The following is a 72,089-nucleotide window of genomic DNA, read 5'->3' as shown; positions in this document are numbered from 1 at the left end:
CGGGCAAGAGATATCTATCAACGGGCTGGCTCTGGCCAGTAAACAGTAAGTTGCACATCCCTTTCATATAAGACTTAAGTTTACAGTAACATCACTATGTTTAAATATTACTAAAAGTACCTAAATCAAAAATTAAAACCTATGATAAATAAAAAATGTCTTTTAATTACTTTCGAAGATAGTAGATCTAAAACATATTTTTTTGATTTAACACTTATGTAAACGTAAAACAGTACAACTCAATTCAACGACAAAAAATGCGCTCAAATATTTGGTTTTAGGACCTAGTGCACGAAAAAACCTTTAGGTTATCGAGTAGCACACGGATACCTTTTAACGTCTTGTCCAGGAAAATTTATGTAAAATAAAACTGATTTTTTTTTTAGTTAATTTAATAAACGCAAATATAAACTCTATTTAACTATAATTCATTTAAAAACGTCAAACATAAGTTTGAATTCCTTAGAAAAAATCTTAAATGTATTTAGCTTATATTTATAATTAAACAAAAAATTAATTCATGCTTATAGTGTTTTAGTTATAGGTAAATATATAGTTCTTTTTGATTATATCTAGTAAGCTATACATTAATTTATTTTTAATAAATGGTATAAATTTTCTCAGGAATGTATTGAGTTCAATTAATAATTGTAGCAAAATACTCAATATAGTATGTTCTGTGAAAATAAAGAGTTTAAAAAGTATATTTAATACTACTAGTTGTTTATTTAATATGTTAATGAATATTAGTTTTAAATAAAAAACAAACTTTCAGATTAAAAAGATCTGATCACCTCCTATGCTATTAAAATTGACAGATTGACAATAAGTGTATTGCTACTCAACTGTTAGAGGGGTAGTTTGAGAATTGTGCATATCATTAGCATAATGTTGCAAATCATATTTGCTGAGACAACAAAAAAAGCTTTATTTCATGATACTTTTAATTTTAATCATTAAAACTTTATTTTTTGATTTATTTTTAATATGTTTAGGTAGGGTGGGTTAGGGATAAAGGTATAAATAATGAAAAATTAAAAAAGCTTAAAAGAAATGTGCTGACTCAGCAACTATGCAAATAATTTGCTACATTATGTTGATGAGTTGTATAATTCTCATACTACCTCTGTTAAAGCATATATTTTAAGTTAGAAAAATATACGTTTATGTACTCTTTTTGTTTGGTAAATATGTGATAGTTCCATATTATGGCATTCTTGCTTTGTATAAATGTAATTCATTTGATTTTTAAAGTTTGAGCTCTTGTATATTTTTAATTTTTAAGATTTCATTAAAAGTTCTCAACTTACAAATAAGAAAAGCAGTATCACTTTAAACTTTCAAATTTTATTACGAAAACAATGTTTAACTCGTTAAAAAAAATTAAATGAGATCTTTAGTTGACAAATAAAATCTGTAAAAATTAACGTAAACATGAAATCCATTAGGCTAAAATTGAAATAAAAATGGCAATTATGTACAAAAAAAAACAAAAAAAAAACTAATAATTTAGCAAAAGTATTAAAAGCTTATATAGGTGATTTATATTAACGTTAAGAAAATTTAAACTGCTTAAAAGATCAAAAAAGTTAAAATATCATTAAACAAACATATTTACAATTAATGACTCGTTTGTAAGTAATTAAACGAACTCTTGCATATGTTAAGTTAAGCTTAAACATAATACACTGCATAAATCATAAAAATAATCAACCACTTTTTTATGACAGAATAAAAAGTCTTTCCAAAAAAATTAATGATGTTGTAATTGTAATTTTACAGTTGTTTTTGTCGGGTTTAAAATTTACTTACACAAGTCAAAATACGCATGTATTTATTAAATTTGTAAGTTTTAAAATAATCTTTTTTTAGTTCGATACAAAAATATTTTAGCTTTTTCCTTTTATTTAATTAAGCTCCTCCGTCCAGGCATGGTAAAATTTGAAAACCACTAATTACAGCTGTTCAATTACTATAGTAACTAGAAAGCTAAAGTAACAAAATATAGCTACATTTCTTCTATTATACTTTACATTAATGAAATTTCATAAGTTAATCTTTATTACTTATGTTATTATAAACTAACTATAGTGTTTTATTACTTAAGTTTCAATTTACAATGTACGAAAACAATTTTAACACCTTGATTGTAAAACTGAAACAGTTTATAATAACATTTTTACATACTACCTTTTTTTTTTTCTAAAACAAAAAATAGAATTTTTCTCAAATCATTTTCAACTTTAAGTTTAAAAAATAAAACAGAACTAAAAAAATTTTAAATATAAAACAATTTTCATTTGTAACTTAATCTTTTATTCAACATTATTATTTATTATTTTTTTTTGTATGTACATTTTATAAAATTAAATACATAAGTTCTTCAAGGTCCATTAGACTTAAATGTTTTAATATCTTTATTAATAAATAAAAGTTAGAAAGAAAATTTTTAGAGAAATACTTTAGTGTTGTATATACAGTATATAAAAATAAGTTTTGTTTTGTACATGCTTTGTCCACAAATGAAAGTTGTAATTATAGGCTGAATTGTTCTCAAGAAATAACCATATAGTTACAATTTGAGGCTACAAAGTAAATCAAAGGTTTAAATAATGAAACTAAAAAGATTTTAGTTTAAATTAATTTTGATATCCTCAGTATAAGATAACATATCTTGAGAATATAAACTAACTATTATAACTATTTTTAAAAGTTTGTTTACACTTGAGATTAGAAAATTCTACTGTCGGGGATTTTTGATAGTGATATATTTAATTTTCGACGCTTGTTACCATGTCTGCCTCCGTCAGTTCTCCCATATATACTGGGAAAAATTATATTTTCTCATAGGTGCGTGCAGGTCATGCAGATTTTTTGCGGATTTCTTATCCGATGCAGTATAAAATGCTCTAGCTAGAGTCCAGGTAAAACTAATATAAGTATATTGTGTTTTAATAGCTCAGCACTGCTTCCTTGTAAGTTTTGAAATCTCTGTTTGTTTTAAAAGACCCTCCAGTACTACCAATATACTGTTTTAAACATTCTTTAGGTTTAAAGATAACAGTTTTGGTAAGGCATTTGTTTTTAAGTGGGTATTGTTTTTTTTTATTGAAAAGTAGCTTTCTTTTTCTTTATTAGTATTTTCCGTCTTTTTAATATTGTTTAATGTGTTTTTGTTGTGTGTCTACATTTGTCTTTGCCGACTAGAAAAATGGCGAAACTAAGTATGTAACTTCTTTTGTCTGTTCATTTTATTTATTTTTATTATTTAACATCTTATGTATTAGTTAGTTTTTGTTTAAAATTTGATTTGTCTAGTAATAGCAAGTTATAACTCTAAATCAAAAGATGTTTATTGAAAAAGAAAAAAAGCGCTCAAATATTTGGTCCAAGGTCCTGGCCTGGTGTACGAAAAAACCTTTCGGTTAATAAACTAGCTTGTTATATGATCGTAGTGTCGTCTATTTGAGAAATAAATCATAACACATTTTTTTAGTAAAAGCACATTGTTTTTTTTAATAAGTAAAATGAAAAATTAAATCTGAGTTTAACTATGTTTGGAAAAGAAGGTAGTAGTTATTACCAGTAGTCAAGCATTATGCCCTGAATTTCAATCATACTTTTACAAGGTAAAAAGACATTTTGTAAAAGAAGATTCATTACAAATAATAAAAAACATACAAATATTGGTTCCAAGAAAAAAAAAAAAGTTTATGCTGGTGGTTGTCATTGTAATTATTTTTAATAAAGAATAAAGAAATTACCACATAACAAATCTTCTTACATATATTGCCAATTATAATTTACAGAAACAAATTTTAATTGTCATTAATTTATTTAGCCCTATAATAAACTACTCTTGATTTATTATTTAAAATTGTTTCTTTTGGATCATTTATTAATAAATCTCATAAATAACTAATATACAAAAAGTGTTCTTTATATCTAATTTAAACTTTTATTGTTGTAGAGGGAAGAGTGATCTGATATTTTTCTACCATTAAAAAAAACATAGTTTATTATTGTTATTATTATTTTTTGTGGTAGAAAAATATCAGTCTTACTATCCCCTCTACAACATTAGACATTTTTTGAAAGTAAATCAAGTAAATTATATCAATTGTATATCAACCGGCCCCTTTAAATTAGCAAAAAAACATCTATTTTAACTGAAAAAAACCCTTGGTGACATGAAACTTAGCAAACACTCTCAAGTTTTAATCTCAACACTAAAAACCAAAAAGTGTCACGAAGCTCAAATCCTTAAGCAAGTATCTGCCTGCAACTAAATAACTACAACAATCCAGTTGTGTAATCACTGCCACCAGTATGAATTCACAATTAGCTGTTGCAAATTTTCTATAAACCATTATTGATTTTTTGTTCTGACCGAATTTTCTAAACATTGCAAAGAACATTTCTTGAAAGTTTGAGCTAATTATCCCAAAAAAAAATTAAGGAAGATAAATTTTTAGTGAAAAAGTCTTTTTTTAATCATTTTAGTTCTGCCCCTTCTCAGGGTTGCCACTTTACCTGGAAACCTGAAAAAACCTTGAAAAACCTGGAATTTGACAATTTAGGCTAAAAAATACCTAGAAATTAAGAAGTTTGGAAAAAAATCTAGAATTTTGAACAGAATCACTAAAAAAACCTGGAATTTAATAATTGTCACATTTTCACAAATAAAATTTTAATTTGACTCAAAAAATCTATCATATAAATAAAAAATTTTTGTCATCAAAATTTTTTTTACTAAAAAACATATTTAGAATAGCTTTACAGTATCTTTTCAATGTTTTAATACTATTTAACATAGTTTCTTACCTTCAACTTAACTCCAAACTCTAAATAGACCCAAAAATGTGTACTTTTAAAAATCTAGAAAAAATTTGGAAAACCTCGAAAAATTTTTGAAAAAATGAGTGGCAACCCTGCCTTCTATAAGGAACCTATTAGCCTCCAACTTTGACCAGCTATATCTCAAATATTATATTGAATAAAAAAAATATGTAAAAAGTGACTTGTAGCTTAGTTTAAACTAAACAAATTAAGATTAAGATGTGAAAAAAGTTAATTAAACCCCCTATGCCATTTAATTATTTTATTTTCTTTAAAATTAAGTTATTTAAATAGTTTTAATAAAGTTAACTTTTATATTTATTTATGAATATTCATGATTGTGTTATTTGATGAAAATCCTGATGTAGATGGATTGGGTAGAGGTTCTTATTACAGCTTTGAAAACCAGTTAAATATTGTAAAATTGAAACTCAATGGTCACACATATACAAAAAATCTAAACTTTACTTTATTTAGTACTAATAAAGTATTTTTCTTTTAGTTCAGCCCAGAACTTTATTTTGGTAAAGTTTACAGACATATATTTATGATATTTGTATAAATATTGTTAATTGCCTTGAAATAATTTACTATTTGTTTAAAGCAAAACTATTCAGTAGTTATAATGTCAAAACAAAAACATAGAAATTGTACACTCCAATTTTTTCTGTCTTTCAACTTAAAATTAGGAAAAGGTCTTTAAAAATTACACATATTAATCTTCATAATGACATGGTGCAGTAACTTTGCCAAAAAAAAGGTTCTAAGCTACTAATTAATTGTGATGTCAAATATACTTTAAAAATTGATATGAAATTAGGAATATGATTTAATAGCATAGATCAGGTTCAGGGTTACTACACACTAGACTCTATAGTACTAAGAATAACTCATGCTAGTTACAAAGTTTTCATAAGACCTAGAATCCTTGAAAAACCTAGAAATTCGACAATTTAAGCATAAAATTTTTAAATTTTGAAAAAAAACTAAAACACTTAATTTTAAGAAACTTTTAATAATGAAACTTAGATAAAATACAAAAAACTATCTTGTACAACAATTTTTTTATTGTTACTACAACTTTATACAGCAGCAGTTGTTCAACAAACTTTGAACTTTACACAGTAACTTTGTTTTTTATACTATGGCTAAAAAATATATTTCAAACTTTTTATTATTAAGGGCATAGGGGGGGGGGGGGGGTAAACACCCTTTTTTGGTTTTTGATTGTATTTTATACAGTTTTTACTAAGCTACAAGATGCTTTTTACAGATTTTAAAAATTCAAAATAGTTTTTGAGATATAGTAGGTCAAAGTCAGAGGCAACAATAGGATCCTTATGGGAGGCACAAACTAAAACAGCAAAAATAGACCATTTCACTAAAAATCTATCTTCTCCTACGTTTTTTTAGATAACTACCTCAAACTTTCAGGAAATGTTACTTGATATATTTAGAAAATTCTGTCAAAAGGAATTTTTGAAAAATTAAAAAATAAAAATTTATATAAAAAATAAACAAAAAAAACAGTTTTTTTTTTGTTTTTTTGTTTTAAAATTTTAATTTTTTAATTTTTTTAAAATCTGTTCTGATAGAATTTTTTAAATATTGCAAAGAAAACTTCCTAAAAATTTGAGGTAGTTATCTCAAAAAACGTAGGAGAAGATAGATTTTTAGTGATTTCTAGTTATTTGCTGTTTTAGTTTGCGCCTCCCATAAGGATCCTATTGTTGCCTCTGACTTTGACCGGCTATATCTCAAAATTTATTTTGAATTTTTTAAATCTGTAAAAAGCATCTTGTAGCTTAGTAAAAACTATATAAAATAAGATCAAAAACCAAAAAAGGGTGTTTACACCCCCTATGCCCTCAATGAAGTCTATTCAATTTATACATTTATTGTCAAAATTGTTTGATGTGCTGCCTTTTTAAGCCAGTGTTAAAAGAATAATATATAACATTTTTCTTAATTTTTCAGTATAAAAGTATTCTAGTGATTTAAATTAGTTATGAACTTGTACTTTTAAAAACCTGGAAGAAGTGAAAAAAACCTATGATAACCCTGTAAGGATATCTTAGTATGAATGAAGTGTTAGATACTTTAATAAATTTCTTAATAAATTGTTTAATATTTGAAATACATATACAATTTAGTAAAACCCTACAGAGTAACAGTTAATAAAAAAATATTTTTATAGTTATTTTTTTATTATATGAAGCCAATTTAGTTACAAAACATTTAAAAATATTAAGTACAATAAAATATTAGTTTATGTTTATTTATTACATACTGTCATGATTTAAATAAAACTTTTGATAAAAGTTAAAATAACATTAATTTTAAAAAATAAGTAGACAAAAATGATAACAATTGAAAAGACTTTTTTAGCTGTGGTTAAGTAAAGAATTATAATATTAAAAATCCCTGTGAAGCATTCAGAATTTTATTAAACACTGCTGCCTGTTTAAAACAGTAACCTAGTATTCTCAGATTTTCATAGTGCTAAGCTGATAATTAACTCAACAAAATAATGATTGTTATGTTTTAATATGAAAAATTGAAGTTAAAACTATTTAATTTAGTTTTGTAACACAGACGTTTGATATTGGGATGGCTGAATTCTTTAATTCATATTTTAATAGTTGTAGGTTAGAACAGCAGGGTTGCCACACACTCAGGGAAACTCAGGGAATTTTCAAGTTGTAGAAAATCTCAGGGAATTTCGATTCTCTTTTTTTAACTCAGGGAAACTCAAGGCGGTTTTAGTTTTTTCTAAACAGTTCAGGGAAATTTTAAGATTAAAAATAAAAATCTCAGGGATTTTTTTTAGATCTAGAATGAAATTTAGTTAATCCAGTTCAATATTTTTTACAAAAAATTTTTAAAATTCATTTTTAAGTGCTTATTTAGATCTTTTTTAGTCTTGCGGCAAGTTCTTTAATATTCTTAGAATTAACATGGTAAGTTTAAAAAAAAAATTTAAGGTTTTAAAAAAAACTCAGGGAAGTTTAAGGTTACTCAAGGAAGTTTTTGGTCACTCAGGGAAAATTTTTTGACTCAAAGAGTGGCAACCCTGGAACAAAAGTATACTTTGCAAAGCAAAAGCTAGTTTTTCAAACTTATTATAATTTTTAAATTGTGATTTTTTAAATCCTTGTTTTTAGGTGTTTAAGTTTGATTACCAATATTTTTCTTAGTCAGTTTTGGCTAATAACTGTTGGTTTTTATTTATTTTTATCAAAAACCCAGGATAGCTTGATGTAATTCAAGCAAGCTTTCTTGTCTCAAGAATGGCAACCTTGTTTGAAGATGTTTGTATAAGACAAAGTTTTGAAATTTAATAACTGTGGTTTTATTTTATGAGCAAAACTACAGATTGCATGGACTTAATTGTTTATTTTAATTTTTTAGTGGGCTGCTATTGCACTTAACTTAGCATTGTCAATAACAACTACTTTTAACTTTTTTACTCTAAATACAGGGTTGCTACAAAACCAGAAGTTATTGAATTTTGAAGAAAAATCACTAAAAACCTGGAAATTTAAACATTTTTTATATGTTAAGTAGTAAAATTTTAATTTGACCCAAAAAATCTATCATATAGATAATGAATTTTTGTCATCATCAACATTTTTTTTAATCAATTAACAAAATTAAAGTAGCTTTACAGTATTTTTTCAATGTTTTTATACTATTTAACACAGTTTTTTACCTTAATTAACTTAATTTTAAGCTAATAATAGACCTAAAAATGTGTTTTTTCAAAAACAGGGGAGAAAATTTCTCAAAAACCAGTGGCAACCCTGTAAATACTTAAAATAGTCTTGAAAAATGCTTACAGAAAACTGTGAAAGCAAATTTTATTCTATAAAACAGGGCTACCACAAACCATTTAGCCTAACTCAGACAAGTCAAAAATTTTTGAAATCATCAGACTAGTATAGATTTTTTTGAATTGTTTAAAAATAAGCTTTTATCTAGTTTGTTTAGGCTTGTTTTAGGGTTCCCAATTTGCCTGAAAAAAGCTAGAGATTTATATTAAAAAATAAAACCTTTAATTTTAAACAAAAGTTTTAAGTAAACCTACTATTTTAAACAAATATTTTTACTGAAAAATAATTAGAAAACTTAAGAAGCAGGGTTGCCACACACTCTACTAAACGTAGGAGAAAATAAATTTTTAATGAAATAGTCCTTTTTTGCAGTTTTAGTTTGTGCGCCCCCCCATTAGTAAGGAACCTATTGTTGCCTCCGACTTAGACCTGATATATCTCAAAATTTATTTTGAACTTTTAAAACATGTAAAAAGCAGCTTGTAGCTTGGTTTAAACTCTATAAATCATAAGATCAAATAGTGAAAAAAGTGATTTACCGCCCCCAGCCCCCCACCCTATGCCCTTAATTGTACTTGTTTGTTAGTAAAAAGTCAAAAGTGTAAAATTTCCATGCTTTTAATAAAGCAGAAGAAACTTAACAAATAAAAATAAACATTCTTAAAAATGTAAAAGAGTTAGATATTGTTGTTTGTAAGATTTTTACTAATCAAACTGATTAGTAAGTTATAGTTTTTCATGTCTCTACTTTAGTTTTTTATTTCTTTGTTTGTTGATAAACATTTTGAGTATAACATGTTTTTGTTTAATACAAAAGTATGTGTATTGAGTTGATCACAAAAACTAATTTATAAAATGAATATATGGTTTAAAAATGATGGTTTTTAGTATAGGACACAGTTGGCTAAAAACGGGTTCAAGCAGCCATTGATTATAATAAACTAATTTTGCTAAAATAAAAATTATACTAAGTGTTAAACATAGTTAGTCAGAACTTGATTTCTGTGTTTCAAAATTTATTTTGTTATTTTTCTGCATCAAGTATTTTAGAAGTTATGTAAGTGTAAATCCGACAACTATTTGCCTTTTCAAGTTTAAAAGCTACTCCAAATTCTTCATAATTTTTGTCAAAGATTGCTTGCAGAAAGTTACAGAAAAATACCTCTTAGACTTAATTAAAATTTTTTTTTACCATTTTCTTAAATTTGGTTTAATTTGTATTGAAAAATACAATAAGTTAATTAAAAAAAAACTACTTTTTTGTTTTTAAAATTGATATAAAAAAAAGCAAATAGTATAAACCTAAATACACCAATGAAATTTTTGCAACAGCAGCAATTTTTTTAAATGATAAATAATCACTTTTTATTTAAAAGTTTTCAAATAATTCTAACTTTTCCACTAAACTAAAGAAAATAAAAAACCTAAAATATGTAAAAGCTTATAAGGTATTTTTTAGCAGTTGCTGTAGGTCTTAATTTTGACATAAATTTTAGGTTTTTTAAAATTTATTTTAAAAACTTAAAAACAAAACAGCAAAAATTTTTTACATTTAAGCTTACATAACTTTTTATATACTTAAAACAAATAGAGCAGAATAGAACCAAATCCAGTTTTTTAAAGAGGATGCCCAGCTCTAAACGACTAAATAAATCTCTTGGTTTTATTTTAGAGTCACTAAAAGGTCATTGGGCCACTTGCCAGCCCATTGTGTATAGGGTTGCCACTTTACCTGGAAAAACGTTGAAAAACCTGGAATTTGACAATTTAGGCAAAAATAACGTGGAAAACCTGGAATTTGAGAAATTTTGAAAAAAAAACCTTGAAAAACCTGGAATTCTTAGTAATTATAACATTTTCAGTAGTAAAGTTTCAATTTGACACAAAATATCTATTGTATGAATAAGATTTTTTGTAATCATCAATAAAAATTTTTATTAAAAAACACATTTAAAGTAACTTTACAGTATCTTTTCAAATTAAGTAATATAAGGGAGACTGCTTGTAAATCTGCTTCATCAACATGGAGTTTTTATTGATATGCTAGAGTGAGTTTTTAAATTTTTTGACTCTTTCTTAAACAGGTAACCTAACCTTTTCCCTTACTCTAGCAGATAATAACGGGTCTAAATTACAAGAGGGCACTAAATTGCACAAGTGAATAAAATTGCCCAAAAACCATTTTGCACCAAGAGTCATTTTGGCACAAGAGTAAAAAAAAACAAAAAATAAAAACTAAACATTAAGGGCATAGGGGGTGTAAACACTCTTTTTTGGTTTTTGATCTTATTTTATATAGTTTTTACTAAGCTACAAGATGCTTTTTACAGATTTAAAAATTCAAAAAATTTTTGAGATATATCCGGTCAAAGTCAGAGGCAACAATAGGATCCTTATGGGAGCCGCAAACTAAAACGGCAAATAACTAGAAATCACAAAAAATCTATCTCCTCCTACGTTTTTTGAGATAACTACCTTAAATTTTCAGGAAATGTCCCTTGATATATTTAGAAAATTCTGTCGGAACAGAATTTAAAAAAAAAAAAAAGTGAAAATTTTATTAAAAAAAAAAACTGTTTTTTTTGTTTATTTTTTATATAAAATTTTTAATTTTTAAAATTCTGTTCTGATAGAATTTTCTAAATATATCAAGGAACATTTCCTGAAAGTTTGAGGTAGTTATCTCTAAAAACGTATGAGAAGATAGATTTTTAATGAAATAGTCTATTTTTGCCGTTTTAGTTTGCGCCTCCCATAAGGAACCTATTGTTGCCTCCAACTTTGACCGGCTATATCTCAAAAATTATTTAGAATTTTCAAAATCTGTAAAAAGCATCTTGTAGCTTAGTAAAAACTATTTAAAATAAGATCAAAAACCAAAAAAGGGTGTTTACACCCCCTATGCCCTTAATTTAACAAAAATAACTTACCTACCAAGGGTAAGGGTTAGGGGTAACAGTGATAGTAAAAAAAAAGACCATGCAAAAATGTCTTTGTGCAATTTTGTCAGCTACCTCTAACAGATATATCATATAAATGCTTGATATGTAGCAGTCAACTTTTTGACACTAGTAGTGCCACTAATATGACTAACACTTTTAAGCCTCCTTTTTATAAACTATGTATTATAGAAATATTTTTAATTTTTATCAAAAACTTTGGTCACAGTAATAAACTATATGCACACTTCTATTTTGCATAAGTGCATATTAAAAGAAACATTGATGTTAGAGTCAAAATAGTTTAAATTGATTCTAGAAGTGCAGTCAAGGTTTTAAAATTTGCTTAAAGTGTATTGAGTTGATTTCCATAAGAAAAAAAAGGTTACATAAAAATTTATTTTTGAATTATAAGCAAAAGACTTCTAATTTTAGTTAATTCTTCTTTTTTTTCTTATTTTACCTGCCAAAAATAAGAAAAAGGTATTTAAAACTCTAAGAAAACGTCTTTTTTTTGTAAAGAAAAAAGATAAGGTAATATAGATTTTAATTTTATTGATTTTTATTACTTTATATTTAATTTTTATTGGCAAGTTAGTATAATAAAAAAGTTCTTATATATTTCTCTAAGTTGTAGTGTTGGTAAGTTCAGATAAAAATCTGCAAAATAAGATCAGATTGTAAAACGAAGTACCTCCTATATAGGACTTTTTTACTTTTATAAAGTTAAAAGTTCAAGCTATTTTTTTAAGTTTATTATTAGTTTAGTCTTTAATGTTTTTTTTTAACATATAAAAAAAGGTAAATTAAGTTGAAATCTATCTCCCTAATAGTTATTAAATTGTAAATTTTCATTTAATGTGTAAAACCAGTGTATATTATTGGAATGTATAAAAGTGTGTTTTTTATTTAAATTAAGATAATTTCTAGAATGATAAACTGTATTATAGACATAAGAAATGTTCAAACGACAATATTTAATTAAACACTCTAAACAAGTAAATTTATAAGATAGAACTAATTTTATAAATATATAAAATGTCTTTTGGAGCAACAACACAAGGAGGACATGGTGATTTGATCAGAACCACATCTGATGACAGTTGCAAAATGTTTGTTGGTGCCCTGTCCTGGGATACTGATGAAATAAAGCTAAAAGATTACTTTAGTCAATTTGGTGCAGTTAAAGACTGTAATATTAAAAAAGACATGAACACTGGAAAATCAAGAGGATTTGGATTCATTCTCTTTGAAGATCAAAGTACTGTGTCAAAAGTGTTAGCAAATCGAAACCACATTCTTGATGGCAAAAAAATTGATCCAAAGAAAGCTAAATCTCAGGGCCAAGAGGGGGGTAAGCTTTTTGTTGGAGGGCTAAAGTCTGACACTTCAGAAGACACTATCAGAGATTATTTTTCTAAATTTGGTGTTATTGAAGCCATTGAAAGGCCAAGAGATCATGACACACAGCGTGCAAAGGGATTTTGTTTCATTACATTTTCTGATGCAAAAAATGTCCGTGATGTGATTCAATCAAGCCAATTCCATACCATTGATGGAAGGCAGTGCGAATGTAAGGATGGTGTTGCAAAATCAAAGTTTAAACAGCAACAACAGGAACAGCAGCAACCAGACAACAGTGGTTATGGCGGTTATGGAAGCTATGGTAACAACCAGTACCCTGGATACAACACATCCGGGTATGGAGGATATGGCTACGGCTATGGATATGGTCAAGCTTCTGGTCAAGGGTACGGTGACCAATCTGCTGCTCAGGGAGGTGACCAATCTAACAACGGCTACAATGGTTACAACTCGAGTTACCCTGGATATGGTGGGTATGGAGGTTATGGAGCTGCAGCTAATGCAGGCTACGGAAACACCAACTATTACCAAGGTTACAGTCAGCCAGCTGCGCCCGCTCAGAACCAACAACAATTTGGAGGAAAAGCTCCGAGCGCAGTTAAAACAGAAAACTCATACAAGCCCTATTAATTATTGTTTAGTGTAAGGATTTTTGTTAGATGGACATATTGTGAATAAAGTTATTGATAAAAATTCCTGTTGTAGTTGCAGTATTTTAATGTTTGTATTAAATCATTCAACCTCTTAATGTTTTTCTTTAAAGTTGCTTAAGGTACTGTTTTAAACAATTTGTTATATGTGTTTGTTTAATATTTTAGATATGTCATCAATACTAAGTCTTTTGTTTCAAATGACAGTTTTATAGTGACTGAATTGAAATTACAATGTATAATCCTTTATTGCCCAATAGAAAAAAATATTTTATAATAGTTTAATCAGTTATAATTAACTTTTAAATTAGAGTAGTAAAAAAACCTAAAAATCAAGCTTGTCATAAAGATTATCCAGAATTTGTTAAAAAAAAAAAGAACAACTGTAAGCATTCTTATTTTAAAATTTAAATTAGCTCAAAAAATAAGCAACTTGATAAAGTAAATTATTTTTTAAATATACACTTTTAATATTTTTTCAATTATCTATAGCGTCCGAAATTTATAGTTGGTCAGTAAGTTGGTAAAAATATGATATCAAAAAGAATTAATTAAAAAAAAAGAAAAAGTCAAAAATTTAATGAAAGATGTTGATGTTAGTTTTACTTTTATGAAAACTTTTTTTTTCTTCTCACAACTTATAATGATTACTTATGGTCAAATTTTCCATTATAGCTTGTCCTTATTAAAATTTAATTATATATTAGTTAGTTACAAATGGCATAACTAATATTTTGATAATAAAAAATTAAACTTATTCTTAAGCACAGACGTAATCTTAGATTATTGGGTGCACAACTAATCAAATAAATTTAAAATAAAATTAGGTCCACCACTCAAAAAACTAATACATATTTCAAGATTTGTTTTTTTAATTGACAAATGTCAGAATTCTAGATGCAAAAGCAGAGATTAGTATTTATGATACCAAAAAAAAAGCAGCTAGTTTTCGATTTGTTTACTGCAGTTTCAATGCGTTTAGCATATCATCAGAACAATAATGAAGTTAATTAGCAGATTTTTAAAGAAAACCAAAATTACACACCATGAAGTGTCAAATAAATTTGAATAAAAATGGTAGCTTATTTTTATAACAACTTCAGTACAAGTTAATTTGTGTTGTTTATTCTTAATTTTATATTTGTTGCTAATTTTGGGTATTGCTTTATATATATATTTTTAAATACATATTGTGGTTATGAAGCACTAAACTATTAAAGTATATATGGGAACTAAAAGACGCAAACAGCAATTGATTTAAAATTAGAAATACTCTGCACGACTAAAACATAACCAAAAAATAACAAAGAATGTAGCTTAAAAAAATAAACTATCCAAGGTTGCCACAAAACATGGAATTTGAAAAATTTTGAAAGAAAGCTTGGAATTTTGAGCAAAAAAAAATAAACAACCTGTAATTTAAACAATTTTTACGTGTTGAGTAGTAAAAATTTTACTTGGTACGAAAAATCTATCATACAGTTTAAGTTTTTTGTCATCACCAAAAAATTTTTTATTTAAAAGCACATTTAAAGTAGTTTTAGAGTATCATTTCAATGTTCTTATGCTACTTAACACAGTTTTCAAAATTAACTTTAGACTAAAATTAGACCCAAAATGGTGTAGTTTTAAAAATCTGTAAAAATTTCTCAAAAACCAGTGGCAACCCTGATTATCGCTAAAGAAAAGGAAGACAGGAACCATGCCTTCTTAACCAAAATGTGTATTTAAAAGTATACAAAGCAATACCAAAAATAGCAACAAAAATAAGAATAAACAAATCACAAATTAACTTGTAATGAAGTTCTTTTTGAAACAATTTACCTAATTTTATTTGAAACGTCATGATGTGTAGTTTTGTTATTATCAAAAATGTGCTAACAAACGTCATTATTGTTCTGATTATATGCTAAACGCATTAAAACTGCAGTAAACAAATCGAAAGCTAATTGTTTTTTTTGTAATATAAATCTTTCAAAAATATATTTGACACGTATGATGTCTGCAAATATTTTTTGTTTTTATTAAGTTTTAAATATTTTTCTAAGATAAAGCTAAAAATATTTTTTTTTGAATATCATGTTTAATAATTTTCTTTTAATAAATATGCTTCCAAAAACAAAAAGTGTTTGTAGAAACCAATAAGACTTACATACGTAGTTTTTTTTTTTTTGGAATCCCATATTACTTGAGTTGAGGACCTTAAAATATCAAAAAAAAACTTGAGTTGTCCGAATTTAAGCTGTCATGTAACCTGCTGATTAGTTTATTGTGCTCATGAGTTTTGTTTCAAAAATACAATTAATGTCAAAAGAGTAACTTTTAAAAAGTTGAGTTACTTGAGTGCATATGAGTATAAGGTGAATGTTTAATATAGTGTCGAAAAAATTCCGGAATAGCAAGTTTTTGTATTTTTATACTGACCTCGATTACTTCTCCAATTTAAATTTTGCATCTTAAATTAATTGTCTAGAAGAAGAAACTTTACCTTGCATTTACCTAAGACAGAAATTTTAGGGGCGTATTATACTTGAGCTTGTAATATACTTTAAGGTTATTAGATTGTCACTCATTCAGGCTAATTTAAACTAATTCGATAACTTGATTTCTAGATGTTTTATAATTTTCATGACTATCTAAAATATTTGTAGAAATTTTAGTATTACCAATTTTAAATACTACGTGAGAGATTTTTTCTGTATAATAATATTTTGAAACATTTATGACAAAATTGATTAGGCGGTTAATTTTTACCACTACAACTTAAATAAGTATACTAAAAATACAATGAAAGCGATTTTCAGATTTATGGCAATCAATAAGCTTTTTTTTGTGAAATATTTATTTAGAATATATAGACAACAACCTAAAGTAAGTATTTATCGTTGCTTGTATACAACTTTTTTGTATGACTAATTAGTTGATTTATTCAACAGAATTTAATTATTGATTATTAATTTTCAATTAGTTATGTCATAGAATAGTAAACTTAAAGAGGCGCTTAACTTTATAGTTTGTCCAAAGACTGTTTAAAGCGCGAAACTTGATATAACAGGAAAAGTAATAGATTTTAGGATGACTAAAGTTTGCTATATTAGAACTTTTATATTCATTATATAATACTTAAAAACTAAATTCTTGTTACGTTGCAGCAGAGAGAAAAAAATAAAGAAACCTCAAAAATATGGTCAGAAGACCTGATGTAAAGAAAGGCCTTTCTGTAAAAAAATCTGTATAAGTTGGCCAGCTGTGATACTTATAACAGTTAAATGAAACTAAAAAAATTACAAAACTTAAAAAAAAATAGTTGAAATGAATTTGTCATAAAAATATTCATAAAAACTGGTGTACTAAGGAACCTTTCGATTATCGAGTCATAAAAAATTGATATTTATATCTTTACATCCAGAAAAATTTCATTTGTTCTCATCATTAAATGGAAAAGAACTGTAATCTTCAAACAAAAATAAGTACCAATTATTTTTTTTAGGTAGTTTGGTTTTAGGCTGAAGCGTTAAAGATAAATATTTTACTATTTTTATTTTTCCAAAATCTTGTTTGAGGATATATAGCAACTTTCATGTCATGTTTCAGTACTTATATTTTTAATGAGCCTGACAATACTATGTTATTTTTAGTGAACTATATATGCTTCTACTACAATATTTAACTTTACTAAGCATTTGAACATCAGTTAGCTTTATCTGTAACTAGCTTTTAAACTTGGTTTGTTTTGAGTGTAAAACGTTAAACACTTGTTTTTATATAAACTTTTTGAGCTCTTTTGAGCATCTTTAAACGTCGTTAGTTGCGAAGACAACATAAACTAAGTCCTTAACAAATAAAAACCTCCCGGAAAGCTTAATTGAAGTTTATATAAAATTATTTTATCAATTAAAAGGCAACTAAAATTTTAGTATGGTAAACTTGATAAAGCAGATTTTTTTGTAACAATTGTACTTAAAAATTACAATAACTCAAACATTTTTGTAGTTTATAATGTTTATTAAATTAAAACATATTATTGGTAGAACTTTAATTAAACGGAGATATTATTACTATTATACCTTTAAGTCAAATGTAAAAAAGACTACATTGTTTTTAGTAAGCTTTTAATTAGGAAAGTGTGATAAAAACTTCCTACGATGGTGATTTGTTTTCAGAAGTTATAAATACATACTATAGTTAGTATTAGTTTATTGAAAAACAAAATATTTGGTTCTAGAACCTGGTGCACCAAAAACCTTTTGATTATCGAGTTGTACAACTTGTTGAATACCTCTTAACGTATTGTCCTGAACAAGTTAATATTTTAACATTTGAAAAAATAAATGTTTCAAATAAATTTTTCCATGTTCACTTGGATAATGAATAAAAAAAGTTTTAATTAAAGTCCACAATTGTCTACACGTAAATTGCGATTTTAATGAATTAAGTCGCTTTTTGTTACAAGTTACCAAGGCGACTGCTTGAAATCTTTCAATAATATAGATAGTTTGTGTGTTTTTTGAGCTACTTGATAGCAATGGATAACTACAAAAAAGAACCAAGTAATATAAACCCTAAAGCAAACACTAATATTGTAGTAGAGGATTTTGAAATAAGAGATTGTAAAAGGGCAGGATACATTCTAACAGATGAGTTTCTTGGCAAAGGTTCTTACGCAAAAGTCTTTCTTGCTGAACCAACTCTAAACAAAATAAGATATAATCAAAAGTTAAACACACTACAAAAAAAGTGGAAAAAGTTAAAAGTAATTTTTTATCATTATTAAAGCTTAATTAACGTAACAAACTTATAGTTTTAATAATTCTACAGTATCTATATTGAGTATAACCTTCAATGAAAGCTTTTTATTGATAACTCTTTTACATCATCTATCGATATTTAAAAAAAACTACAGTCTTTTCAAATTTAGTAAATTTAAAAGTATAATAGAAATAATGTACTAATAATTACGCTGGCTGTCCTGTACTTTTGAAAATTCATCCCACGTAATTAAAAATATATACTTTTTAAAAACTCTTATTAAAATATGTACTATATCAAAAAGTTTGTAGTTCTAATGCATGGTTTTAATAAAACCAACATTCGAAACCTTAATACTATACTTCCTCTTAGTATTTTTTAATATTTAAGGACATTAAGCTTTGTCAAAGTTTCAAATTGCATAAAAAATTATGAACAAGTATAACAAATTAAATTTGAAACAAGTAGACAAACCATACTTATCCAAAAAAAGTAGTAAAAACATTTTTATTAAAATTTATCGGTTGGTAGTTCTAAATAAAAAGCTGCTAATGTAGTTGTAATATTAGCTTCGATTTGCTTTTTTTGGCGTTTTAACTTAGTCATGGTCATTTTAAGTTGCGCACTTGCAAAAGCCTTCAAAAAAGAAACAGAGCATTGACTAAATAACTTTTAAAGATTACACTATTTAGAGATATTTTGCAAGTGAACCATCTAGAATTACAGTCGCCTCTCGCGAATCTACGCACATTGTGTTCACAGCAAAAGTGCGTAAGTAAACGAGAAGTAGGAAATATACCTAATTAGTATTTATGCTGTTTTCTTGTAATGCATTTGATTAAATACAGTTTTTAGACTTTAATTCTTTACAAAAATAGTTTGCATTAAAGTTTTTGATAAATGTGACAAATGTTTCAAATAAGAATTGTTTATGTGTTAAAATTGTTATTCTTTCTACTTTGTTCCTTAGTAACCTAAAATTAAACTTGTCTTGCATGGTATTAAAGACAGATTTTTAGAAATGTTCAACCTTAGGTAGGCGATGAACAAACTAGCTAAAATTAAGAGTTTTTTTGAGTTGAAATGAAACTTAATGCCATACATATTGTGAGGAATTGCTTATTGTACCTTATTTGATTTACAGGTATAAAGGGGAGCTAAGAAACCTAAAATATAAAGAGCAAAGCTATAGATTTCGATAGGTTCCTTATGGAAGGCACATACTGAAATTAGAGACTTTTTTTTTCAAAAAATTTACTTTAAATTTTTTTGAAATGTTCCTTTCGTTATTGTTGCAAAAAAACCTGGAATCCTATAAAAATCAAAAAATATTAAAACATTTTTGTTTAATAGTTTTCTAAAATTCTTTAATGATTCGCGAGAGGTGATTATAGTTTACTACAAAATAATAAAAAAAGCTTGGTTCATAATGCTGTCAATTTCTTCTATTTTCAACAGCAATGACTACATTTTAAACTTGTATATAATTTTTGTCAAGCAAGCACTGTTGAACAAGTCTATCAAACTCATCAGCTTAATTGACCACTTTCCAAGTAAAATTAATTGTGCCTTTTAACAAATGTACTTTTTGCAGCCTAGTTCAAATATAACTATACTTTTTATTACAAGACTTGTACAGTTTTTTAACCGTAAAATTTTAGTACTACAGTTTTGCTTGTTAGAAAATAATGAAATACCTCTACTTTATAGAAGGATATCAAATACATTTTATTTTTTCAAAATTCATTAATCAAACAAAATTTCGCTACAAGAGTACTATAAAACTTTTCCACAAAAAAATGTCTTACAGTAAGTTACGATCTTTATAACATAAACAAAATGTAAATTGACCACAAACTAAAAATCACCTATTATTTTGCCTATTTACTAATTATTATTATTACTGACATGCTAAACTAGCTCAAAAAGGGGCGATACTACCCCCTTGAAAAAAAAACTATGTTTTGAAAAATAGCAAACTAGTTTTGTTAATTCTTTTATGTTCATTGATCGACTTAAAATTTTATACTTGAAAAAAAAAACTTGAGCACAGAAAAAAGTAAATTTTAAATATTGAACTTGCTTTATTCAGATTTCTATTAGAAGGCATTATTAGCTCTTGATTTTCCGAACATTTACTCTAAATATCTTAAAAGGAAATTAAATTTGAAGTAAAAAATGTCTAGTAGTTTTTTAAAATTTTTATTAAAATTTTATTAGTTAATGCATAATAAACATCTTTATTTGAGAACAAAACAATGTTTGGGTATTTTAAAGACAACAATCCAAAACTTATATAATTTTTAGTTAAAAATAAAGACTTAAAGCAAAATTTTTAAAGCAAAATGAGATCACGAGTCTCACATAATTTTTAGTTTAAAATAAAGACTTTGAGACTCGTGATCTCATTTTGCTTTGAAAATTTTCAACTAAAAAGAAAGAACAGTTTTTTTTGCTATATTTAAATAAAAACAATAAATTTCAAGTTTGAGTTAAAGCGCAAACAGTTTCTAAAACTTATATTACGTATAGGGTTTTATAGCTCAATAAGTACATTTATTTATGTTTGTTTTAATTCATCTGAAAAAACAAAAACTCTTAAAGTTTATATAAAGACTAAAATTAAATAAATTAAAAAATAACATGGTATGAGCTTACAGATCAAAAATTTAGGTCGCAATAAAAATTGTGAATGCAAAAACTGTCTCAAAAACTTATTTGGAAAAATATCTTTCGAGAGAAGTGTCTACGCTTAGCCAAAGCTTTGGACATCCAAATATAGTATGAACTTGTTCAAAAGTTTTTAATTTAAAAAACTAAGATAGTAAAAACTAAAAACTATTGACGTTATATAAAAACTTGGTGTTTTGTTACTCACATATAAGTGTATTTCTTAGTACATACTTGTAGTAATATGTACACTAATACTTTTTATAAATTAACTAACAACTCAATAATAAATTTTTTTATTCAAATTTTTTTTTTGTTTCAATTTTTATCTTCTATCTAACACAAATCTACAATTTTTCTCGATAAAATTACAAAATTGATACAATACTCATTAACTGAAAGTCAACAATCATCATGCTACGAATTGCAACAACAACAGATAAAGTTATTAGACTTTTTCGCAACCCACCGTCGCATATACATAGTGCTCGAACATGCGAACGGCGGAGACTTGAGAAAGTTCATCAACGTCGGCTTCAAAAAAGCATCGGAGGGAACTCCAAAGGAGATGACTGAAGATGTCGCTAGAGAGCTCTTCAGGGAAATAACCGAAGCAGTTGGGTTTTTGCACGCAAACAACATCGCTCATAGGTATTTGAAGATTTTTTATTCTACGAGTTGTTGCGATTCAATACAAATTTATTTTGTTTTTCTTAATTGGTCGCACAAAAGTGAGAGTGCTTGATAAAACTTTTTTAGCTATTTCATTAGCAATACTTTAACTTTTTTTTTAATAAGAGTGCTAAAAAATTTTATAATAAAAGCTTATTGTGAATCAGATTACATTTTCTAAGCTGTTCTTATGCTACTGTTATTGTAATAATATATAAGTAACTTTTCAAGTCTGTTTTACATAGGCTTTTTTTTGTAATTTTTTAGTATTTTATCATTTGACAAAAAATAAGTAAATACTCTTTTAGCTGATCCTATACTGCTATAAAATTATAATATAGGTTCTTCTGTTTGTATATACGTTACTAGCTAAATATTTACAATTTTTTTAATGAATTGTAATTTCACGGAAAATAACGATGTTTTCTCTAGTTTATGATGCTATAAATTTTCTTTTATAAACCAGAAAGACTACTTTGACCACAAATTTGTTATAAGCTGCATTCTTAATAAAAAAAAACTTTTTTTAAACATATTTTAATTAAAAACCCCTATTTAAAATTCAGAAAAAAAAAATTAAAACTGCTAATGTTTTTTATACATATGTTCTGTTTTAAAAGTGTAATTTACGCTGTGGAAAATAACACTTACTGACATTTTCGGTAATAAATATGGGAGAAAAAAACTATCCCTAAAATTTTATTTTATATGTACTTTTTGGTTGCTATACTTTGTTTACTTTTTAAATCCAAAAGTAATTTAATATATATATATATATAATTTATTGAAATGGCGATTTTAAAAATTCTGGAACATATGTTTCATAAAGCTTTAATTTTTCATAAAGCTTTAATCATCAGCCAGTTAAATTCAAAATAAAAAGCACTGTACTAAACAAAGATACAAAAGTTATGCAAAAAAACAAAAAACAGTATGACGTAATATTGTACATTACAAATATTCAGTACAAAAATCGATCTACCTTCTAACTAATCAAACAACTAAAATCAACGAAAACAACAGTTAATTGACTATAAAATGCTTCAAAATTTGTTATGTTTTAAGAGAAGCTTTTTTATATGTCGACAAGACGATATAAATTCGCTCCTCTTATTTAAACAACCTTCCTTTTTTAACGCATACACAACGGCTGTTGATTCTTTTAAGCACAGCCTACAAACAGGGTTGTTACCATCTGCTATTGGCAGTGCTCTTTTTATCACCTCCCAAGTTAATTTAAAATCAATGTTTTTGCAAGGCAACAGTTAACTCTGACCTTGAAAAGAAGTTCTACATCGGCTTATGCTCCACTCAATTCAGATTTCGGTATGCCAACCATAAAAAATTCTTTAAAGGTGGTGTATACGAAAATGAAAATGAGCTTTCGAAGTATGTTTGCGGCCTTAAGCGCAAAAAAAATTGATTTTAAATTAACTTGGGAGGTGATAAAAAGAGCACAGCCAATAGCAGATGGTAACAACCCTGTTTGTAGGCTGTGCTTAAAAGAATCAACAGCCGTTGTGTATGCGTTAAAAAAGGAAGGTTGTTTAAATAAGAGGAGCGAATTTATATCGTCTTGTCGACATATAAAAAAGCTTCTCTTAAAACACAACAAATTTTGAAGCATTTTATAGTCAATTAACTGTTGTTTTCGTTGATTTTAGTTGTTTGATTAGTTAGAAGGTAGATCGATTTTTGTACTAAATATTTGTAATGTACAATATTACGTCATAATGTTTTTTGTTTTTTTGCATAACTTTTGTATCTTTGTTTAGTACAGTGCTTTTTATTTTGAATTTAACTGGCTGATGATTAAAGCTTTATGAAAAATTAAAGCTTTATGAAACATATGTTCCAGAATTTTAAAAATCGCCATTTCAATAAATTATTTAAAAGCCCTTCAAGTGGGCTCAGTTAAAAGTGTTTAAGTTTAAACATTAACCTTATTATGTTACCTAACATTATTAACTTTTTAGAAATTTAGTGTTAATTCTAACGCTGTTGCTGACTAGGTTACATTATGCTAATTATCGTTTAAAGCTTAGTATAATTTAAAAGAAAAAAATATATTGCTATTTAGCTTATAAATTAAGTTTAGTATGAACTTATTAACTTTAAAATATCTGAAAAACCAAAGCTACACTTAGGTTTTCAAAATACTTAAAAAATTACAATAATACCTTTATATTTTTTAAGACTTAAAATTTATAAGCAAGAAGTAATTTTGAGTAAAACGCATACTTTTTATTAATAATAATACAATAATAACGAAGTCTTAAAAACTAAAAGAAACTTTGTAACAAATTTTAAGTAAACATTTTTTTTATCTTTAAAAATAACACAATAATATCTAAATGATTAATCTTTAATAAATTAATTTTGATTTAATAGTTTAATATTTTTGTTGAGATAAAAGATAATACAATATTTTAATTATTTTAAAATTGATTTGTTTATTCTTTTTAAATATTTATTTTTATAACTCAAAGGGTTTTGTCAGTTGAAAGTTTGATTAACTGCTTTGTTTTACTAAAATATAAACCAACATTTAACTATACTAGCGTTAAGTATGGTTTTCATTAAAACAACATGAATCTAGAGACTTGAAATTGGAAAACATTCTGTTAAGCGAACAACGAAAAGTCAAACTCTCTGACTTTGGTTTTGCATTTAAAAACTCAAGTGTCGGTGAGGGACTCAGGAGGACTCACTGTGGAAGTTACTCTTATGTAGCACCGGAAATACTAAGAAGACAGTCATACGAAGCTAAGAAAGCAGATGTATGGAGTTTGTTAGTTTAATTAATTGAAATGTTTTAGAAGCTACTCGATTAACTTTTTTATTTAGTTCAAGTAAATAAGTGGTTTGTAACTTCTTGACCGAGAGGTCTTTTTTAACAAGGTTCTTTGATAACTTTTTTCGATTTTTTTGTTTTCATAAAATTAATAGCAAACGTTTAATTTTGAATTGTAATTGTATATTATCTTTGTTTACTTTTATTTTGTATATAGTAATTTAAAAGTATATTTAGTAGTAAGTGTCTATTTATTACATATTACGTTTAAATATAGTTTTAATTGACCTATCAATATTTCAAAACAGTTCAAAGCTATTTTTAAGAAGTTTGAATTAGTTTAAATTCTACAAAGTAAATCTAAATGCAATTTTCTTATCCCATTGTTTTACTGTTTTATATACACACATCTCAACTGGTCAAACTTAGTAACATGAGTCGGCGAACTACTGCCGAAAATTATAAAGTTATTTTTCTAGCTTGAAACAACTTAAGAACACAAACAAAAAATGAGCTTTTTAATACAAAATACTTAAAAAAGAGTTCAAAGTTTGGTTTTCAGTAAACAGTGATGCTTTTTAATGATCGTTAAATTTTCTTTTAATTTAAAGTGTAATTTTACGAACTTACTGTAAAATACTATTAGAAATATTCTAAATATGTTGTATTTTAAGCGTATTCTCGAAAAAAATGACACAGCTAAAACATTTTTTTTAAACAAACAAGTTTGCAACAATCTTAAAAAAAGCATTAACTTTATTGCAGGGGCATAATACTTTTTGCATTAACTCAAGGCTTTCTTCCATTCAAAGCGTCTTCAGCTGCTGGCACTCTGGAAGCTTTAAAGAAAACAGTGAGCTTCAAAAGAAGAGTTTCATTAGGTTTAAATACTTTTCAGTCTTTTTTATTTATTTTTTGTTAAGCTTGACTGAGTAAACAACTATGCAAACTTTTGAGAAAATTTAATGAACTTTCAACTCTAAAATATGATAAAATTCACAGCAATATTAAAAAATTTTAGTGTATGTTTTGAGTTGACCAGAACACTTTGGCTTTCGCCACAAAAGCTTTTTATTATGCACTGAAACTTTTGTAGTGATTGATTTTTAAGAATACCGAGTTACTGAATATACAGAGTGCAAGGATCTGATAAAGTCACTGTTGCGAAAACGTCCTTTTGACAGGATGAAGTGCGAGGGCATTCTATCACATCCTTGGTTTGTTTCTATGAAAGTAAGTTACTCGACATGTTAAATTTTATTTTAGTAACAACGTTTGTGTCAACTTTAGATGTAAGCCCTAATATTACATGTGCAGATGTTTGACTAAATCATTAAACTGTATTGTTCTAAAATTGTTCACAAATAATTCCTTTTTTGTTTATTTCCACTTATTTGAAAACAATGTACAAAGTCTGGGATAAATTTTGTGTAGGGTATTTAAAAATTATTTATTGAATATTTTCAGAACCAAGAAGTTCGAACTGCTTATGAGTTTTCACCCGCGCTAGGAACGAAACATCGCATTGAAGTTAAACTTGTTTACATTGTATTTTAGAACTGTCTAAATCCTGTTTACAATACTAATTTACCAAAATTTAAACTTTAGTGGTTTAAATTAATAGGTATAGATAAAAGCATTGTGATTTTTTAACAAAGTTTTTAAAAATATAAAATTCAATGAATAGATAGATTTTTCGTTGTAAATTTATAATATTATTTATGTTTTAACAATTTCAAACTCTATAGGATTAAAGAAATAAGCCTGTAATAATAATAATAAAAAAAAACAGATTTAAGCACTTTAAAGCTGTTTATTTTAGGCTGTTTTCTTAATTAAAATTTGTTTTATGATTTTATAATTTTAAGTTGCTTATAATAACTATACTTTTATATTTACAATATCTATGAATGGTACTTATCAACACTAACAAATTCTATTTTAATCAAATTTAAGTAAACTGAGTTAAAATTTATATAGTTTATATAACATTGAGCGAAATTTGTTTACAATTAAAAAATTTAAAAAAACAAATTGTATATATTTTCTTATTGAAGTAGCTTTTTTATTGTTTTTAAATATCATAACGTATAATATTAATGAACTTCACTTAAATACATAAAATGGTTTGATTTAAAATAACTACGATAATTAGTAGTTTTTTTTTTCATATGGGAACATATAAAAGTTTTCACGAATGACTTTTTTCACCAGCAAAAATTTTTGTATAAGTGATAAAAGAGCTATCTCGGCAAACATTCATATTGATACCTACTTTTCAAGGCGGGAATGGGTCAAATATGCACCAAGGGACACTTTTGCTCAAAGACACTTTTACAGGAGGAGTCACTTTTGCACAAAAGAAAAATTTTGAACGAGTTACAATTTTGCACCAGAGTACTAATAAAGAACTGATTAAAAAAATAATAATTAAAACTTCAACCCGTGCAAAAGTGATTCCTCGTGCAAAAATGAAGCATGGCAAAAGTATTTTCGTGGAAAAGTGTCTCTTAGTGCAAAAGTGCCCCTCGTACAGCTGTTTAGTAATTTTTTTTAGGTATTTGAAAAAAAATATAGTTTTTTTGATTTTAATAATTCAATTGATTATATATTTGTAAACATCGTCAACAGAAAAATGTGAAAGATTATCACTTAACTCCAAAAACGTCTTATAATACTCCTATTCCAAGCTGTCGACCTAAATGTAAGTTTAGTCGAAGTATAAAAAAAGGTTGTTACTAAAACTTTATAAATACCCTTTAAAACTAGACAAACCAAACTGACGATAAATTAAGAAAAAATCTGTAAGTTAAAAATAAGTTTTTCTTATACTATTTTTGCTTTATTTCTGAATATAGTGTCATTATCATTTATTTGTAGTTTTCTGTTTTTATTTTCGACTTTGTTCTTTACGTCAGAGCGAGATAATTACTTTAATCAAGAGTATTGTGCTTTTATCTAAGGTAAGCTTGATGACCCAGAGTACATCACAAAGTACATAAGAAGAATATTCAAAAGCGAAGCTCGGCAAAAAGTTGCTCAAACAGAAACAGATTTAGAAAATAAGGATATAGAAAAATTAAATCAATCAATGGAAAAATCTCAACTAAAGCCGTCTCACGTATCACAGTCTATAAGCTCAAGACCTGAAGTTTCTATAAATAAAGTATCTTGTCAATTACGAAATGAAGTTAAAGCAACAACCAACGGTTTGTTATAAACTTTTAGTAGGCTGCTGTATATTTGAAAAAATACTATTTACAATAAGATTGAATAAATAATGAAACTTTTTTGATATCAAAACAAAACAAAATAATTTATAAAGTTTAATAAAAAAAAACTGACAAAACTTGTTTTTGTAGAAAGTAAGACTTTTAACTTAAAGTAGCAATTAGATAAATGAAGTTTCTAAATTAAACACTGGATCAACCTAAATCTATAGTATTATTTCAATATTTTACTATAAGCAAATTAATACGACGCATTAATTCATCAATTTTTAACTAAGTTTTTTAACAATATTTACAAATCTTTAACAGATAAAAAGCTTTTTGTGAAGAAGATTGATTATAGGAGTAATATAGAAGATCAATTTGTAAGTGAAAATACTAAAATCAACCATATAGACTTTTTAACCTTAAGTGATCGAAACGTAACTACTACAACTAACGAAAACAGAGTTTTTACAAAACTGCCAAGAACTATATTTTCTAAAGTTGGTGTCAGGTTCGCAAAAGAAGAAGCAATTGATTTTCTGCGAAAGTCAGTCAGGTCTAGGGCAGCAAGTCTAAAAGATTCGAACAGCAGTCATAACGCTATAAGCGAAAACAAAACAGCGAAAAGTCTCTCACCTACATTTAAACTAGGCAAACCTTGCATGATCAAATCTACCTACTCTGCGAAATCTACCAGACCCAAAAGTGTTCCGAACACTCCGACATTCAACCCAGGTAGAAAAAGCATTTATTCGGGTGCCAGAGTAGATTACAACCGAAGATACCGCGAAAAACTGAAAGACTTGCAACTTGCTTACAGTTTAAAAGAAGGCAGCGGAAGCTACCAAAGTAAAATAAAGCAGCAGCCTATCAAGCCAAAATGGCATTGATAAATAATTAAAAACTTTACAATACAGTTTTTTGCGCATATATTCATTAAGAAATATTTTGAAATAAGTTTTCAAATAGTAAAGATAGATTACTTATTTAAATTATTTTGATTTATACTTAATGCAAAACAATATTTATCATTGTGATCATTAAACTTATATTATACGAAATTAAATTGTTAGAATTTTTCAGTTGAAGACTTAATAGTCTAAAAACTTATTTACAGTAGTGTATTTTTTGTTTTATAAATAAAAGTAAAGCCTTTCTATATCTTAAGTGCTCAAAAATCTAAATTAAGTTTTTTTTTTACCTGAGAGTTTGTTTAATTAATACTTTTATTTTAACAAAGATTAATTAATAAAAAAATATAATTTATAGATCTGTTTTAAGTCTCGTTTATTAAGTTATAGACGACTTAACTTAAAATGATGATAGTGTTTAAAAATTATTTACGATGATTTTTTTTTTGTATTAGAATCACTATTAGAAAAAAAGATCAAGCACTTTTGTGGACTTAAATTATAAAAAAAATGCTAAAACGTTTGTTGCTTCTTATTCGTTTTAAAACTTTGAAATTCCGAAAAAGTATTGTAGTTTTAAATGAAACAATGTGTATATATAGAAAAACCTATAAGTATTTATAAAAGAAAGTTTTTCAAAGTGTTTTAGCAGTTGGTAAAATAGTGAAGTAAGTTTTATAAATTAATATATTATTTTTTTTCTACTTGAACCGTTTTAATAAAAATATTTTTTCAATAGTCTGTAATTTAGCTTTGGATAAAGTTTAAACATGTTTCTTTTAAGCATTGTATGTGTTTCTATTTATAGTTTTACAGTTTTTGATTTTTTGAGCAAAATTTTTTTGTTACTGGTTTTTTGTACGTATCCCTTGAAAAACACAAATAACCATGGCTATTGTTTTAAGTCTGCTTTTACATTAGTAAACAGCTAAAATGAGAGGTATTGTACTTTGCAAAGAATTGTTAAGTGAAAAACTTCATTCGTAACATCGTAAAGCGATATATCATAAATTTTAATACATAAAAGTTAAAGGTTAAATAAACTAGTAAAAGTATACGATACTTAAGATTACTACTTTTTTTAGTATTATATAAACTTAAAATCTTATAAACAAAAACTTCAATAGTTTTCTAGGAAGTATTTTTGATAAAAAGCTATATACTACACTTTTGTTGTATATCTTAGTTCTACTTAAACTTTTCAATTAATATTAGTTGTTTAAAAAATTGACACATAATCTGTATTATTATGAACAATTTTTATGATCTAGATAACACCGTCGTTGGTACTTTTGAAAATTATTATGACATTGTTTCTAACATTGACTGAGATTAACAGATAGTTTAGTTTTCATTGAAAATTCTTTCGTACTTTTTATGTAGTATTTTATTTTATCCAATACTACGGTACAAATATTATTAAGTTTGACCAATCGTTTTATGCAATGAAATAAGCAAGAAAAAATTTCATTAGAAAACATATTTTTTAATTTTAATTAAGACGAGTTTGCTTAAAATTGCCTTATACAAAACTGAATTCTGAATTCATAATGTTATAAATAAATTGATAAATTTTGAATAAGTAAAACTTTGAATTGCTGTTTATTTGTAAAATGATTATTAAACAGACGGCTGTAAAACAAGGGATATAAAAAATGCCAACCTAAAGAAAAACATTTTTCAACCGTGAAGTTAAAACTTCTAAACTGTCATATGACTTCTTGCATGGAAATATACGTTGACAAAAGTAGTGGCGCAAGATAAACTGCAACAATAATCAACTAGTTTTTGCCTTTTCTCAGCAAAATGTTGTGACTGATGTTATTCTAGAGTAAAAGAAAAACTATGTCAATTGTGTACAATTTACATCCTACATAGCGAACCAAAAATTGAAGACCTCACTAAAGCTAAGACAGCGACAACATACTGTCAAACTTGATGATCAGCACTATTTTCAGTTAAATGTTAGAAATAATAAAAGTTGCGATAAGAAATAGGAAATGCCAAGATCATCACCCTGTATAAAAACAAGGATGCTGACTGGACTACAATGATAACAAACAAACTTCTGTTTTGTGTGTTAGACAGTTTTCTGCATACACAATTCTTTACTTTTCATCACAAACTTATAGTAGAACAGCACATAAAGTTATGAATATTTTTTCCCTATAAACTAAAAGTTAAAAATAACAAAGTAGTTATCGCAATGAATAATCAGTGTAAAATAATCTTTAATTAAACTAAAACACTATTAACGGAAACAAAATGGAAAATCCCAGCAAATAAAGACACTTTGTATTAAAATTCTTTTTGTTTGCATAATTCTTGTTACTTTAAAAATATAGAGATAGCCTCTAACTTTACGGGATCAAAAAAACTATTACAACGATAAACTATTTTAAATCTAGATACCTCATATTTACTTGCACAATCTATTGTTTATTAAATTTTCTGCAACTGAAGATCTTTTAGCTGCGATTTTGGTTGCCGTTGTCTTAATTTCAGGTTCTTCTTCAATAATTTTCAACACGCAAGGAGGTAGGTGTTTTTTTATCCTGGTTTTTAAATGTCTCAAAGTTTGACTGACGTAGTTTCTTTCGCAGAAGCAATTAAGTTTGTATACTACACAACTTTTGTTTAGGTCTGGTATCGGATCCTTTAACTGCACTTTTAATAAAGATTTTGAGAGAAATATAATTTTTGGACTAACTTGATCGTAAGTTGTTTTTGTTAAATTTTTTACTTTATTCTCAAACACATGTGATATTTCTTTAATATATGGTAGTTTCAAAACTGCTGGGAACTTCTACGGTCCGTATTTCTTAGGTTTGTTTAGGTTATTGTCATGTTGTTTTGTAACCCTCTTAATCAAATCTGGTGGGTTCCATTTTTTATTATAATGTCTTTTACTTGCTCCACCTCAGAATGAAGAAGTTCTTTAGTACAAATCTTGTACGCTCTATGTTTTTATTAAGTTTACTTTTCATTTCTTACTACAAAAAGATTGGTAGTGTAAATACTGCCCAGTGAAAGTTGTTTTCCTATAGACATTCGTTAGGAAATTTTTTTAAAGTTTTGTTATCAAATGGCAGATGGTTGTTCTTTTCCACTTTTCTAGTAGAAGAAATATTTTAATGTAAATAATTTAATTTTTGAAATATAGTTTCAGTAATGAAACTTACAGTCAGATAGACGGCGTGGCCATGGGATCACCGTTGGGCCCAACACTTGCTAACATTTTTGTCGTATATTTAGAATCAAAAGTTGCTGAAGAACTGTCGTCACAGGTTTTCTACATTAGATACGTTGACAATTGTTTAGTTATATCCAAAAATTTAGAGGTTATCTCTATATTTTTAAAAAAATCAGAATTGTGCAAACAAAAATAATTTGGTTACAAAATGTCTTTATTTTATTAAATTATCCATTTTGTTTCCGTTATAGTATTTTAATTTAATTATGATTACTTTACATTGATTATTTATTGCGATAACTACTTTGTTTTTTTTAAATTTTTGTTTTTAGGGGAAAAACTATTCATAATTTTATGTCCTGTTATACTGTAAGATTGTAATGAAAAATAGAGAAATACGTTTTAAACTGTCACAAAAGACTTTAGAGAGTGTTTTATACTTCTTATGTATTAAATTTTTTTTTGCAATCTGAATTAAAAAAAAACTTTGTTGGTATTGAAAAAAAATGTAGGAATTGAATTAGTAAAACAAGCTTACAGCCATATTTTTGGTAACTGAACAAGTTATTCAGTTTATCTACTCACTTTATTTTTAGAAAGTTAAAAAAAATACCACGGAATTATATAATGTAAATTATTATTCTTTGAAACAAAAGTGAAGAGTCAATGTTATTAGATCTATGTTTCTATAGGAATTAAAAAAGTAAGCGAAAAAGGTGTTTTAGATTTGTAAATTATAAAAAAAGTAAAAAGAAAAGCTTAAGTTATAAAAAAAATTTCACTGAACTAAATAAAAGAACTAGACATCAAATTTTTTTAAAAATTTCAATGATAGTTTAAATGCAATTTTAGAATTTATTTTTGACTCGCTGTGGCATCTTTTTCTAAGTCATTTTAAAAACAGAGTGGTTATAAATAAAGTTTTATTATGTCAGTCTGCTTTAAAACTTCTACTTTTTTGATATTAGTTCGTCAATTCTAGTTCTTGACAATCAAAGTTTAAGAAACTATATAATTCAAATCAAGTAGATATACACTATACTTAATTCTGGCAACCAAATGGCAAACTGTGGCCCACGGACTAAAACCAACTATTCAGCATAAATCACTAACCAAAAAATTATTTTAAAACTAAAACAATTTGCGAAAGTCAACTAAATTTTTTATACAGAAAACTCACAAACATGCTATATATTTGAATAGAAGTACTTAATGAATCTTAAATTAGTTACGTTTATTTTATAACTTTTTTAGAAATTTTCTGTATACTAATTAAAAAAAGCTTGCAAATGACTTAGTATTTAAATTCTGACACGTTATATATAATAGAACAAACAGCAGACTTTTGACCTAGGTCAGGGGTCGGCAGGCAGTTGGTGGTCACGGGCCAAATTTCAAGTTTACGAAGTCCTCGCGGGCCGCAGTTTTAGTTTTAGTGACATATGAATAATCTTTTGGTTTTAGTTTTAGTCACACGAGAGAAAAGTTTTACTTTTATTCACCTTATCACTTTAAATAACTTTTAGCTATACATAGAATGCTTATTTAAATAAATATTTATTAGAATAAAATTTAAATTGACTGTTTTAAGTGTTAAACTATGTACTTTCATAAGCACTAATAAGTTAAACTTAATACTTTTGTAATTTTACTAACAACCTAACTCTTTATAAAAAACAAATTTGAAAGACAATTTATGGGTTACTTTTATATATTTGTTATACTATTAACCCCTTTTTTCATATATCTAAGAATATTTACTTCAAAAAAAAGTTTTTGCGTGTTAAATAGTTTACCTTCATTAAAAATTTAGTAATTAGTTAACTTAATAAAATAATACCTGTTTGTATTCCAGAAAGCTAGAACAAATTCTTTAACATAATTAATTCTCGAATACTTAAATAAAATATCTTATTAGTAACTAGTCTTTTACATAGTTGCCACTTAAATGCCTGAGTTGTATCAAACCAGCTTAAGTTTATTAAAAGTTGAAAAAACTAATAAATTGTTGTTAATTAAGCTTATATACCTAGTAAAAATATCACCATTATCAAAAAGTACACAAAGTGTAAGAAAACAAGAAAAAACTACAATTAGTAAACTACACTACAATCATAAAAACTATTCTGGGAATTAAAAGATTTCTATAAAGTGTTTGAAATAAAAGTTTCACACAAACCTTAGTTTTTTAGCTTTTAAAATAGCCTGTTTGTGTAGCAACCCAGTTAAAACAAAGTTCACAGCATAAATAAATAACGAAAGTTATTAACAGTAAATAAATTACATGCCAAAAAAAATATAATTCAGCTTGAATGGACAATTAAGTTTCTTTAACAATTTTAACAAAAGTATAAAACTTTATTGAGTCATTAGCGAAATAGAAAAACTTGTTTTTTTATAAGCATTATAGCAATTCTTTATCTGCAATAAGAATATTGCATTTAAAAATATTAATTGTAAAATATAAGACGAGCTACAAAAAAAAAAAAAAAGTTAATTAGGAGTTATTGCGAGAAACGATAAAAAAAACAAATCACCAAAATCAGTTCCAACAAAGCACATGATTATCTTTAGTAACTACAGAATTACCAGAAAAAAATTGTTAAGGCAAGTTATAAAGTAGCAAAATTTATTATTTAAAATGAGATACCGTTTATAATTGAAAACTTTTTAAAAGAATTTATGTTGGTAGTAATGAAAAACTTTTGTTTATTTTTTCAATGACAACAAAAGGTCGTATTTAGGAAATGCATTAAGGTTATAAAGTCGCATAAATCAAATTAAGACTTTAATCAATATGTTTACAAGAGAACACTGATAGAAAAACTATTGCTCATCTGAGAATTTTTATTAAAGATGTTTTTACTAACTTTGACATTTTAGTAGAATTTCTTGGTTTAGTTCCAACACGAAGCACAACAATCGGTGAAATTTTACAAGTAAAGCTGCAATGCACCAATACAAAGGTTTTAGAAGTACAATTCCTTCTTTTTATTTTGGTATAAAGTTTAATTAAAGTTTAAAATGTGTCTTAAAAAATATATCAATATTAAAAAACACTGTTAAGCTACTTTAGTACATTTTTTAATAAAGAGATGTTTATTTGCTAAACTTTTTGTGTCAAATCGAAATTTCATTACTTTACATTGAAAAATTGTTAGAAATTCCAGGTTTATTCAAAAATTATCAAATTCAAGTTTTTTTCCAGAACTTTTAAGCATAAATTTTCAAGTTCCAAGCTTTTCCGGGATTCAAGTTTTTTAGGCAATACTGATTGTTCACACTTAAATGTACACAATAATATAAATAATATATTGAATTATATCAGCTGCAAGACTTAAAATTTAACATATATTATAACTCAAACTAACACTGTGGATTGAGCAAAAAATACATCATAAGTTTAATTTGCCACTCTTTCAAGCAAAAAAGCCAGCCTGAGTCAACAAAAACATTTCTGATATTTTTGTATACAAAAACCAATTCTAGCCAAAAACCTATAAAATAACTTAGTTGGCCTGAGATTTGAAGTCTTCAAATAGTGATAGTCTGAGTGTGTGTCAATGTTTAGTTGTTTATTTGCTTGAATTTGAACTATTTTGATTAACAGTATACAAACTTGATAAATTTACCATCCCTAAGTCTAGTTTATATTAATTAGGTAGCTCCAAAAATCAGCGAATGTGTGTATTGATATGCAAGGCATAAAAGTTATTTTAGTTTTACAAAAACAATGTTTGAAAAATGAAAATGTATACCTAACAAAAACTATATTAATTTATATCATATATACTGTTTTAAATGTGTCTGTACAAATTTAGATATTACATGTAGAAACAACAATGTTAGATAATTATGCATAAACTAAACTTAAACTAACTAAAGTATTAAATAAAAAGTGGTTTAAAATATGAGCAGCTTTTTAAGTTGGTGTCCATATGAATTAATTTAAGTGCAAAGAAAACTTCTAAAAAATTAAATGTGTCAAAATAAAAATTAAAAAAACCTTATTTCTTATTACTATGTAATTTCAAATGTTTTTACACTAAAATATAACATTTACAAATTAAAAAATCTATAAAAGAAACTTAGGTATAAAAAACAGTGAAAAAGAATATCTAAGCTATAAAGAAATGACACTTTAGTTAATTACTGTGAATTACTTTTGTACAAAATGGAAAACACTTGCATTTAGTTTATTTAATAAATAGATATTATATAACTAACTTATTAAATTCAAGGACTCTTTACACTCTTTTTTCAGATAATTATTTGCTGTTGTAAAAAAGAAGTTATTATGAAACTCAGAAAAATATCCTATTGGAATGCTAATTTGTCATTTTCACATTTTTAAACTAAAGCAGTAATTTCTTCTAATTTTTTTTTAATGTTATACAGAGACTTAAAACCAAACTAATCAAATTAAATCGAGTTACTGAAAAAAATTTAACTTGAAACATATTTTTGCTCAGCGGGCCACATTTACATGCTCGCAGGCCACAACATTTTCTTTCGCGGGCCGCATTCCATTCAAAAAAATAACGTGCTCGCGGGCCGCAGTTTGCCGACCCCTGACCTAGGTGATCAAGTATATATATTTTCAAAGTTATCAGATACGAAAAATCTTTACTATAAAACTTTGAAATCAAACCAGCTTGGTTTTGGGAGAAACCCTAAACGAAACACACGCGATTTTTAAATTTGTAGCATGTTATTATGTGGATGAATTAGCTCAAATATAAAACATATAATTCTGCAATGATTATAGTGAGCTCAGTTGTTAAATTAATATGTTCTTTTTTTATCTTAACGTTCTGCTCAGCAACAAGATACACTCCAATAAGCTCATTGACAAGCTCAAACCCTTATCAAGTTTTACAAAACAACTTAAATTTAAATAAGTCATGTCCTTTACAAGAAGAAAATTTATTATTGGATATTTCCAAAAATATAAAGGAGTTTAAGCTTGTACCAGATAACAATTCAGTTTGTTTTAATCAAATATTTGATATAATTGAAAACTCAACAATGAAGTATACAGAGGATTTAAAAAGTTTGTTTTCATTTAATTGTGATAACTAATATTTTAACACAGATAAATAATAAGTTAAAAAAGTTTTAGTTTTGTGTAATTTGCATCCAGTTTTATTAATAATTTTAAATATAACGTTGAAATTTTCCGTAAGTTGAACTTTTTCTTAGCTCTTGACTCCTGGGGAAAACTACCAAGTGGTATATTTCAAGGAAACTCAAAGTTTTTTGGTAGATTCAAAGAATGTCACAGTACAGGAAACCAGTACTGCTTGTCTTATATTGGCTATCTTAAAGTTTGTGAAAAACTTACTTTTTTTTTAATAAACTATTATTTTACTTAATTATACCAGAGATAAATACTTTTTAATCACAACTAACTTATCATGTTCTAAGTTGTATGCATTTGTTTATTAGTTTATAATTTCTTAAATGTAGGATTTAATATGTTGTCACAACAGTCTATTTTTAATGCTTCTAGTACAAAACAGGGTAATTTTGATAAATACTTTGATTAAACAAAGATTGTGCTAATTAAGACTGGACCACTGTATTTTTAATAATAATATTTTAATGTAAATTTAAGTTATCATCAGCATATCTTAACTTATAGTTATAACTTACTATTCAAACTACTAATATCATAGTTACATTAACTTTTACCTATTAACTATTTTGTAGATTAATGTTGTTGAACTCATTTGTAATTAAGTGTTTGGTAAAAAGAACGTATACACTTATAATATTATTTTAATAACACATCAGTTGGAATAATAAAACTGAAAGTCTCTCTAATTTATTTAAATATGAAATAGTTTTTGTAAATTATGATTTTTTTTTGATTGTGCTTAGCGAAATAAACTTTATTAAAACTTCTGATGTTTATAAGAAACTCAAAAACAATTGTTTCTTTCTTAAAAAAACACATTGACATAAAAATCAAAAACATATAAATTTGCTTTACAAAAACTTTTGGCCAAGAGGTTTAATGAAGTTTATAAGATAAAAGTCTATTTAACTAAATTTTAGGAAAAACTTCAAAATGTTTTCAACTTTCTTCAAGTAGGAACCTGTGTACCAAAAGCATGTAGTAAAGAGGATTTAACTTCTTTTTTTAACAAAATTTTAGCTTCAAAAGGTCTGTTTGCTTACTTTCAATGTGATAAAGTAGGTTTTCAAGATTGGACTTCAGTTGAAATTTTTACATTGTTAGTTTTACTTTAATTTAGTATTCATAGTTTTAAGTATTTTTTAGGAGTTCATAAGCCAAGGTCAAACAAAACTGAATAAAAAAGTTTTACTACTTCTTGCATGTCTTAGATTTTTTAAAGTAGCTTAAAAACAGATTAATTGTTAAATACTTGAGTAAGTAAGATTTTTTCTCAAACATCCTGCTTTAGTAAAAGTATATACAAGACAGTTTGATGGCATCCTGTTTAAGTTTTTTATCTAAAATTTAAATTATTAAAATGTATTTATCAATTTTAAAGAAGATGCTCATTAAGCTATTTAAAAAATTGTACAAATTTAAAATTATTTTGAATTTAATTTGAAACTGTTTATTTTCATTTAGTGTTTTATAAATCTTAATTTTGTTTAAAAAGCTAGTTTTTAAGTAAATTGTTAAAAAACTAAACAACAGTGTTTTACATTTGGTTGCAACTGAATAAGTGCCAGTTCCTAGTAAAAACTTTTTTTTGTAACATAATGTAGTATCAATTTTTAAGACTTGTTTCGAGAATAAAATAAAAAATTGTAGGTATCTTTTGTTAACAATAACAATGGTGGTCATTTTATCTTCACTGTTTGATTGCTTACATAGAAGAAAAACAGCTTCAGCCTACAAACAAATTGGAGAAACTAAAGAATTGAAACTTGTTACTCCTAATGCTGATTGTTCAAGTAAGTTTGTTTTTTTAATTTCAGATTATAATCTCTTTTAATGAAAATATAATTCATAGATATAAAACTAATAAAGACTTTTTTTAATAGTTAAAATATGTTTAAAATTAATATGTACTTATATTAATAACTTTAAGGTCAAATTCTATAAAACTTTTTTTTTCAAGTTATATGGTTAAACAAAAAAATCTGTGTATACTACTTATTTAGACATGTATTGTATATATCTTATACAACAAATAATGTTATGAATATTTTTTTATATTAACATAAAATATGTTAATACTTGTTAAAAAGTATCAGAAAAAAAAAAGTTAAATAGAACATTATTAGATTATTAACTCATTGTCAAACATGTTTTTGGCTTGCAGTAAAAATAAAATCTTTTCGAACTCTGTGCAGTAACAGGTATGCTTACCTATTAGGTTGCACTAGTGTAGATAATAGCTGTATTAAACAAGTTCAAAATTTTATTTTATTTGCAATGTTTAGTTTTCACCAGGTTTTTTGGTTGGTTTTATTATTTTTGAATTTTGAACTATTATTTACAATAAAGTTTAAAAAAATGTATTAGAATAAACTTCTTGTCTTTCTGTTAATAGTACATGAATAGTGTAATGAGTATTGAAATGATAAAAAACACTACGTAGAGTTTAGCTGATAAGCACATTTTTTTAAACTTTATGATAATAGTACTAATGTTTTTGTAGGAACAACAAAGTTTTTGACATCATTCTCTTTAATAAGAAACGTAGAAGAGCTGTTTAAAATTAATGATAAACCAGACCAATTCAGATGTTTGAACGGAATGAGGTTTTTTAGCATGTGTTGGGTGATGATTGGCCATTTGATACTCTTCTTAATTGGACTAATTGGTTTGTTTAGTTGTGATCTGGAATGACTTTAACTAGTAGCTACAAGAATATATAAATGAGTAGTTTTTTTAATTTATACAGAAATTTTTCAAAACTTTTTAAAATTTATCACTTTTTTTAATTTAAAACTTTTAGTCCCTTGTAAACTTTTATATAGTGTTCATATAGATCCCTTCTATGAAATTTATAACTTTTAGAACTTTATCTACAGACAATCCATTGTTTTTAGTTGACATAACAAAGGATAGTATTTTGTCTCAGATTGTTGTTAATGCTACTTTTTCTGTGGATACATTTTTCTTTATGTCTGGCCTTCTTGTCTCTTACATACTTTTAAAGAAAATTCAAACTTCCGGCCGAACTATAAATCCATTGGAAATTTATTTTTTACGATATTTAAGGTACATTGATTGCTTTATAAATATAAAAAACTTATTTTTATAATAAGGTACAAAACAACATTAAATATACTTTTTGTTTTTATTTACTTTTTGTTAAGTAGTGTTTTTACTTTGTAATTTAAAAATTGTTAAATTGGAAGTGATTACTTTAGAGAAATTTAATAAAACTTTTAATAACAGGTATGTAACTTTGTTTTAGAAACATACCTTAAAAACAATATTATATTACGATTAAACAAACTAACTATTTTTATTTACTCAGGTTGACTCCTTTGTATGGGTTTTGCCTTTTGTTGGGTAGTACTTTGTGGCTAAAGCTAGGAGAAGGTCCAATGTTTTTCCAGATTTTCGGTTATTTCAGAATGACGTGTAATAAATACTGGTGGACAAACATTTTGTATGTAAATAACCTCTACCCGAGTGATACCCTCCAACAAGTCAATATATAATATTTTTAATTTGGTTGTTAAAGAAACAATAAGAGATACTTAATTTTAAAAGGAAAACAAATATACTTTTTCTTAAAAATTATGTTTTGCTTAAAGAGCTAGTCATTTATTGTAAACCTAAAACAACAAGTTGTAATCAAATTTATATTGTAAAAGTTTGTTTTAATTTTCTGTTAAGATTTTAACTAATTTCTTGAGACTCATAACTAAAGTTTCTATGACTTTTAAATATTTTTCCCCCAAATTTATAGTTTTGTAAGCACTGACGAGCTCTTTTAGCGAATTGTTTGCAGAATAAACTCTTGTAAAATAAGTAGTATACTATGATATAGTAGTTTTCATAATAACTTATTTTTCTATTTAAAAAATTATATTTTAAAACTTAAATTAATGCAGAGTAAATAAAACTTTGAAGGTTCTATATAAAAAGGTTATACAGTATAATTTAAAAATTTGTTTTAGTTATAAATTTATTATAACTTTAGTGTTAAAACTAACTTGACCATTTTTAACTGAAGAATAAATTATAACTACTTTTTGATAAATGTGTAATATAATGACCTACTTTTAAAACTTTAAAGCTCTTGTAGAAAGGGCAACAAGAAAAATGTGAATGTAAATGATCATAAAAATTGAAATCTAGGGGAGGAGACGGTGTGGAGCCCATTGTAGACTATGGTCCCATGGTCAATATTGGCAGTAATGGGTTAAAAAAGGGTGCTTACCATTTTTAAACTTAATTTTTTTTATTAATGTATATATAATTACTATAATAATATGTGTATATATATATATTCATTGTTGTTTAAAATTTAGCTCAAAGTATTAGTTATAAGCAAATGGTGCGCAGCTCAATGACCAAAAGGTCTTTCTCCACACCAATCCATTGACTTTAGTTGTAAGCGTTCACATTTTTCTTTCTTTATTTTTTCTTTCTAATGCTTTATTTTACGAGGTTATAAAAATTTATATATATATTATTTTTTAAAGATAGAATAAATAAAAATTTACTTTTTATTCTACTTGTAAATTTTCATAAAACTGTATAGATTTGAAAAATATTAATCATAACATTATATTTATAATAATAAATACTCTTTAAATATAGTATATTTTTACAACAGTGTTACGCGTGGTCTTGGTATTTAGCAAATGACATGCAGTATTTTCTTTTAACACCTGTGTTAGTCTACATCATTCACAAGTTTGTTTTATAAGTCTACTGATTTTAATGTTCTGTTTTGTATTTATGATACTTTTTTTAGAAAAAAAGGACTATTACTTTTAAAAATTTAAGTCTCATAAGAGATTAAGTGTTTTTATTATTATAAAAGTCTAATATTTAACAATTTAAAAGACTTTATCTTAGATAATATTACAAAAATACTAGTTTTCTTTTTGAAACGTAGGTTGATCAAAAGTTACACGAAATACTTTATGAGGTGCTAAAATTAACTTTCCCTTACAGTTACAGCTATTTGGTATTATGTTTGAAATATTTTTTTTAAATACTCCACTAAGTAAAAACTTATATCGTTTACAGTTTATACAATTAAAAAAACAATTTTTGCATTTCTCTATCTACATTTAGCAAATTAAGATCAGGTGCACTTAGTATGATATGATAAAAAAAATTTTTGATGTATAAAATTGCTTAGCTCTATTGTTCTTTTAAAGAAATAAGAAAGTTGGGTTGTCAGTAGTAGCATGTTTGATATCAACGAGTATAATACTGACCGGAGTAATGTCCAGTATAACTAAACAGCAGCCCGCACTCATGCAAGTTGAAGAGTGAGTTTTAAAATACAATTACATATAAAAGCTAATTTTTTCATAGAAAGTTATTAAAGATAATATTGATAGTTATTTTTTTCGATATTAATCATACAAAACTAAACTTTATGAACCTTTAAAAACTTAGACTTTTGTTTTTAATCTTAATTTTGAACCTTTAAGAACTATTGTAGACAAATTTATATGCTTAAACTTGAACTTAGGTTATTAGTTGACGGATAATATTAAAAGTGCATCAACGAAATACAAAAGCATTTATAAAATGAAAAAAATACTATAAAATTTTAACAGACAGATGGATGTAAGTCGTAAAGTAGCAAACACTCAATACAAGGCCTACATGTCTGATTTGTACACAAAACCTTACTTCAGAATAAGCACATATCTAATAGGATTTTTAACAGGATATTTTTTGAAAGAGAACCGTCAAAAGCAAATTGAATTAAAATTGGTTTGTTTAAGCTCAGTATTATAATTTTATTAAGAAAAGAAATATAACGTTTCATTAAAACTTGCGTTTTAGTACTGGAAAGTGTTAGAGTATAACAAGTTTTTGTGTAAATTTCATTGTAGTAAAGAATCAATTATAAAGCAGTTTATTAAACAAATAAAGATAAAAATACTTAAGTCTTTAAAATTATAAAGTATAACTTATTTTCGTTTAAACTTTTTTGTCGGTAATGATAATAACTATAATTGGCATAGCAGCCAAAAAGGGTCGTAAATGGGGCGCCCACAGGGTTTGAATGTTAAATAAGTTAATAAGAAACAAAGGAAACACGTAGTAACACAACAATTAAACTACAACTAAACTAAACATTAACATGTATATTAAGTTAAATCTGATATAAATAAAATCACGCTGATTCTTTCCCTCTATTTTGTCTCTTCTTCTTTAGTTGCCTGCTAACGATAAAGCACTGTTTATGGCGATCACTAGATTTCTTTTATAACTGATTAATGTTGACATTTAAGCTCTTTAGGTCGCAATTGCGTACGTCTTTTAAGTTAGTCTTGGTCGTTTATCGTTCTCTTTGCCAATAACTAAAGTATTTTAAATAATATAATTTAGAATATTTGTGTAATATTAAAGCTTATACGGTCATTGACAACTTTAGTGGTGCAAGAAACAGTGCTATCATTAAAATCACAATCTCTTCTTTTAGATTTACAGTACTCAAGTATAAACATAAATCAAAATAAGAATAACAAATAATAAGCTTTAGTATCAATAAAAACATTCTTAATATTTATAACACTTGTCGTTTTAAAATTAATTTTTTGTAAAACAAAAAACTTCACTCAGAAATCTCATCATAATGGACATTGAAAGTATGGTCAATTTGGCACAGGTGACGCTTTTGCACACAATTGGAGTTACTGATTTTAAACTTATTACACTTTCACTTTATAAAAATGTCAGAATTTTTACAAGATAGAATTATAACTTAGAATCAACGAATTATTTTTTTTTTAAAGTTTTTATATGTTTATTTCAAAGTTACGAAACTAAGTTTTGTATATATTTTCTTAACTTATTTATTCGTAACTAAAAAAGAACATTAGTGTCCATTATATTCTCTAAGTTTTATGTATTTTTTAGTCCAAGTAAAAGTATTTTTTATCTATATTTTTATCTTTCAAAATCAATATGAATGGCGTATAACGTAAGTACTTGCTGGTTTTTAAATAATTTATGTTGATGAATTACAGAGAACGCAAAATTTCTTGATTAAAAATTGTTTTATAGCAAATACAATCTCAACAGTTATTCTTGTTTCAGTAGATGACAAAAATAACTGATTTATGCATTAAAATGGCGTAAAATATCATAAGACTGTTTAGATAAATAAATTAAAGTTAAGACACTTTGGTATTTCCATCCTATTTATAGAAACTCTGTAGAACTGTGCTAGTTATGGCATAGGTAAACGTTGTTAGTTTGAAAAAAATTGAGTGTCTATAAATTTTAATTTAAAGTAAAAACATTTTTTTGTATAAATTTTAATTATATACAAACTAACTCATTTTAAGAGTTAGAAAAACTTATGATGGTAATTTTAGAAATTTTTACATTAAAATGACTAAAAAGTTATCAAGTTTAAACAATAATTTTTATAAGTTTTAAATTTTTAAGTTTCAACCTGTTTTATGTTTTATTTTTAACTTCAGAAAAGTTCAGAAAGTTTATTAATAAACTGTTAATTTTATTAATTGTCTCTTAAACAGCCATCTATTAAACTTATTGTTTTTTTACATAACACTCTAATAAAAAAGACCTAGTGAAATAAAGTTTATATAACAAATATGAAAACAAGTCTATATTTAAACTATTAGGTTGTCTTTTAATAATAAACACTTTTTATATAAAACTAAATCATTGGCAAAGCTATTTGGAAATTTTTTTAATATAAGTTATATTGTAAATAAAGTTAAAATAAGTATCAATGTGACAGTTTTAAACTTAATGTTTATTATTTTAGACTAAATGTGTTAAATTAAAATGAATGTGATTAAAATAAAAATCTATATGTAATTTACATTTGTTTTTCACAAATTTTGTAAGTTAAAATGTCAGTTAAATTAATTTTCTTAACATTAATTAAAAATTTATATCACTCACAATAATAATAAACTCAAAACTTCATTAATATAAGGTACTTCTTTATAAGCAATTGTTACACTATCATAACTTTTAACAATAATACTAAACTTAAATTATATATATTTATTTTTTCATTTATTTAGTAATGAAGTGTGCTTAAAGTTTTTTTAACAGTTTAATAAATGCTACAACTTAGTGTGTGCTAAAATGTAATATATTTAAAAAAAATTGTTTTTGTTTGAGAGTAAATCAATGTTTAAAAAAGACTATATAACTTCTATATTAATTTTTCTGAGTAATGATGTATAATAACTTTTGAAAACAAAAATTAATATAAGTTACAATTTAATTTTATAGCGGTAATTCAAACAATTAAAATAAAATTAGTTTTTTTTATAAGGAGCCATATATAAAAATGTGTCTTCAGATTCTAAAAATTTAATAGTTACCATAGGTCTGAAAAAAGAAACTATAAATATAAAAGAACTAAATACGTATATATTAAATAACGTAGTTCATAATTGCAAAAAAAACTATTGAAAACTTTTTTTAATAATAAATGTATATAACAGGTAACAAAAGTTGTGTGCTGGTTAATGAGTACAGCATTTACATTGGCCATACTGTTCGGATTGTTCTATTACTACAAGACCGGTGACCTTGTTGAAAACAACTTGGCAGCTTTGTATAACTGCATGTCAAGACCACTGTTTGCAGCTTCATTATCATGGGTCACTATTGCTTGTGTTTATGGACATGCCGGTTTTTATTTTAATCTTACTTTGTATAAACTATTTTTTAAATTAAGTTTTAATTAGTTATATTAATTCTACCCGCAGTTTTTTTAAGTACACTTTTTGAATTACTATCTTCAGTAAAGTCAAAAAAAACTAATTATTATAAAAGTTTACAAGTTGTAACTAACAGCTTATACATATTACTCTCTCACATTCAGAGCCAATAAACAAGATTCTCAGTGCGAACATATTTCAAGTGTTGAGCAAGCTAACATACGGAGCTTACTTGATGCACCCGCTGGTGTACTATCTCGTGATCACTTCAAACGAAGCAACTTTGCACATTACATTGTTTTTATTAGTTGTTCTTTACATTGGTACGTTTAAGTTTTGTAAATTAGTTATATGTCAAGTAACAGGCTTGTATTAGATGTCAACTCGTTTTTGTTGACTATTTCGACGTGAATTTTTGGTAGGGCTTAATTTCAAATAACATTAAAAGCATTGTTGATTTTTTGTTGATAAAGTAGTTCATTAAAAGTTACTTTAATTTTTTTTTTGGTTTTTACTATATACTTATCTGTCGCTCAGCTGTTCAGCAAGGTATATGTTTTTAAGAGTACTATACTTTGCTCTTCAGTTTTCAAATGCTTATAAATTTCAATTAATTTCCAACAGGTTTACTTTTCCTGACTTACTTCATTTCAATGTTGTTGTACCTTTTTGTTGAACTTCCAGTTTCGAATCTCATTAAACTAGCGGTTGAAAAAAAGAATGTGATGTCTCTTCGAAATGACCAACATATAACGGAAAATAGTTGCACTGATTAATTTAGAGCAGGGTTTTCCAAAGTTGGCGTTATCGTCCCTTTGGGCGATTTTGTCTTTTAGGGCAATAACTAGTATATGAGGTGATACCTAATAAAGAGGGCGATTGTTTTTGAATCTTTTTAAATTCTGCCAAGTGGGCGATCATGTCATTTTGGGACATAAAGTAATTTTGGGAAAACCCTGATTTAAAGAAGATCTGCATTCCAATATGTTTGAGACAGTTTTCAAAACGTAAATATTGAATTTCAAAAATCTATTTAAGAAGAAAATTTGATCAAAGTATTTCAAGTAATTCCACTTTAACATTTTTATCTTATTAAATGTTTGTTTTTATTATAGTATAAAAGCAATATAAAATTAAGAAAGATACTTAGTTATTACTATTTATATAATCATTTTCTAAGTTTTGATTAATCTGTTTTTAGGCTAAACAATTTTAATTTCGTGACTTACTGTTGAGTGAAATGAGTGAAAAATTAACTAAGCTTATGATACTAAATTGAGCGCTGTAATTAGTTTTTAAACTTATATAATCATTTTCAAAGATTTGCTTCTGTAAAAAAAGCATTTCTTTAGAATTCATAAGTTGTAGTATACTTTTGCACCATATGCTAATATGCATACTTTTTTTATACCCTAAAGCTATTTTTTGTTTAATCGTGTCTTATTGCTCTAGTTAAATAAAGCCTTTAAACTAAAACTAGTGGCTACTTTTGCAAATAAATTTGTTTGAAACCAAAAAATACCACAAAAAATTCGATTGGTAAATGATAGTATATTATGTAAATGTTTTATCGTAATCATATATATGTTTCGAGGTAAAAAATAAGGTTAAAATAAGCTGTACAACATATGTTTGAATAAATAAGTACATATTATAAAAATTAGAAATTAAATATCTGCAGCAATGTTTTAGAAAGAAAAATTACAGTTAACAGTCGTTGCTGGAGGGTGTTTTGTATAAAGATTAAAACTGAAGTAGCTAAAAATGTTTTTAATAAAAAATTAATTAACGATTCTACCTGTGAGCATCTTTACATTATAAATAACTAAATTTATGAATTGCATAAACATTATTAAACTTGACTATGAAAACCAAATATGAATAAAATAACTTTTTGATAGATTTAAACTAGTTTCTTAAAGTTTTGTAACCAGTAGTTCATATACACTTTTAATTAGATAAAAAATGCAAGGCTTAATTTGTTTTAAGTTATGATTAAACTATTAAGTTATTGTAATATATAAAGATAGTTGGATAAGTTTAACTAATGTTATATAATTGTAATTAAAATAAGATAACGTTCTTAGTTTGATTTAAAGATATTTTATACATAAGCTGTAGCTACAAATTATTGACTCCACTAAATTAAATCAGAACTACAAAAAAAAAAGATAATCATGCCATTAACTAGTTTAAAAAATGTAAAAAGAAGATAAGAAATAAGTTAATGTCAACAAATTTTAAAATAATGTCAAAAAAAAAGTATAAAGCTTGAGTAATTATGAGATACTTATTAATTTTTGCTTTTACAATTTGTAACAAGCTATATATTTATGTTGTGTTCGTTTACCTATCATAGAAGCTGTAAATATATCTTTCTTCGAATTTGTTAACTAAGTTGGTTTTTTTGAGACAAGTCTTTATAGGTAATATAATTTTAAAATTCGTTTAAGGACACAGTAAGAAAGTTTTGTGATCTAATTTGTTTTATCAAATTAATAATCGGTTAAAGTTAAATTATTATAAAATATCTACCAAGATTTTTTTGCAATTGAAAAGTTTTGAGTACTTATGAGTTAAATTTTGGCCTATATAAGTTTCAATAAACGTTTGATGATGAGATTTATTTGGAAAGTACTTTAAACTATAAATATAAAAAATACTTTTGTAGATTTTTAGAATCAGAAAATTTATTGATTAGTTAGTTTAATTTTATTGTAAAGTGCTATGATACTAACGTTATAGTAAGTCTCGATTAGAATAAGCATGAATTAAAAAGCTACAAAAGATAAAAGTTTATATTTTATAGTCATTAGATGAATAGGTTCAAGTTAACTAAAGTTTATCAATAACTTCCACACTTATTTAAAATAAAATTCAGTTTTTAAAATAAACTGTTTTTAGGTACTAATTTTTTTTTGTTGCTTACTTGCAGCAAGTTTAGAAATATACAAAACTTTATTTATTTTTATAAAGCTACAACTTCCTGTTTGATGTTATTACTTAAGATCTTTCTAAAGTCATAAACGAAACATTAGCTAAACGAGATTAGAAATTTTTAATAGGTTGTTTCAATATCTAATTACAAAAATTAATGTACATATATTTTTCTACAAATATTTAATATGATAGTTGTTTATATACTAATTCAAACGAATAAAAGAAATCAGTGATACTCCTAAAGACATTATTATACAGTGTTAAATAATGCATAGGTACATTTTACTTAAACACACCATAAAATAAATTTATAAAATAAGTGTTCTATCATACTTTATCAATTAGGTACTTTTCAAAAATTCAAAAAAGAAAATATTATTTATTAAGGAAATTAATTGTATATACTAAGTATTAAATAATCAACTACTTATTTTTTACATTATTTTAACGCAAGTTTAATGTTTATATAATTCTCAAAAGTTTAAAAATTGTTAATGTGGATAATATTTTGTGAAATTGTGCTTAATATATGCTAAAATAGCATAATAAACATTTTACAATTAAACTTTACCACAACTTGAAAACATTTATTTTTAGTATTGGAAAAAAACTTAAACCATATTGGTTAAATAAATAGTTTTAAAGCCATAACTAAATTGTTTAAAAAAAATCAAAAAGTAATTTAGACTTTTTATATTGCAAATTATCTTGTTATGAGTTATTCAGGAGTTTCTACACTTTTAGTTTTAGTTATTAAAAATGCAATGTTACTTTTCTGAACGCAAGTAAGAGGTAAAGACCTGAGGAATTAGTGAAAATGTTATTTTCAATTTTCTGTAACAACTAAAACTTATTAATGAGTACTCGTATAAAATATTATTATGAATTTATCATTCTGTAATACTTTTGCTGTTTGCCATTGTATTTTTTATGAAGTATCTAATGAATAAAGAATATAATACTATTTAAGCAAAGATTTGTGAAAACCTATAATAAACAATCTAATGACAATAAGATTATATTATACTTTTATGATACTGTAATTGGTTTTATATTTTTCAATGAATCGTTATAATCTTCTTTTTTAAAAACGATCGACTTCAATTGTTTTTTTCACAAATATATCAAAAGCAAATTTAGTTAATTACATGCATTTTAGAAACATTCCAGTTTGTAATTTATCAAAAACTGCTCTACAGAGTACTTTATTTCTAAAATTTTCTATGAAGACAGTGACAACAGATACATTAAGTTTATTTTTTATGTTTTAAGTTTCTAGCTCGACAAACTCTATGACGACTTAAGTAAGCCTAATATAAATTGGATTTTTAAAACAAAATGTTATTTTGTTCTACGGTTGTAATAAAAGTTTTTTTTGATATGATCAAGAAATCTTTCAAACTATCAAAAAACCAATTAATAGTGTTAGCAAAGCAAAACGTTTTGTTTACTTAAAATAAAACTTTAAATATAAGACTGTAACAACTAAGAAGACACAGTAAAAAGGCTTTTAACTAAATTAAAACAGTTAGAATCTTAACAAAAATATTGAGGATTAAGGTCGTTGATATTTAATTGTTAAATTTTTCGTTATTTTCAATGACACTGTAAAAACAAAGAAAATACTTCGCTATAAAGATAGTCAAAATAATATCAATAAGAAAAGTTCATTAAATTATCTAGATATCAATAGTATATTTCATTGCGTATATACAGACTAACTACATAAAAAGAGTGAAAGGTGATGTAATGAGCTTATAAAACTCATAATTATCTTTTTCAAATAAGGCAGCTTTCAATATACAAAATTGAATTAAATACTAAAAGTTCCAAACAAAATGCTTAAAGTTAAGTATGATCTAGTAAAAAAGTTTAGTTAGAAACAAACTTGCTAAAAAAAAAAAAATCAATTTGAACTGAAAAGTTTAAAATAAAAATAACCAAAAATATTTTAAATCATATTTAAATGCCAGTTTTTAATTAATACTATCATGGTGACATAAATAGCATTCAGCTGTTAAGCTAAAATTTATAAGAAAAATTTCGTTAGTTTGATAGATAAAAATGTATATTTTGATAAAGAAAAAGAAAAATCGAACGTGGTGAGAAATGTTAAGATATTTTTATGTGAGTTTTACTGAGGCATTTAATAATTTTATCAGACACAAGTGTAATTTATATGTAGTTATACTGCTTTGTAAGTTATGCAGGTGTATCATTAAAATTTATTAGCCACTTTAACTTTAAGCAAACACAGACATACTGCAATTGTTTAACCACAGCAGCAAGTTGGATGATGCATGTATATTGGTTAATGATTAAAGTAACACACATGTTTTATGAATTTATGTTTAACTATCCTTTTAAAGTTTTTTGAATTTTTTGTATATTTTTAAGAAAATATTTATTGTGTACCTGCTGTTACAAACTTAATACTTTCACGAAATATTAGTGTTCTAAACTACCATAGTGTGCTAAAATTTACATCAATAAATGTTTATAAAAATAAACTTGATCGCTAGCCTGAAAAACATGTAATCACTTTGCATTTTATTTGAAATAAAAGAACTTTCTAACTACTAAACAGAATTGCTATATATGTAAAGTTTTTTTGTTGTTCTTTAAAAAAAAATGGATAAGCAATTAATTAAAACTAAAAAATTAGTTTTATTTAAATAAAATTTGTCACTCTTTTATTGTATGTATAACTAAGCTGAATTGAATTTTCTTAAGAACAGAGTTATAAAAGTTATGTATGATGTAATAATAGTTGGAGCAGGGGTTCAAGGCTTGTCAACTGCGGACTACCTGCTGGAAAATAAACAAAATGTTCTGGTTTTGGAACAGGTATGAATTAGTTTTAAACTTTAAGCACCTTGTTTTATAAATGTTTTGTTTAAAACTAAACTATGAACTATATATACAGTTTTCGCTTTCCCATACAAGGGGATCATCTCATGGGGCATCAAGAATAACGCGACACAGTTACATTCAGAACCACTATACTGAAATGATGCCAGAGGCGTTTGATCGTTGGGAAAAATTGGCTAAAGTTTCCAAAACAGAACTATTTAAGTAAGCTATTTCTCATAAACTCTTAGTAAGTTTTAAATTGTCAACAAACAAATATAACGTTTTCGTATTTATTTAAAATTTAATTTAAACTACTGTTTTGTTAAAAACATAGTAGTCGTTAACTTATAACTTTAAAAAAATAAAGAAACAGACTTACTTATAATATCTTTAAAGAATTTCAAGATTTTTCAAAAAAGACTTACTATCCTAAAAAAACTTTTTTTAAACCAAGTATAAAAGTTTATCTGATAGTTATGACTGTAAAAGTTGTACACATTTTTATAAGAAATAAAATGGGAATTAAGAATAATCAGACTAATGTGTATAGCTTTACTTAAACAAGTTTTAGGTACAAGTTTTATAATAAACTTTAATTTTAACTATCATTAAGTTAGTTTGTAACTAAAATAGAAACTGTGGTGTAATTACTATTGGAAGTAAAGAATACGTTAATACGATTGTGCAAAATTTGAAAAGTTCAAAAGTTGCTCACGAGTTTTTAGATGGTGTTGGTGTTAACAAAAAATTTGCTGGACTGAGTTGTGAAAATAAGTACGCCGTTTTTGAACCAAGTGGAGGTGTTTTGCTTGCAGACAAATGTTTGCAAGCCTTACAAGTTGGTTTTTAATAAGTTTCAAATTGAGAATAAAATAAAATATTAAATAACATTGTTGGTAAAAAGTTTATTATTTACTGAAAATTTAATGTTTGCGTGAAATTATGTACAAGAAGTTTTTGTAAAATAAGCTTATTATTAATCTTTAAACATACAATTGTTTACAATAAGTAAAAATACTTTAAAAGTTTTAGAATAGCTACATGAATAATTTTCCTTTAACTAATAAAAACCCTAAAGGTCTCAATTAAACTAAGGGGAGGAAAAATAAGTGACAATGAAAAGTTTATGAAATTAGAAGATGCGAACAAGAAAGGTACTTTTGTAAAAGTTGTTACAAACAAGGGTACGTATTCAGCAAAGAAAGTTGTGCTTACTTGCGGTTCTTGGATAAATAAGATCATAAATCCTCTTGGTGTTCAGTACCCATTAAAAGTGAGTTAAAACATGCATAAGAAAACATCTAATGTGCTAAATAAAAGTAAACTTAATTTCATATCAAAAGCGGACTTAAATAACAAGAAAGAAAATAATCAGTCAACATATTTTGAAAAAAAAATTATATTTGTACAAAATGTTATATTCTTTTAATTTTTACTTTTTGTTGATAAAACTTTTACATAAACATAACTTGTAAAACCTTTATATTATTAGTATCTTAAATTTTAAGTAATTTAAATTATTCAAAACTAAAAGCAAAAGTCTTTTTTTCAAGTAATTCAAAAACACAATTTTTGTAAAAAAATTAGTTTAAAAAAAGTTTAAGTCTACTTTTTACTTTATAAAAGTAAATAAAAATAAAAACTTTAAACTTTAGATATTGGCTAAAAACATTTAACAGATGGCACATGTTTTTATTTTGTAAAAGCTACAATATCTTTTAGATTGTAAATACTATGAAATTCAAAAACATTAGTATTTCCATTATTTTTATGTTTTACAAAGTATAAATTTGTGTTGTCTCAGAAGCTTAAATTTTTTTTTATTGTTCTAGGGTTAGGCAACGTATAAACCGCGGGCGACATCAGACCAGCCAACAGAAACCTTTGACCTGCGACGATTTTTTACACTTTAAAATAACTCGACAAAAACAAAATTAAGCTTTATAATAACAACCGTTTTGAAATATGATCCCAATATTATTAAACAGTGTAGTGATTAATAGATCACTAGTTTACTATAATTTTGGTTTTAACTGACTTTATTTAATTTTTTAATTACACCTTTTAGTATTTTTGCCGCCTATTTTAGATATTAGTAATAAATCTGGCAATCTAACAAAAAAAAGTTTCACTTCACCTTATCAAATACCCTGACCCTTTGAATAAAATTTAAGTCTACTTTTCAAAAACTGTTTGTTTTTTTTTATTGGAACTTTCATAACTTTTAGGACAATAAAAAGGCTTAAATGTCGTAAAATTTTAAATAGGCTTCCAACTTTAACTATAAAGAAATATAATTTACTAATCAGCCAGCTTATAAATTCACAAAAAGTATAAACAAATTTAAGTTTTTTAAGTATTTAAGTTTTAATAGTTTTTTGTTACCTGGCTGTTAAAAATATTGAGTTTGTAAAATGTCTATACATCTTCAATTTATAAACATTTTTTAATTTTTTTACTATATATAAAACTCTGAAAGCTAAAATAAAATTGTAAAGTATTAGTCTTAGATTTGATAATACAAACAAAGTTAAAAATCTACTTAGATTTTTATAACTTTTTAAATTATAAAACCACAGGTTCTTAAGATAAATGTTTTATATTGGAAGGTCATTGATCAAAACAAATACAAAATAGATTATTTCCCTAGCTGTATTATTGAAGAGGATGGAAAAGTTTTCTACTCTCTTCCATTGTTTGAATATCCTAATTGCATGAAGGTTTTTAAAAAAAATACTCGCTTATTAAAACTATTAAAATAAACTTCATAAATTTATTGCATTTTAGAATAAAATAAAAGGTTTTAATTGAAAAAAATCTACTTAAGATAATAAAATTTGTAATTCAAGCTTTTTAAACATTTTTTATCTAGGACTAATAAACTTATTCTGACTCAAAACAATAATTCTCATCAATAGGTCTGTTATCATTATGGAGTTGAAATAAATCCAGACGAGCCTGAAATTTTGAACTCTGATGTTAAAAAAGCGTTGAAAAACACTCAGTTCGAATACACTTTGAATTGTGTTAAAAAATATTACCCATACTTACAGCAAGACGTTGCTGTACAGGAAAATTGTATTTATACTGTAAGTTTTTTGAAAAACACTTTGTGATAACGATTTAGACTTTTAGAGAATTTTTTTTTTAAACTAAGTTTTTTTATAAGTCATAGAACTTTGTATTTATTATCAGACAAAACTCTAACTTTTCTTAAACTTGTTTAATTTTTTAATTTAAAAGTTTTAAATCTACAATATATTTTATAAAACAAAAATAGTACTTTAAAATAATCTTTTTTTAAAATAGGTTAGTTATTTTTATTACTAACCTAGTAAATACAGCCTTATTTTTGATCTACTTTTTTAGTTCAATCTGATGAATAATTCTAGAATAAACCTATTGACTGTTTATCAGTACGTGTAGAGTACTATACAAATTAGAAAAACTTAGCCTTAAAAAGTTCTTAGCTTTAGATTTAAATAGTAGTTTTTTTGGTACTCATACCGTATCAAGTTACTCATATAGTATTAATTTTAACTAGAACACTCCAGATGAAGATTTGATACTAGAACCAGTTCCTGGACATCCAAATGTTATAGTTGGAGCAGGGTTTTCTGGTTAGTTTATACGAAACTTATCTGAAACAAATACAACATCATGTAATATATTTTTATTCGTTATAAGCATCATCTGTTTAATATTTTTATATTTTCGTCAGAAGTTTGATTTCACATAATTAGGGTGCAAGTTTACTCAAATTAGCAAAACTCAAATTCCAACAATTCATATTCTTTGAAAGAAATTGAAGGGCCACAATTCAAAAAGTAATCAATTTTTGAAATAAAAGTATGTAGGTCTTATTAATATCAAGAATCCTTTTTTATTTTTTTTTATTTTAGATACTTTTTGAGATATGGCTAAAATAAGTTTTCAAATAAAGTAGTTTTTCGTAATTTATAAATATCTCAAAAAGTTTTGCAATGTTTAAAAATTCCTTGTAGATATCAATAAAACCTGCAAAGTATAAAAAATGTCAAAAAAAACGTATATATGTCCTACATACTAATTTTATTTTTTCAAATATGTATAACGTTTTGAAATATGGTCTCTTAAAAAAAAATATATATATTTCTTTTATCGGAATTAGATTTTCATGTAACCTTGTTAAAAATGATTTTGTAGCTAACTTTAATTTGTTCTTTTGAACCTTGCAAAAAATCTTACATTACTACTTCATTAACTAAAAACAGCTTTTTAAATGTATTATAAACAACTAAGAGTAATTTTAAGTATATAGTTCTATTTAATTAGGGCTTTGCTGATTTAAGGAGCCTTAATTAAGTAACAAAAAATAATATAATAACTTAAACTACTTTCTTTTTTATCTATAAACAGCTCTACTAAGCTTGTAAAAAAATTATTTATTAAAGAAGTGTAAAACAAATAATATCATCCAAAACAATAGTAAAAGTTTTCAATAAGTTTATAAATATTTAAAAAAAAATAGTACCAAACTGTTATGTGAATTTGTCTTTATTATTAAAATGTCTTAGATATTAGGAGTACATATATTTTAGTGCCCAATATCGCTAAACTTGAAGTAGAATAATTAAAATTAAAGTAACAAAGTTATAATTTACTTGTTTTTATCACTTAATTCTAAATGTAAAACATCACATATTTTACAGTTACTCGAATTGAATAAAGCGTACTATTTTCTTAAAATTATAATAATTCAAGACTTTCTTAACAGTTATAAAGTACGTATACTTTCTATTTAACATCTTTATTTTTTGAACGAAACAATTTTAAGTTTGATAAAAACCTTATTAGTCTCTCAGTTCATAATAAAAAAATTATTATTTGTTTTGGTTTTAAGAAAATAAATAAAGAGATCTCAACTACTAGAGGAGAAATAATGAATTTATTTAATTTAATTGAATTTAAGAACCGGTTGACCGAAACTTAGTTTGTAAAATAATCTTGAAGGAATAAAAGTTATAACAAAAAGTATAACTTATTCAATAAAGTTATAAGTTCTATTAACAAACAGAGTAAAACATTTAAGACGATTTCAGTACTCGTAGTTTTTTACTTTAAAAAACTCAAATACACTTTTACAATTTTTTATTATTATAAAGTATAAAAGTTATAATACTTAACCTTTTTAGGTCACGGATTTAAGCTTTCACCTACTGTTGGACGTATTTTAGGGGATTTAGCAATGGAAAAATCCTCAAAGTATGATTTAAAGCCGTTTAGTAGCAGCCGCTTCAATCCTAAATCAAAGTTTTAATAATTGATTTTACAAATAAATTCAAGGGAAATAGTTCTTAACGATTTATATAACAAACTCATTTATACAGAATTATCTTAAAATAGTTTTTGCTAAAATTTATTTTATAACAGCTTGCTATTATAATTCAAATTACAAGAGCTTCTTTAAGTTATTTTTTAACTAACGATTGTTTTTGTCAATTTTTTATTAAATAAAACATCAATAGTGTTAAAAACTTTATTGTTATATAAAAATTAAAATACACTAATGCAAGTTTCTAACAAATCCTAAGTTTAAAGTAAAACTAACAAAAAGGTTTGTATCAGTAAAAACTTTAAATAAGTTAAGATCATTTAAAGTTTTACTTTCCCTAAAATTTAAGTTTTATACAGTTATTAACGAAATAAATTTTATTTTATTTTGACTAAATAACTTCTAAGCTCAAAAAAATGAGCTCTGCTAAAACAAAAATACAAAATTTAAAAATAAGTTATATTGGAAACAATTAGTTTCAAGGGTCGTTATTTTTTTTTCATGTTTAAACTAATTCTCTTATAAAAGAATTTAAAACTTATGAGTTTTAATAAATATCAAAACTCTTAAGTTATTTCATGTCATTTTCATACCAACAGATCTAAAAAGTAAAGCATAGTTACAACGTTATACTTTAAATTAGGTTAACCAACAAATTTACATTCTATTACAGTTTTTTTTTCTTACGTAGTTTTAGGGAAAAAATTATTTTTCTTTATGTTTAGTTAAGTTAAAAAGGTAATAATTTTATAATAGACTCTAGTTTTTTTCTTCAAGATTTCTTCATAGTCATGTTAAGATCATTTGTATAATTCTAATTTTAAAACAAACACAAGTATGCACTGTAGAGTTCATCATTTCAAGATGCAGCGACTGAAAACTCTCTTATAACTAATAGTATTACAATAAGTAATTTGTTAAGTAATACTACTTTGTAAAAGTTGTGATTTTTTTTATTAAAATTAAAATGTTTGCAATATGGTAAACAAGGAAAACGACGTTAATATTGGTTGTAGATGTCGTAAAAGCAAGATCAAAGCAATTCTACGTTTGTTGTTGCTTGTTGACTTTTTCTTAGTAAAATTAATAACAAAGAAGAATAGAATTGAAGTTGTAAATTAATAAAATCATAAAAATTAATTATTTAAACCAGGGGTCAGCAAACTGCGGTCCGCAGGCCAAATTTTATCCTTGCAGTTTATATGCGGCCCGCGAGGTGGTTTTTAGTTCAAACATACTTGTTTAAAGCACCAATGAGATAATTTTTTGTGGTAAAAACCTAGAATTAGGCTCTTAACTCATTAACTACTCTTTATTAGTCCTCTATTGTAGCTTATTTTATCAAATTTTATTTAAAATAGTTTTTATTTAACAAAAATTGTAAAATAAATTTTCACGTGGAATACTTTTCTATATACAGTGCTGCACTCGAGCAGTCTTTTTTAGATAAATTTTCCCGCGACTAATAAAAAGCTGCTGACCTAGTTGGTCATTCGATGTTTATTACTTACAAAGTAAGAAAAATATCATACCTTTTTCCTACTTACAATTAAGTGTTTTAATACTGATTATAGAATATGTTTTTCTTTGTAATGCATAATGTTTAAAGAAAAGTTAAGTTTTTAAGACTAAATCTTTTACTTAAAAGTCATCTTTTTTTTGTCAATCATCAAAAATATTAATCGAAGCATCCCTAAAATAGTAAAAACATGTTATATTTGAATTTATTGGTGATTATTCTAATTAAAATTAGTCTAATCACTTAATTTAATGTCTCAATACTTATGTCTTAAGATACTTTTATTATTGTAAACTTGTAAAAAGGTCGCTGATATAAAGAACTTTGAACTATATAGCATAAGTTTGACTTGTTTTATATAACTGTAATATTTTATAAAAATTGAAAATTTTAAATAGTGCAAAAGTTTATCAAAAAAAATGAGCCTTTAATTGGTGTGTAGCTGGATGACCGAAGGACTTTCTATATTCCAGGTCCTTTGATCAAAATTTTGAAGTTTTTATTTTTTTATCGTGTTGAATAAAGTTAGAAATAAAAAAATAACTTAAGTAAATTAAACAAACGTTTTACAAAAGCATCTCGATCTTACGAAAGGTATATATATATTGACTATTAGTCTTAAGTTTAGGCTCAATTGTAAAGTTATAAGGTTTGTATTAATGAAAAGTTTGATAAGACTAAAAAACTGTTTAATAACTAGAATTTCAACAAACTGATTAGGCATTAAAATAAGCCGGTTTAGTAACACTGAACTAACACAAAAGTTGTTTTTAAGGAAAAGTCTTTTTGTTTCAATTTGAAACACAAAAAGTTAGGTTTTTAGGCATTTTACTATAGCTTTTTATCAAATTTTTCATGTACTAATTTTTTCATAACTAAAAAATTTCACCCGATTTTAATTACATAGCTAGATTTTTAAATGTCCGTCGTAAAATATTTTAATATTTATAACTTGCAAGTTTAAAAAAGTAGTAAGCTTTTTAATAACTTTTACTGATGTATAATTGTACGTGTTGTACGACTCGATAACCGGTTCCTTTGTACACTAGGTCCTTAGACCAAACTTTTTAAGCGCTTTTTTTTATGGTTCAATAAACAATATATATAATACTTGTAATTGACTTAACTTTTTTTTTTTTAATATGCTGTTGTAAAAAGTAATTTTAATTAAACTTTTATCTCAATTAAAAAATGAGTCTTGTTTGATATTTATTTATTTGCTTAGAATGAAATATGTTTTTACAATAAAAGTCTTTAGAATTAAGTTTTTCAAACAAAATAAAGTAAAAATTTTAAACTACGTAGAAAGCAGTAAAAGAAACTTGACGTGAGCTTCCTTGAATTGTACCACTAAATAACGAGCTAAGATCATATTTCAGTTTTGAATAGATATTCTTTTACGCTAGCAATAAACAAGCTTTTCATTTGAAGAGTGTATAAAAAACTTGAAATTTTTTTTTAATTAGAGTTTTTTTTTAAGTTTCTTTTTTACTAAAGTTTTTATAAATAACAATGTCTTATAACTTATTTTTATTTATTTAAATGATAATTTAACTGTTGATTTTATTATGCAACCTTAGAAAAAGTAAGCTTATTTAATTATTCAAAGTTTCTTAGTTAAAATTTAAAGTATTGAACATAACTAACAATTCCAAAGATAAAATAATCAAATTTTATTTTTTTTAAAGTGTTAAAAAACAAATGAGAAGTCTATACTTAATTGGATTATATGCTTTGGTTTTGAACTATGCATCATCACTAAAACTTGATCAGTTGAAGTTCGAACGAGATAGTAATTGGAATGACGAAATCATGAGCAGTGAGGCCGACAAAATAATAAACCTTCCAGGTACAGAGCACATACCTCGCAACTATGACATGTACTCCGGTTATTTAGATGCTTCAGAAGACGACCATCTGTTTTATTGGTTTGTTAAAAATTGTTATGCGAAAAAAAATCGAAACAGTTAAACTTAGTTTTTAGAATTTGAAAATATTCTTAAACATGTTTAAAAATAAACTTTATGCCAAATATTTAAATAAAAATTGGTCAATAATTTTATAGGTTTTCTAAAGCATTGAAAATTTTTTTTTTATGTTATACTTTATAACCGAAAATAAAACAAACTTCAAAAAATCTTATAGCTTATTGCTTTATGCTCTACTTTTTTCTGTACCTTTTTTATTCAAAAATCTAGAGATTAAAATGAATATGTAAATCAATGTAGCATATTATTTATTTTGGTTCGACTATGAGCTGTAAAATTTGAAAATATATAGACGGTAGGTATTGTATAAATAATTCGACAAAAACTTGATCTTGTTACTATTACTAAAATGTAGAACTTGTTAAACTTAAAAAAGTAATCATGGCTTTTAAAATATACTTGATTGAAAACACTGAATAATGGTACTACTAATTAATATGTTAGTTTTTTTACTAGTTTATAATAAAACTAATAATGCTTTTAAAGGTATTTATAAATATTTCAAAATCTAAATACATGAAAGTACTAAAACTAAATGTTTTCTAATACCTACAACATAATATTATTTATTAAATTAAATTTATAACTTAAAACTTGTCTTAATGAGTATGTATAGTTTAGGTTAATGTCGGTTGACTTTTAGGCTGGTAAAAAGTGAAGCAAAAAGGTCAAAGCAGCTTGTTATTTGGTTTAACGGTGGTCCTGGTTGTAGCTCTTTGGGTGGCTTGTTTACAGAACATGGACCATACAAGGTTAAATTAGTATTTTATAAATTAATTTTCAAAAACACTGTTTAATTTTATTTTTTTTAATGATCTTCTGAACTATTTGTAAGTAGAAATTTTTCAAAATCCCTTATGATTTTATATAGTGCTTAGATTTTTTTTGCTAAATATTTGTTAGCTTTAAATACTTTTCTTTATAATGAAAACCTAATATTTTTATAAAAGTTAAGTAAGTTTAAAAGATACTCAAAGCATTTTAGACTATTTTATTAATTAAAATTAACTTAAACCTAAATTGATATATATGATTTTAATAGAACAGAAGCGAATAACATCTAAATTTAAACGATGTAACTTTTAACTTTAACCGAACTATCTTTTTTAGCTATTCATAACTTTTTTATGTAAATTTAAAGTTGCAGTATAATTTTTAAAAACTGTTAAAGGAATTAAGAAATGAAAAACTCGATTCGAAAAAAAAATTGAGTGAAATAAGTTTTTATTAAATTTTTAAAAACTAAAGTGAATTATACAAATGAACTAACTACAAAAAAATACTATAAATAGCCTTAATAATTTATATAAACTATATGGCAACTACATAAAATATAAAACAATGTTTTCTTATACAGTTCTTGTTGTCCTAGACAACGTTAAAAGGTATCAAAAGTGTGCGACTCGATAACCAAAATGTTTTTTCGTGCACTAGATCCTAGGACCAAATTATTTGAGTGCTTTTTTTTGTTGTTAAATATAAAAGATTTCATAATTGAATATTTTTTAAAAAAGAGAAAAAGTTAAATTTTAAACTAAAGCTTCAACATTATCAACCTTAAACTTTTATAGCTTCTATACTTTAGTACACAATTACATAATATTTTTGTTCAAGTTAAAAAAGTATTCAAATATAAATTCAATCTTTTATCTTTGCTGCATTATCAACTTTTAAAACCTTCTAAAACAGTTTGATGAATCTGGAAAACTAGTTTCTAATCCCCAATCATGGAACAAAATAGCACATATTTTATACATTGAATCACCTGTTGAAACTGGATTTTCATATACTACTAACTTTTCAAGATCAATTGATGACAGCACGGTGTTTACAATTTTTATAAACTTAAGTCGACTTCGAACACAATTTATAGTTAAATTTTTCTATGTGCTTTTATGTCCAAGAAAATCGTATATTAATATAAAAAAGTTTATTGTTTGATAGTTAATCCTGTTATGTAACTTTAATCTAAAACAACTTTTGCAACTATTTTTGATTAAGTTTTTTACCACTATTAACGGGGTAACAACACCTAAAAACAACATGTTAAAAACTATATTAGTAAAAATAGTATAAAAAAATTACATGTTACAAATATAATGTTTAATAAATTATCAATTTAGACAGCTGTGGATAACTTATTAGCAATCAAAAACTTTTATCAAAAATTTCCCTATTTCAAGGATTACGAATTATACATAGCCGGTGAAAGCTATGCAGGTGTGTACATTCCAACACTAGTACAAAAAATTATATTTGATGAAAACTCTGACATACGATTAAGACTAAAGGTAAATCTTTTAAGTTAATTTTTCTTTGATACTTAAAAATGTTCAATACAACTAATTCTTATCTAGATATTTAAAACTTTTACAATTTTATTTAATGTATCTAGAAAATATTCTAAGTCAGAAATTTAAAACAAAACTGTTTTAAAAGAAATAATGAAAAAGGTGTTACACGACAACTCAAATTCTTAAAAAGAATATTAAGAGATCATATCTCAAAAAGTTATACATACTTGAAAAAAAACTTATGGAGGTCTTATTAATATATACAAACGGTTTCTCCTTTTTAGCAAAATTTGAAACATTTTTTAAGATTTAAAAAAATTAACAAAAGTTAATATACTTTAAAGCTTATTTTAGGCATATCTCAAAAAAAAACTTGTAGATATTAATAGGATCTACATACATATTTCTTATTTTTTCAAACAAGCATTGCTTTTTTAGTTGTCCCTTTATTATTTTTTAATTTGAGTTGTTTGAATTTGAATGGTCGTGCATTTTGAAAATAGTACAGCATAAATGTGGTTAATTTTTTGTTTTAATTTTTCACTTAAATTATTTAGGGTATTTTAATCGGAAATGGTTTACTTAGTAAGAGATTAAACCTTGAATCGCTGATAAAATACGCTTATTACCATGGCCTTATCAGTCCTACAATGCATGAGCAGATAATGAGACTTTGTCACAATGGAAAAGATTACGACTATGGTGACAGAAGCTCTTCAGCTCAAGAATGTTTTACAATGGTTAGAAGATGTTCATTATATAACTCCAGATTAAGCATAACGTTGATTTAAAAAAAACAGCTTTGCATTTAGATAAGTTTTATGCATATTTTTATACGCACTAAATTATTACATAATCATAACCATAAGTTTTACTCTTAGTAGCTCAATCCTTCGAACTTTTTTACACTTTTTCTTATTTCTATTTTATAACAACTACTTAAAGACACTCAATAAATCAAAACAAATCAATAAAACTATAAACAGACTAATTTTGAACATATATATATGTATATAGTTTTAAATTCGTAAACAAAACTTTGTTACTTATTGCGTTAAAGAAATTATTGCTTTTGGCTTTAAACTGCTTTAATATACATAAGATTCAATAAAACTAATAAAAAGATTAGTTTAACATTTCTATGTAAAGTTAGATAAAAAATATGTTTGTCAGAAGAAAATACACTTGTAAATATTATATAATTTTATGTTACAATTCCACCGAAGCTCATAGCACAAGAGTTTAGTAGTATTAACCAAGCTGGAATTAAAATATATGTGGAGGAACTGTATATATGTTATGTATTTTGTTATTCTTAAGTTATAAACTTGATATTACTTTAGTAAAACTTGTACAAACGAATTTATATATTTCGGTATATAGTCACCATTATAAAAAATTCTTATTAGAATCAATGCTCGGCTTTCTTCTTTATCAATTTAATAAAAAGTATAATATCTGATTATATATGTCTTCTATCTAAATATTAGTCATTATTTTTGTTTCTTTACTTTTGTTTGTTTTTATTTATTTCTTGCTTGAGTTATGTAAGTTCAAACGGTCTTTGTTTACTTAAGATTTCACCGTCGCTTCCATTTATTCGATATAATTGAATTTATGTTTAAAATAAAAAGGTATTTCAGTGCCAATTCATTAATAGTTTAGAGTCTAAATTTTAGATTAATGTAGTAATTTTAGTCTTTACTTCAATTTTCAAATAAAATATCATTTTTTAATACTCAGATTGAATCCTCGACATATTAGGCATAATAAATTGTTTATTTTATCTTTTTATTAAACAAAGCAGTTTTTAAGATTCTTATTATGAACTTTAATGTTGTTGGTTTCAAACATCTTAACGTAATAAACTAGTGTCCTGTTAATAAAAACTATAATAACTTGACTGTCGCTGGTTTTAGCAAATCGATAAGGAAGTTTGTTTTATTATTCTTTTGTAATATATATTTGTACATTTGAACCGTTGTGAGTAGAGAGACAACGCCAAAGCTTTTATAATTTGAAAGTAGTGGTTAACTTTAAACATAAAAATCTTTATCTTGAAAGTTTAAGACCATTATGAAAAAGTACTTATAGCGTATAAAACAGTAGTCTTTCTATATAAATTGTTTTATCGAATATCTTTTTAGTTTGCATGTATATTTAATGGTTTAACTAATGTAGATACTATGAGGTTCAAATTAGTTTATTGGTAAAAAACTGTAAACTAAGTGTAAATAGCAGTTTCCACCATCAACCCTTCATTAAATCTTAGGATCATTTTTATACAGAAGTCTCTAATTCACAGGGCTTTTTTTAATTAAATTTGTGGTAGTTAAAAAAACAATTGAATTTTATTAGAATGCCTATTTAGACCTACAGTACAGCTTGCAGATTTAAAGCCTAGACTATAAAGATAAATTAGGTTTTAAAGTTTACTAAAACTTAAATATTAAATGAATATAGTTCAATTTTTCAAAAATTGTTTATATATGCTAGTTCAGTGAATCTAACATATTATTCAGATATTTTGTAATTTTTTCATAACTATATAAATTTTATCAAAGTAGTTATGCTTTTTTAGATAGAAACTATGAGAGGTGGACTTTTGAACGGAATTTTAAATAGTTACAACTACGCTCAAGACTGTTTTCCAATAGAATTTCCAGACTTTTATGGAACATCGACTAGCTCTTTTGTATGTCTAATCGAACCTACTTAAGCTTAAAGAAAGATTTTGTTTAAAAGTGTTTTTGTTGTATTAATTAAAATTTCGCTTTTTAAAGTATAGTATCCTTTATTGTTACTTTACATTAAATATATTAAATCTGTCATGTATTTTTACTAATCTATAAAAATAGCTAACCTGCTTTTGTTTTAAAATTTAAAAGAGAAATAACTAAATACTTAATGTAGTAAGAATTTTACAAGCTCATATGTAGTGTTAATATATGTTAAACTTATTAAAAAAAAAACTTTATTAGGCTGATACGGAATATAAATGTTCTAACGTTTCTCTTTTATCAACTTATTTGAATCGAAAAGATGTTCAAAAGTCAATACACGCAAGATTAGAAGGAAATTCTACTACATGGAAGCTTTGTAGGTTGATTAAGCTTTTTATGTTTTAAAATTTAAAGCGAATTGTTAAAATAAGTGACATAAAATTTAATCGAACAGTGAAGTCCTTCATATTCAATATGTACAATTTTTCGGTGATATGTCTCAAACAATCAAAGAAATTGTTCTTGAAATGGTTAGTTTATTTTTAACTATATTCTACAAAAAAAAAATATAAATCAGTTGAAGTTTGATTACATGGCTTTCTAAAAGTTTTTTATTTAAACTGAAGTAACATATTAATAATGATTTAACAACTTTTTTTTTTAAGTTTGATATAACTTTTCAAAAGTGCAAAATTCTTTGACAGGTTAATATTGAAAAAAAAAGTATTCTAAAATTACTATAGGAGTTAACAGAAACAACATGTTAGACAAGGGTTTTCCAAACTTTTTTCAAAGGGCCCTCAAAAGTAGAAAAGCCATGGCCCCCTCAAAAATATTTCTCAAAAACTACCATTAAAACCGCCTTAGACGTTTTTTTTTGCTCTTCATCATTAACTCCAGAATATTCAGACACCTAGTATATGTTTAAAATTATGGCCTTGTTGCTCCTAAATTTCCTTCTTTTTTTTTCATAATATCAACTGCCATTAAAAACGTCTCAAACCTTATTTTTGCTCTTCATCGTTAACTCCAGAATATCTAGTGTAAATTTCAAATTACGACCTCATGCCCCCCCTCCCCCCTTTAACCCCTTTGCTGCTCATGACCCCTAAATTTCTGTGATAGCCCCCAGTCTTGGCCCAGTTTGGGAAACCCTGTGTTAGACACTACTTTTGTAGCTTTTTAGAAAATTTTTAAATTTTTATTGAAGCATAGCCTTAAAAAATACAATTTATTTAACAAAAAATTTAACACTAAAAACTAAACTTTTACAACGTTTAACATTTTAGTAAGAATAATCTCAAAAACAGTTTTGTTAATATTTTCTTAATATTTCTAAAAACAAAAAAGGTTGATCAGAGTTAGAATAATCTAACTTGACTTCAAAAACATTTCTTAAAATAATGCATTTGTATTAAGTATATAGTATTCTGTCTACAAAGAATGTAGTAGTAATGTAATAATAGTTGTTCAATAATTTCTTATTTAGTTAGTTTTAAATAATACAATTGCTTATTAACTGTTACGAGGTAATATAAATCACTTATACAAATATAATACTACAAAGTATACTATACCCGGCGTGGAGACTTATGCAACGTATACTAGTACTTACGGGTTAGGTAAATGGGAATATATATTTTTATAGAAAAGAATGTATTGTTAACTGCGTCCTTGATAAAATTGACCATCTATTTATTAATAAAAAACTTAAGTAATATATTTTATTTACATAAAATAAAGAAAGTGCAGAGATTACAGTATGCTAAACTAAAACTACAAATTACAACAAAAAAATTGTGCACAAATGTACATTTAAAATACTATAAGTATCTTAGAACTTGAGTAAAAGAAGCATTTAATTTTTTAATCTAACGTGTTTATAACACAACATCTAAGCACTCATAAACATCAATTACTGCGAGAAATTACAAGTAAAATATTCTTTTATAAGTAATTCAAAAAATTCAACTCCTTGTAATAAAAACGTTTATATAATTGTAAAATATTTATTTACGATACTTCAAAGTGGCAATTTATATTATTTATTCATATTAAAAGTATCCATAAAAAATCCACATTTGTTCACATTCTTTAAATCTGAAAACTGAAATGTTAATTTTATTACACTACTTAACTTTAACTTTTCAAATTAGTGATTAAAGGCTTGTTTAAAACAGTTTAAATCGATCAAATCCTACCTAACTTGAAATTTTTACACAAGTGTTAAAAGCGCGAATAAAAAAAGGAAGAAACAGAAACTGTACTATTATATCAAAACTTACAGAATTTACAATAAATAAGGTAAAAAATAACATAAAACTAAGAATAAATGAAAAAGTCATTGAGTTGTCTTTAATCATTCTCTTCGGCCTCCTTGTCTTCCTGCTTCTTGTCCTCGGGCTGCTTCTTACCGACTTCTTCCTTCCGGCTGCTTCCTTTAATTCACACTCTTTAAGTTTATAAATTGAAATGTTTAACAGTACTGTAAACAGGTTTTTTACTCAAGCTTTATATTGAATTCCACTTTCATGTTTCCTGTCTTAATGAGCCGTTTTCTTTCACATTAAATAAGATATATATTTTATCAATTTATACTTTTTGTTTAAATCTTATGTTAAACTTTGCATATACAAAATTATAAATATAAATAACTAATAACTGTTGCGAAAACTTAAAGTTTAAACAGTTATTGCATTTTATGTTGTTTGTATAATTGTTAACGGTTTTGAGTAGTTTTTATAAACATTAAGAGACAATGCTTAAAGTTTATTTTTATCAACAATTTTTAATTATATTGCCTGAACTATATATTGACTTCTACAAATTACATTGTTTACAACTAACTGACAAGTTATAGTGATAATGAAAACTAGATCTTAGTCAACAAAAAGTTTGTGAATTGATGGTTGAGATGGTACGATTGAAACTTGTTGTCATATATATCAATTTTGCTTTAAAATATAACAAAAAAAATGTTATACAAGTCTTCATAAATAAATCAAGTTGTAGTACTTTTTGAATTTTTTAAAGCCAATTTCTGTAACTGATTTTTCTAGATATCGAAGTTTTTAGCTTTTTAATGTTATATTAGTAAACTATTTGCTTAAAGAATTGTAAATGTATATAATCTAGTTTACTAATACTTTATGAATAGAAATACTTTTTTTTTCAACTTTAAATAGTTGTATTAAGCTACTAGCGTACATTTAGAAAAAATTAGTAAACAATTTTCTAAGAAAGCTTTGTTAATTTTAATAGTATTACCCTACTTGGGTAAATAGAGTAAAAATTATTTAATTAAGTTTAAGTACGACAATAAATACATGTTATTCCCAAACAAACTTTACAAATTTTGGAAAAAATAAACAAACTGGCTGAACTTGAAATGTTATACTTTGATAGTACATTGTACCAAGCTTTAATAATAAGAAAAAACAGGTAGGCTTTTTATTTAAATTAGTTGAATACTGATTTCCTTTATTATATTTTTTTAATGTTTAGGAATACTTAATTGTTTGGTAATACTTATTTGCTTCTAAAAATGAAAAAAAAATTTTTTGTATTGCAGCCGTTTATGAGGATTGTGTTTTTTGCTGGCGATTTAGACTTAGTATGCAACTTTCTCGGAAATGAAATGTTTGTAGACAACCTTGGTTATGATGTCACGACAAGCAGAAGAAAATGGACGGTAAAATCTGAAAACGGTGAGGAACAGTTGGCAGGGTTTTACAAAGAATATGACAATATTTTGTTCGCTACTTTTAAGGTTAAATGTTTTTAAAATTAAATAACATCACCGTATTTTTTTATTAGCTTGATATAGTGCAACAGTTTTATAAAAGTATTTTCTAGATAATTTCGAAGCATATTCTATACACTAATTTAACTACTTAATTTAGCACATTTTAGTTAAATTTCTTGTTAAAATTTTATAAAGTAAACAAGTTGGTAGATGTTGTTAATTTTTTTAATAAGTTTATAGTCGAATATTAAAGTACACTATTCAGATTTAGAGTTTTATTAAGGCTAAATTTAAAAAAAAAATTTAAAAGTTTACCACATTTTGATAAAAAAGTACGCTAATAATAGTCTTGACTAAATAGTTTATTTATAAGTACTATTTTTTTTACTTTCAACCAAAATTAAATATTATTAAAAGTTTTTTAAATTTTTATTTATATGAATGATAAAAATATAAAAATTTTCTCGTGTGATTTCATTGTACGAACTTAACTTTCTAAAAAAGCAAGTAAAATAAATCGTAATTAACACAAGTTGGTATAAAGTTCCATTAAAACTTTCAAAACTTTTATTAAAAACTTTTATTAAAGTTTAAGTCTAACTGTTTATATAGAAAATACTTTAAATAAACTATTCAGGGTTTTATAAAGAAAAAAGTTTTTAATGCTTTTAAAACTAAACTAAAAAAATATTCTTAATACTTTTATTTTAGACTTTTTAAAAATTAATTAAATAAAGGTATTCCTACTTCTTCCAAAATATATTCAAAGTTATTATTCTCAAGTTTTCATTCACTTTAAATTAGTTTACTATAAAAGCTCTAGACATAAAACTAATCTAAAAGGTAGCACACATTACCTATATTCATTTTCCAAAAAAGTTTTTGTTTAACCACACAAGTTAGAACCTGTTGTAATACCAGTTTTATCCAAGTTGTTTATCCATCAATAACCAAATAAATCTGAAAATTGCAAAAAAAAAAATTAATGCATTTAGAAGTTTCGACTGACGATTTTACTTTGTGTGAACCTGACAATACAACAAATTCTGATTAAAAAATGTACATTTATCTGCTTAAAGTTTAAGTTGAAGAACTGTGAATGTTTAATTTAAAAGCAAAAGTAAAAAATTAAATAAATAGTTCAAACAAACTAGTAAAAAATTTCAAAGTAAAAAAAATACTTTCCAACAGAACTAATAAATACATTTTTTAGGATTGCAAATGTTTTAACAGTTTTTTATTTGTTAAAAACTCAAACAATGTATCATTAAATCATTATATTTTTAATTTAGAAAATTATTCTAAATGAAAATAATTTAATTTTACTTTTATCAATTGCTCCGATTTTTTTACTTTTCTTGAAGTAATATAATTCCTTTATAGCTTATCTTTATTTAATTTAAACCTTACCTGTAAATACTTGAAAATTTATCCACAAGCCTACATATTCAACGAACGGAATACCACTATTATTTTAAACCTAATAATTTTTTACTAACTTAAATTTTTAACAGGCTGCAGGCCATATGGTTCCTACTGACAAACCAGTACAAGCGTTTTACATGCTAAAAAGAATTTTAGCTGATGAACCTTTGTGAAAACTCATCGACAATTAAAGAAAACTAAAATTGTTTTAATTTTTTTTTTTTGAGTCACAACTTTTTTAATTATTGCTGTAAAAAGTTCTAACCTTTTTATTTTTATTTTTGTAAAACATTTAACTGCTGTAGTTTTAATAATTTTAGATCGAAAAGTTATGCTGTGTTAGCTCAATAAGCGTTAAAGTTTTTCAATGATAAAGTTCTCACTCTAAACCAGGATTTCTTAGATGTTCTCATGTAAAAGCTTGTTTTTTTTTTGTAGTTTGTCATGTCAATAAAAATGTTTAAATGTTTTTTTTACATTTGTTTTTAATCACTTAATTTAATTTTTTTAACACAAAAGTAAAACAATGCTTAACTTACAATAATGTTTAAATTTATACGGGTTCGAACTAACTCTATAAAATATAATAGTAACTTTTTTATTTCTCATTGTCAAGGTAAGCTTGTGGGTGTATTTTTTTGCCGAGAAAGATTTTGTAAATACGTAAATTTCAACTTATTTCAGTAATTTTTTTAACTTAAAATTTACGTTACTAATTAAATAATTATGATAGTAAAAAGCAGTAAATTCCATATATTTAACTATTTTCAAAGAGCTAGTTCTATCTTTGACAAAAACAAAAAAACGTTAAATTTACCTTGTATAAGTCTACTCACAATGCAAGTTTTGATTGTAAGATTTTTCATCGAATGCTTAGAATAGCTTCAATGTTACAGTATTTTTTTCAAGTAGCATAAAATTCATTTATTTAATTTTACCTTAAAATTTAATTATAACTAATTTTTTTTAACTTTCATACGTGCATTCCTATATACTATTTAACAAAAAATATTAAAACTAGTAAAGTTTATTTTAAATTCATACGTCCTTTTAGTTCATACAGACCGACACTGTACGGGTAACCAAAAAGTAAAAGTATTTTTAGACGCGTATAATCAAGAACTTAGTCTTCTTCCTTAAACTTAAGTTAGCGAAGTTGTGCGTACAAGTTTGAAAATCAGTAGGTTTACTCAGAACACAACACGAAAGATTCTTTTTTTTTTAAGACTTTAGTAGTTGAGATCTGTTTTCTTAAAACCAAAACATACAATAAAAATAAGACTGTAAAAACTTATGAAAAAAAACATTAGTATGTGTTCTTTCAATATATTTTCCTTATCTACTAAATAACTGTAATGATAAGCTTAAAAATATGTGTAAAAGATGTATTTGACAATGAATGAGCACCAGCGCATTTAAGACAAGAAGATTTTAATGAACTATTGAATTTAGCTACTTTTGGATTAGAGTTTTTTTTTTTAATAATCATATGTAAATAGATTTATGCAAATTCTATATTTTATTCGCGACTGGTTTCGGTGGCAAAAGATTGCGACTTTTTAAGCAAAAAATAAGATATTAAACTGCATATAACAATGTTAGTTATTTAT

General features: G+C 25.2%; 4 protein-coding genes across 4 annotated transcripts; all 4 read left to right on the top strand.

Annotated features, from left to right (window-relative positions):
- Positions 1-12,623: 12,623 nt before the first annotated feature.
- On the top strand, positions 12,624-13,878 carry LOC145831338 (heterogeneous nuclear ribonucleoprotein A/B-like). Its single transcript, XM_082938558.1, has one exon. It carries the CDS (start codon positions 12,650-12,652, stop codon positions 13,604-13,606), a length of 957 nt encoding a protein of 318 aa, XP_082794684.1. The 5' UTR covers positions 12,624-12,649; the 3' UTR covers positions 13,607-13,878.
- Positions 13,879-36,582: 22,704 nt separating this feature from the next.
- Positions 36,583-46,737, top strand: LOC145831812 (nose resistant to fluoxetine protein 6-like). Its single transcript, XM_082939153.1, has 13 exons — positions 36,583-36,883; positions 37,033-37,157; positions 37,891-38,069; positions 38,621-38,763; positions 39,474-39,638; positions 39,850-40,039; positions 40,302-40,476; positions 41,613-41,692; positions 42,166-42,279; positions 42,574-42,733; positions 45,460-45,649; positions 45,843-46,001; positions 46,303-46,737. The coding sequence occupies exons 1-13, from the start codon at positions 36,589-36,591 to the stop codon at positions 46,452-46,454; spliced, it is 2,127 nt and encodes a 708-aa protein (XP_082795279.1). The 5' UTR covers positions 36,583-36,588; the 3' UTR covers positions 46,455-46,737.
- A 4,632-nt stretch (positions 46,738-51,369) lies between these two features.
- Positions 51,370-56,770, top strand: LOC145832285 (peroxisomal sarcosine oxidase-like). Its single transcript, XM_082939604.1, has 8 exons — positions 51,370-51,465; positions 51,545-51,693; positions 52,105-52,309; positions 52,550-52,744; positions 54,051-54,191; positions 54,390-54,560; positions 55,016-55,091; positions 56,646-56,770. The coding sequence occupies exons 1-8, from the start codon at positions 51,370-51,372 to the stop codon at positions 56,768-56,770; spliced, it is 1,158 nt and encodes a 385-aa protein (XP_082795730.1).
- Positions 56,771-59,999: 3,229 nt separating this feature from the next.
- Positions 60,000-70,859, top strand: LOC145831607 (lysosomal protective protein-like). Its single transcript, XM_082938912.1, has 10 exons — positions 60,000-60,232; positions 60,936-61,044; positions 61,982-62,116; positions 62,416-62,583; positions 63,144-63,326; positions 65,168-65,281; positions 65,568-65,689; positions 65,764-65,839; positions 68,881-69,078; positions 70,569-70,859. Exons 1-10 carry the CDS (start codon positions 60,006-60,008, stop codon positions 70,650-70,652), a joined length of 1,416 nt encoding a protein of 471 aa, XP_082795038.1. The 5' UTR covers positions 60,000-60,005; the 3' UTR covers positions 70,653-70,859.
- Positions 70,860-72,089: the final 1,230 nt, after the last annotated feature.

The sequence above is a fragment of the Thalia democratica genome, chromosome 3, assembly GCF_965202585.1.
Source record: "Thalia democratica chromosome 3, ktThaDemo2.hap1.1, whole genome shotgun sequence".
Lineage (NCBI taxonomy): Eukaryota > Metazoa > Chordata > Thaliacea > Salpida > Salpidae > Thalia > Thalia democratica.
The sequence above is the reverse complement of the archived record's forward strand: the minus strand, read 5'-3'. Positions and strand labels throughout refer to the sequence as shown.

What these genes read in the sequence shown, in the direction of transcription:
- LOC145831338 (XM_082938558.1), top strand. Translation starts at nt 12,650, where the DNA reads ATGTCTTTTGGAGCAACAACACAAGGAGGACATGGTGATTTGATCAGA.
- LOC145832285 (XM_082939604.1), top strand. Translation starts at nt 51,370, where the DNA reads ATGTATGATGTAATAATAGTTGGAGCAGGGGTTCAAGGCTTGTCAACT. An exon ending in ATGTTCTGGTTTTGGAACAG is followed by an intron (nt 51,466 to 51,544) that starts GTATGAATTAGT and finishes CTATATATACAG; the next exon opens with TTTTCGCTTTCCCATACAAG. An exon ending in AGGAAAATTGTATTTATACT is followed by an intron (nt 54,561 to 55,015) that starts GTAAGTTTTTTG and finishes AATTTTAACTAG; the next exon opens with AACACTCCAGATGAAGATTT.
- LOC145831812 (XM_082939153.1), top strand. Translation starts at nt 36,589, where the DNA reads ATGATTATAGTGAGCTCAGTTGTTAAATTAATATGTTCTTTTTTTATC. An exon ending in CTTATATTGGCTATCTTAAA is followed by an intron (nt 37,158 to 37,890) that starts GTTTGTGAAAAA and finishes ACTAAATTTTAG; the next exon opens with GAAAAACTTCAAAATGTTTT. An exon ending in TTGTGTTTATGGACATGCCG is followed by an intron (nt 45,650 to 45,842) that starts GTTTTTATTTTA and finishes TCTCACATTCAG; the next exon opens with AGCCAATAAACAAGATTCTC.
- LOC145831607 (XM_082938912.1), top strand. Translation starts at nt 60,006, where the DNA reads ATGAGAAGTCTATACTTAATTGGATTATATGCTTTGGTTTTGAACTAT. An exon ending in GACGACCATCTGTTTTATTG is followed by an intron (nt 60,233 to 60,935) that starts GTTTGTTAAAAA and finishes GTTGACTTTTAG; the next exon opens with GCTGGTAAAAAGTGAAGCAA. An exon ending in CAGAACATGGACCATACAAG is followed by an intron (nt 61,045 to 61,981) that starts GTTAAATTAGTA and finishes CTTCTAAAACAG; the next exon opens with TTTGATGAATCTGGAAAACT.